The 66,840-nt window shown below is 35.8% G+C and overlaps 1 protein-coding gene, 2 long non-coding RNA genes and 1 other non-coding gene across 4 annotated transcripts; 3 read left to right on the top strand and 1 right to left on the bottom strand.

Moving 5' to 3' along the window:
* The first annotated feature begins 30,678 nt into the window (after window positions 1–30,678).
* Trnag-gcc lies at window positions 30,679–30,749 on the top strand. Its single transcript has one exon. It is a non-coding gene; the product is annotated as a tRNA-Gly (tRNA).
* Window positions 30,750–32,607: 1,858 nt separating this feature from the next.
* LOC123666733 lies at window positions 32,608–35,204 on the top strand. The gene is made up of 3 exons (XR_006745310.1): window positions 32,608–32,787; window positions 34,405–34,532; window positions 35,054–35,204. It is a non-coding gene; the product is annotated as an uncharacterized LOC123666733 (long non-coding RNA).
* Window positions 35,205–36,893: 1,689 nt separating this feature from the next.
* On the top strand, window positions 36,894–39,482 carry LOC123666728. Its single transcript, XM_045600793.1, has 2 exons — window positions 36,894–37,373; window positions 38,921–39,482. The coding sequence occupies exons 1-2, from the start codon at window positions 37,006–37,008 to the stop codon at window positions 39,381–39,383; spliced, it is 831 nt and encodes a 276-aa protein (XP_045456749.1). The 5' UTR covers window positions 36,894–37,005; the 3' UTR covers window positions 39,384–39,482.
* A 13,155-nt stretch (window positions 39,483–52,637) lies between these two features.
* On the bottom strand, window positions 52,638–52,910 carry LOC123666741. Its single transcript, XR_006745318.1, has 2 exons — window positions 52,868–52,910; window positions 52,638–52,684 (listed from the first exon to the last, which is right to left on the bottom strand). It is a non-coding gene; the product is annotated as an uncharacterized LOC123666741 (long non-coding RNA).
* Between the last annotated feature and the right edge of the window lie 13,930 nt (window positions 52,911–66,840).

Here is a 66,840-nt window from a genome sequence, read left to right as displayed (position 1 = left end):
TTCCCATCCCGGTCCGACACGGGCACAGGGTCCCCCTGCGACACCAAAAAAAAAAAAGATTCAAATTACCGATTGTCAAATTGTCAAGAGTCAACTGTATCTGATAGATAAAATGGAGATTAATGGTCGAAAATATCAGAAAGCTATCAGTAGATACAGTTATGTGTGAGATAGCTATCGATAACTATCGGCATTTAGTGAAAATTGTCTTTAAGGTTGTTTGTATGAAATTGAATCACCAAATTAATCAATTAAAAATTAAATTAAGTGATCTGATTATAACTCTGTTTAGTTAACTTAGTACTTTTAACCGACTTCAAAAAAAGGATGATCTCAATTATGTATTTTACCCGCTAACTTTGTACGAGGTGTACCGATTTTGATCTATATTTTTTTATTTTAAAAATGTTACCTGTCCGTATTCGAAGTCGACATTTCCCATGGTACAAGTAATATTTGCCTAGTATACGCTATAAAGCATGGGCGTACTATTTTGTAAAAGTGGGGGCAAAATAAAATAAAACGTAAAACTCGATAAGTAGTTATAATTTAATTTATTTTTATTTACTTCAACCTTTACTTTCGATATACACAAGCATATCTTTCGGAGGTTTATTCGAAATTCCCTTATTAAAATCTCATCATCACAGTCCACTGCTGGACATAGGCCTCCACAAGCCCACGCAAAAAATAACGTGAACTCATGTGTTTTGCCCATAGTCACCACGCTGGGCAGGCGGGTTGGTGACCGCAGTACTGGCTTTGTCGCACCGAAGACGCTGCTGCCCGTCTTCGGCCTGTGTATTTCAAAGCCAGCAGATGGTTATCCCGCCATCGGTCGGCTTCTTAAGTTCCAAGGTGGTAGCGGAACCTTGTTATCCCTTAGTCGCCCTCTTACGACACCCACGGGAAGAGAGGGGGTGGCTATATTCTTTAGTACCGTAGCCACACAGTATTAAAATCTAAAATGTCAAATATTAGCTTTGATTCCATTTCTTCATGACTAGCCCGTTGGCGCAGTTTGTACCCTGCTTTCTGCTCCGAGGGTTGTGGGTTCGATTCCCACCCCGAGTCTGGGTGTAATATAAATATTTATTTATATATTTATATATGTATTATTTATAAGTATGTTTATCGAAAAAAAAAATGTAGCTATATACCAGTCGGCTGTTACCTATAGCACAAGCATTAAGTTGCTTACTTTAGTAACAGACGACCCTGTGTGTATTGTGTAAATATTTATTTATTATTTATTTCGTCCCAACGTGGATACGCCCATGCTAGTGTTTCTGTACCACGAAACCAATTAAAGTGAAAAAGTGATCGATTATATTATGAGAAATTTATTCACGTCCCTGTTGTCTGTTATGTTCATATTTCTGTGATTGCTTCACAATGTGTCCATTGTTGAAGTAAAACTTCTTTACTGGTGAATGCGTGACGAGAGCGTTACGAAAAGTGTGATCGGGTTAGGCGAACGGGAGTTGAGAGCGAGATATAAGCTAGTTAAGATAGAAAGAGAGTTACAAAAAGTGTGTACGAGATCGTTACGAAAGGTGTGACCGGGTTAGGCGAACGGAAGTTGAGAGCGAGATATAAGTTAGTTAAGATAGAAAGAGAGAGGGAGTTACAAAGTGTGTACGAGAGCGTTACGAAAAGTGTGATCGGGTTAGGCGAACGGGAGTTGAGAGGGAGATGTAAGTTAGTTAAGATAGAAAGAGTATTACAATGTGTGTACGAGAGCGTTACGAAAAGTGTGATCGGGTTAGGCGAACGGGAGTTGAGAGGGATATATAACTTGGTGAAGATAGAAAGAGAGAGAGTTACATTTCGTATATTACTGTAGGAGCTGAAGAAGTTTTACTTCAGTCGTGTGGTCTAAAGCACAATTGTTTTTTTCTCTTTATCCATATAACATTAAGGGTAAGTAATGAGTGACGATTACACGAATGGAATATATTTTTAGAATTCTTGTTTGTAAATAAGTCATTATTGTAACACATACTCGGATCTTGTATATTGTATCTACATCTTTATAAATAATAAATAATAATAAATATATATAAAATATGTTTTTAATTATTTCGTATTATTTTTTCTGGCGACAGAGCATGTGTCCGAATATATTTCAGATTGGCATGTGTCTGACGACGTGTCGTGCTCTGATCACCGGTGGATCAAATACAACCTAGAAGTCACGCTGACGTCACCTGCACCCCGCCGTAACCCTCGGAGGATGGACCGCGGCAGGTATGAGCTCCTGACAGCGGAGAAACTCAAAGGCGTCGAACTACCCGATAACCATGAAGGCACGGAGGACATTGATAATCATATCAACCAGATAACTGACTGCCTAATCACCAGCTTTGAACAAACATGCCCACTTTCATCACCTAGAGCGCGACAGTTCTGCAAAGGGCACTGGTGGGGACCGGAGCTCGAAAAGCTACGACGCAGGGTGAGGAAGTTGTTCAACAGAGCAAAGAATACTCGTCTAGAACACCACTGGGATGCCTACAAGCAGGCCCAATATCACTACAAAAGGCGCATCAGAATAAGGAAGAAGGAGTGCTGGAGGCGCTTTTGTACCAACATAGAAACGAACAATCAGGCGAACAGAGTTAAGAATATATTGTGCAGCGAACCGGTGCACAACCTGGGTAACCTGAAAAAACCGGATGGAACATACACCAAAACGGATCTGGAAACTTCAGAACTGTTAATAACTACACACTTCCCAGGATGCCAAATCGAAAGAATTGCGGCATGGGAGGAAGAGCCAAAGAAGACACCTGTAATGGTGGACTGGATCACCGCCAAGAAAATTGTCACACATGACAAAGTAAAATGGGCCATCAACAGTTTCTTACCATACAAGTCGGCAGGACTGGATAAGGTGTTTCCAGGTCTGCTAAGATGGAGTGATAGGAAACTTATCGACCACCTTGTCTCCATATATAGGAGTTGCTTAGCTTATTGCTACACTCCAAAGTTATGGAGGGAAGTTAAGGTAGTCTTCATACCTAAACCCGGCAAAGGAGACTACTCACAACCAAAATCATTCAGACCTATTAGCCTTACCTCCTTTCTATTGAAAGTTTTGGAAAGGCTAATAGATCGGGAGCTGAGGAGCACAACTCTGGTTGAGCAACCCCTGAATCCCAACCAACATGCCTACTCAATGGGCAAATCAACGGACTCTGCCCTACACAAGGTTATATCCTATATAGAGGGCAATCTCCATCACAAAATATCAACCTTAGGCGCCTTTATTGATATTGAAGGGGCCTTTGATAAAACTAAGTTCACCAGCATAAGCCGTGCCCTGACCAAGCATGGAGTCAATAACACGATTGCCGGGTGGATTGACAGCATGCTGAAGTACAGGGCTATCCAATTCACTGTGAATGAAATAACTAGAGGCGTTGTAGCGAGGGGATGTCCGCAGGGGGGGGTCCTTTCCCCACTTCTGTGGAACATAGTGATCGACGAACTGATCACCTTGCTCAACGACCGCAGATTTCTAACAGTGGGCTATGCAGACGACTTAACTGTACTCATCAGTGGACCATCTGAGAGGACAGTCTGCGACCAAATGAGGGCCGCACTAAAAGTCGTTGAACAGTGGTGTACGGACCACGAACTAACAGTGAACCCCGCAAAGACGGAACTTGTGATGTTCACAAATAAACGGAATTTAGGAAACCTTAAACTCCCTAAATTATTTGGCACCAGTCTTGCCCTAACCAAGGAGGTCAAATATCTTGGAGTAATCCTAGATAGTAAGCTTCTTTGGAACAGGCATTTAGACTCAAAAATCAACAAAGCCAGCATAATCCTCTGCCAATGCAAAAGGCTCCTCGGCAAAAGCTGGGGCATATCACCTAAAATTACTCTATGGCTTTACAAAACAATTGTCAGGCCTATAATCACCTACGGTGCGGTAATCTGGTGGCAGAGAACAGAACTTACAACCGTTAGAAACAAACTCCAGCGGTTTCAGAGAATAGCATGCTCTGCAATCACTGGCTGTATGCGTACCGCCCCCACAGCAGCTCTTGAGGTTATGCTTGACCTGGCACCGCTTGACTTGTTCATACAACAGGAGGCGGCTATGTCAGCTATCAGGCTGAAACACTTGGGCTTGTGGTGCAACCAGGAGGGTCCACACAATAGACTTTGGAGCAACCTTGTGAGCTATGAGCCACTACTTGCTGCTCCTTGTGATAGGATTCCCAAACAACATATTTTCGAAAGAAAGTACCATATACAACCGTTTGAGGCTGAAAGAGACCAATCCGGCATACGCGAGGTCCGCATCTACACGGATGGCTCCAAAATGGGGTCTGGCACCGGTGCCGGAGTGTACTCACAAGACCTCAATATCAACTTATCACTAACGCTGGGCCAACACAGCTCCATCTTTCAATGTGAGTGTGTTGCGATAACCCATGCAGCCACCGCCGTCCTGTCAAAAGGCATTAGGGATTGCAATATCCGTATTCTGTCGGACAGCATGGCCGTACTTAAAGCGCTAGAGAGCAGTTCGACTAACTCTAGTCTTATATACGAATGTCATCAAACCCTGGAAGTATTAGCCTCACACAATGAGGTAATCCTCCAGTGGATAAAAGGACATAGTGGATCGCACGGAAACGATGCTGCCGACGAGCTTGCAAGACAGGGGTCCAGTACAAAGGTTGCCGGCCCAACCATCTTATTGCCGCTACCTTTCGGACAACTGCGCTCGTGGGTAAGGCAACGTACACGTGCAAATCACAATGCCCTTTGGGCAAACCAAACCGGCTGTAGACAGTCCAAATTGATACTCACGGAAGTATCACCGCACCTAGCGTGCCGACTGCTCAGTCTCAACCGCCTGGACATCAGAATAGTTGTTGGCACGATTACCGGCCACATGGCACTCAACCACCAACTATTCATCATGAATGCAACAGACAGCCCTCTTTGCAGGGGCTGTCTGGCTGCTGAAGAAACAGCCGCCCACGTAATCCTGGAATGCGAGGGAGTGGCCGCACACCGGGCTACCATCCTTAAGGATATAAGGACGCTCCGAGAAGCCTGTGAACGCCCCAGGAGGCTTCTGAGCTTCTGGAAGGAGCTGGGCTGGCTGAACTAGTCAGCCCACTTTTCACGCATAATGGACCACCTTTGCGTCTAAATGCGGAAAATCGAGCCCAACACAAATACAAATACAAAATACAATTCGTATTATTTTGTCATCCAATTTGTGCCTATAGACGTCTGTAACAACAGAAGCATCGCAAGCGCGTTGCCAATTCTAACCCCCAATCCCCTCCTCTTTACCTTACTTACACGGGAATACAGCACTGCTGTGTAGCTGTGATCTTCTGTAAGGTCGAGGTACTGCCCCAGTCGAGCTGCTCCAAAAGAATATGATATGATATGATAAAATTTATAATAAAACAATCCACAACGTAGAGGACTTACGTCAGCTAATATTTACAGCTGCTCAAGAAATCGCTCCATTAAATCTTAGAAAATTAGACAAGAATGTTTAAGGAAGCTGTGTGGCTACGGCAATAAAGAAAACAGCCACCCCCTCTCTTCCCATGGATGTCGTAAGAGGCGACTAAGGGATAACACAGTTCCATTACCACCTTGGAACTTAAAAAGCCGACCAATGGCGCGATAACCATCCAACTGCTGGCTTTGAAATACACAGGCCGAAGACGGGCAGCAGCGTCTTCGGTGCGACAAAGCCAGCCCTGCGGTCACCAACCCGCCTGCCCAGTATGGTGACTATGGGCAACACACACGAATTCACGCCATTTTTGGCTCGAACTTGTGGAGGCCTATGGGCAGTAGTGGACTGCGATAGGCTGATGTGATGTGATGATGTGACCCGTTATTCGTAAACTGTCCCTTACGGCAGTAAAAATGGTCTATTTTACTTTTTAACCGACTTCCAAAAAAGGAGGACGTTCTCAATTCGACTGTATTTTTTTTATGTATGTTACATCAGAACTTTTGCCCGTGTGGACCGATTTCGACAAATTTTGTTTTAATCGAAAGGTTTTGTTTGCCAATTGGTCCATTTAAATTTATGTGAGATCTAACAACTACTTTTCGAGTTATATCTAATAATACGTTTTTACTTGACGCTTTTTTCGTCGACCTACGTTGTATTATACCGCATAACTTTCTACTGGATGTACTGATTTTGATATTTCTTTCTGTTGGAAAGGAGATATCCCTAGTTTGGTACCATGATAACGAAACTAGGATCTGATGATGGGATCCCAGAGAAATCGAGGGAAACTCTCGAAAATCCGCAATAACTTTCTACTGGATGTATCAATTTTGATAATTCTTTTTTTGTTGGAAAGGGGATATCTGTAGTTTGATACCATGATAAGAAAACCAGGATCTGATGATGGGATCCTAGAGAAATCGAGGGAAACTCTTGAAAATCCGCTATAACTTTTTACTGGGTGTACCGATTTTAATAATTTTTAATTTAATCGAAAGCTGATGTTTGTCATGTGGTCACATATAAATTTTATTGAGATCTGATAACTACTTTTTTAGTAATCTTTGATAACGCGTAGTTACTTGACTATTTTGTCGTCGATCTACGTTGTATTACTCGTCGATGTAATTAAAGTCGGTTTTTTTTTCGTTTGCGAGCAAACACAATTATTCAAATAGGATTGTTGTACCTCTCTAAATTTCCAATGAAACAGGTTATTTATTGCTATATTAGGCGATAGCAGCCGAGTACATTTTTTTTCGATGCTTGAGACCATAGTAGGGTAAAACAATTTGCAAAAAATAAAATTACACATTTCACTTCAGCCTATCGCAGTCAACTTCACAAGTCTTCAAATAATTAAAATAATCACAATAAATTATAATATTATTAGCTGACCCTGCAAACGTTGTTTTTCCATATATTTTATTAACCTTCTTAATCCCCCCCCCCCTCCCCTTATAACTTAGCGGAATGAAAAATAGATGTTGGCCGATTCTCAGACCTACCCGATATGCACACAAAATTGCATAATATTTTATTAACCTTCTTAAAAAATTCCTTCTTTCCAAATTACATATATGCTAACAAATTTTGATGAAAATTGGTTCGGTAGTTTCGTAGGGCGCCGGCATCGCGCTTACGATGCTTCTGGTGTCGTAGACGTCTATAAGCTAAGGCAATCGCTTACCATCAGGTAAGCCGTAGGTACCCTTGTTTGCCGACCTAGTTATATAAAAAAATAATAATAAAAGGTACGATATGATATATCTTTTACAAATAGTAATCGTTTACGCATTCAACCTCTAACATCCCACTGCTGGGCATAGGCCTTTTTCTCCATTTAGGAGATGGATTGGATTTTAATCCACCACGCTGTTCCACTGCGCGTTGGCAGATATGTTCCCTACTATTAGTAACGATCGCTATCAGATATTTATGATGAAAACCGGAACAGAAGGCTTAACGTGCTCTCCGAGGCACGGTGTGGAGATCACAAGGACAGACATACAAAGCGGAAAGAAATATTTAAACAAATACAAATATCTATCTCGAGCAGGAATCGAAGCCGCAAACCATCAGGGTTTTGCCTACATGTACAGCCACACCAGAGCGGTTGTTATATACTCGTATTTAATGCCATTCAGTAAACACAGGAAATGTTGTTTGCCGGAAACGCTTATGTGTTGATCTGGTTTACTTTCTAATTGGCGCAACTTTATATAATTAAATACAGATAATAATCCGCAACGGATTATGTTTAGTTCATTACTATTAACATTTGATATCAAATGACTAAAATGGGTCTGGAAGAAATGGCTTATTAGCCATAAGTCCGCCCGTTGTACTTCAGTCTGTAACTATCTTTATGCTTTGTTTGTAATATATTTGTGATGTTCAATAAAGTATATAATTGTGTTTGCAGGCAAACGAAGAAAAACCGACTTCAATTATATCGACAAGTAATACAACGTAGGTAGACGAAAAAATAGTCAAACAAATACGCATTACCAAAGATTACTCCAAAAATTGTAATCAGATCTCGATGAAATTTAAATGTGACCACATGATAAACACCAGCTTTCGATTAAATTAAAAATCATAAAAATCGGTACACCCAGTAAAAAGTTATGCGGATTTTCGAGAGTTTCCCTCGATTTATCTAGGATCCCATCATCAGATCCTGGTTTCCTTATCATGGTACCAAATTAGGGATATCTCCTTTCCAACAAAAAAAAAGAATTATCAAAATCGGTTCATAAACAACGGAGTTATCACCGAACATACATAAAAAAAACATATATACGGTCGAATTGAGTAACCTCCTCCTTTTTTTGAAGTCGGTTAAACATAAATAAAAAATAAAAATAAATTGCCGCTATTCATATAATCAAAAATAACTTAATTAAAATAGACTTCAAAAGCACATTCGAATTGTTCTTATGTATATAAAGTATAAATAAATAAATATATTCTCAGACAATTGCAAGATAAGTCGGCAAAAATCTGATGGTAAGCTCTAGAGAGTGCTTCTTAACTAAATAAAAGGCGTTACAAATAGTTCTGTCATGTGAACCAAGTGTTATTACATCTTACGATAAGATACAACTGTACCAAATGAACAAAAAGTTTCCAGAACCGTGTCTGACCTTCAAGTGTTTTTGTCGATTGGGCACCAAAACTATTCAAATACGTTAGGTATTTTAGAAATAAAGTTTTTACGTTGTAAATATTCAATTATATTTTATTTTATTTTATGTATGTATACTAACTATGACAGTATTTTTTTTTGATATATCTTTTGGTTTATTTTGGATTATAAGCACCCTCGTTTGGGTATTTACGTGTTCAACGTGATTCTTTAAATTGATATAACTTTTTTATTTATGAACTAATTAATAATAAAGAAATACTATGTCGTAAATACTGTGGAATTCGATGGAGAAAGAGACCTTACAGAAGATCACAGATAAATAATACTGCTATCAAGCAGTATTGTGTTCCTGTGGTGAGTAAGGTGACCAGAGTTCCCTGGGGTGATTGGGGGTCGGCAACGCGCTTACGATGCTTCTTGTGTAGCAGACATAAGCTACGGTAATCGCTTCGGCTTACCATCAGGTAAGCCGTACGCTTGTTTGCCGACCTAGTTATATATAAAAAAAGATTATTAAGATTTATTTAAAATTAGCCTACCCAACAGATATTATCTCGTTGTGCCCTAGTTGTATAAAAAAAAGAATAATATAACAAAAAAAATATCTACCCACATCGTCATCTACGGGCCCATAGTTTTATTATTACCTTCACTAACTAAACCGCTTACTAAACAGACAACGATATTACATCATTCCAAAAATAGCCTTTGTTATTGAATCTGACTACAGCGCCATCTATTGTCTTCAATGTGAAGCTTAACTATTCAAGAGCCCACATTAAAAAAATATAGAATATCTTTTCATCGTCTTAGAAAAAATTCAGTGAGACACACACGAAGTTATTGTACTTATGTATAATATATTGTTAATAGTCTTCCTGGCTGTTGATAAAACTATCAGGTATATTGTATTCAACATATATATATTTTTTGATTTACATATGAATTTATCCTTTTTACCAATAGATTACACTTAGTCGCAATCTGTAAAACCTAAAGTTGAAGTAAAAACGCCCTAAATCTGTGATCTTCTGAATAGTTGAGAGTCTTTCTGAGTGTGGCTGCTTCAAATTTTAAAATATGTCCTACTGGGCCTCGCCTCAATAAATTCTCTATATTACTATTTATTTTCATCTATTTACGTACCTAAGTATATTCTAAAGTTATAACATGATGTATTTGTGACATAATTTCTATTAAATATAATATACTAGCGAACCGACCCGGCTTCGCACGGTTGCAAGAACTATCAGTGTTCCTCTACTATATTAAGCATGTATTATTCATATAAACCTACCTCCAGAATTACGGAAGAAAAGTGCATCAAAATCCGTTGCGTAGTTTTAAAGATCTAAGCATACAGACAGCGGGAAGCGAATTTGTTTCATACTATGTAATTATTTTCTATAATCGTTTCTAGGAGATAATTTTTAGAAAACGGTGAAATAGTGCCGCGTTCCTTATTACACGTAATTTACATATATGTATAAATTATACAGTATAATACGCGTTATACATACGTTGTACGCGGTCCATAACCTTACACAATAAATGATTCACTCGAGTATCAAACGCAACGCTACGTATTAAAATAATGAAATTAAAATGTTTTGATATAGTGAAAGCTAAAACATGATGTCGTAATCTATACAAATAAATAAAATTGGAGTGTCTGTTTGTTATATTAAAATAACCGCTTTTTACTAAATGCACATGGATGTATACACGGTACATATACCGAAATAACATCTTTTACAAATTTTGTCTGTCTGTCTGTTTGTTTCGACTAATCTCTGAAACGGCTGGACCGATTACGTCGAAGCTTTCACTGGCATATAGCTGATGTAATAAGGAGTAACTTGGCTACTTCTATTTTATAAATTTATTTATTTTATAACTATGCGAACTCAATAACTATTGTGTTAAATTCCATGCGGAAGAAGTTACGGGCACATCTAGTTTTTACAATAAAAATGAGCTATTTTTTTGTTTTTTTTTTTTAGATAGTAATGTAACAATATTAATGAATGTTAGTAACCAGAAAAAAAAATCTTACTGTTACAAGTACTTTGAGTAATTCGTGTTTCGTAAGTACCTATTTCTATTTTGGCTCAATTCTGAATTACTTGCATAAATCCTAGTCGAATATTTTAAAGCGTAAAATCTTCCTTAATTGGTAGATTTTGTTTACGGAAGTTATGATGTCTGAATAGCTGCATTATGCATGTTATCGTGTAAAAATATGACGGACAGAGGTCGACTGCCTATAATCACGCTACATTGTATAAAACAAGTCGCTTCCCGCTGTCTGTCCTTATGTATGCTTAAATCTTTAAAACTACGCAACGGATTTCGATGCGAGTTTTTTAATAGATAGAGTGATTCGAGAGGAGGAGGGGAGACGCTGCGTTGGCGCAATTTGTATTGGCCATACAGGTGTATTGGCCTCGGTTTGTGCAGTCCTTGTGGGTCTCCCACCGTGCCTCGGAGAGCACGTTAAGCCGTCGGTCCCGGTTGTTATCGTGTACACCTAATAGTGATCGTTACTCATAGTAAGGAATATATCCGCCAACCCGCATTGGAGCAGCGTGGTGGATTAAGCTCTGATCCTTCTCCTACACGGGGAAAGAGGCCTATGCCCAGTAATGGGATATTACAAGGCTGAAGCGAAAGAGGAGGGTTTACATGTATAATACTGTAGATAATATGGTAGAGAAACACTGATAATTTTTGAGGTTTCTAAGATATCTTTTTTTGTAGATAGTCAGCATTACTCCCGTGCGAAGGCGATGAGGATCGCTAGTGTTGTTCTATTTCAAAATTCTTTTTAGGGTCGGTTTCACCAGCTGAGGACAACGCGATTTGACGGATGACGATATCCTATTTGTGTTATAAAAGTTTTTTATGTATTATTCTTTTCACCGTCGCATTTCACTGTACTTGATATATATTTATAGGCAATAAATGAATCAAAATTTATAGTTTGTTACTTAATTGAGATGAAATAGGTCCTAATAGCCTACTCAACCTCCTGCTGTTAAATTTTAATCGTAATTTATTTGTAGGATAAACTTTATGTATTTATAACGATATTTTGCGCGTAACGATAAGATTTTCAAGGTTAATATATGCGATTAGAAATAAAATAGAATAATGATGGTAAAAAAGCATAGCGCATTAAAAACTTTTTACTTTCGGATACTGTCATCCGTCAAATAGCGTTATCCACATTCGGTACAATAGGACCTTTATATTCAATGTTGTCAATAATACAAGTACTGTGTGGCTACGGTACTAAAGAATAAAGCCACCCCCTCTCTTCCCGTGGGTGTCGTAAGAGGCGACTAAGGGATAACACAGTTCCGCTACCACCTCCAACTTAAAAAGCCGACCGGTGGCGGGATAACCATTCAACTGCTGACTTTGAAATACACAGGCCGAAGACGGGCAGCAGCGTCTTCGGTGCGACAAAGCCAGTACCGCGGTCACCAACCCGCCTGCCCAGCGCGGTGACTATGGGCAAAACACATGAGTTCATGCTATTTTTGGCGTAAACTTGTGGAGGCCTATGTCCAGCAGTGGACTGTATAGGCTGTAATGATGAAATAATACCAGAAACCTTAAAGAATAGCTTAGAATTAAATATATATACGTGAAGCAAAAACTTTGTACCTCCTTTTACGTCAATTGCGCGGACGCAGGAGTATGAAACGCACACTTATACTTTAGAATAGAGAAGGAGTGCAGAATGTATTTTTTTTTTAATTATGCATAAAAATAATACATTAAATCAATAAAGACATACCTAACTAACACTATCATGTATTTTACAAACGCGCACACGTATATACATAATTACCCTTATATAACAAATATAAATAATATAATAATAAGGGTATATAATAATATACCCTTTTGTTTATTGTTAGTCTGTAGTCAAATCGAAAATTTAAAAAAAAAATTCTGGCTAATATGTACAATAGGTAGGTTAGGTAGGTAATTTTTTTTTATCGGAAGTTAAATTTTTGTTATTTTTGACTCTACCTTAATTCCGGTGCTGAGGTAAGTGTACTCATGCTCCGTACTGCGACTATCACGCGTTATTTTCGAACAAATTTACGTAAAAACGATCTTTACTGCAAGATCAAAATACGATATGAACTGACCTTTAACGACTGACAAATAGACACTTTTAAACGAAATAACGTGTCAGACATAATATTCTAATAAAATTAGTAATATTGCGTGCTAGAAGGTTAGGTTAGGGGTTAATAGGTTTAGAAATTCGAAAAATACCCAAAACCGAATCGGAGCACCCCACTGTCCACGGGGTATTGGTCTGCCCTACCCCTAGTGTCTTTTTTTTAAGCCGGAGGCGCGGAGGGATGGCAGCCCTCGCCCGCCGTGACCAGCCTCCGCTGCGGAACGGAGGATGAGTGAGCGTGCTTTCGCACGCAAGGGCGGAAGGGCTGCACTTCCCGTAGCGCCGGAGCCAAGCGTTACTCTAACCTTGTGATAGATTAATTTCAACCTCAAAACTTCAACCACGATATCTCTGTAACAGCGGGGTTTACACAAAAATAGTTGTCCGGGGGAATGAAAAACCCACACTCCCGCCCAATCCCCACCCCCCCGTTTCCCCCCAACCCCATAAATTTCTCGCCGGGATTGACAAGGTTCTTTATTTTAATCATTTTTCGGTTTTTATTTTTTACTTAAAACTTAAAATTTTAATTATGGTCGAATTGCGACCACTAGACAACCACTAGTAGTTATAAAAACATAAGTACAGATATTTTAGTCTTTTGTGGTCAAAAATAGCAAAGTTGAAGTTTTTGAATCATAAATTCAGGCCTAAGTAAGTACATACGTGACTTCCTTTGGTAAGCATCGCACCATTCATAAGCGTCACAGATTTACTTCAAACAATTTTAACTCTTATACTTTCGACATTAAGTATTAAAATAGCGCGCTCGTTTTGATTGTTTACATTGTTATAACATTTTGAAAGGTCATAATCATTGTATAATACATGAATATGATTTTTATTTCGTTAACATAAAGTTGATTTTAGATAGTTGAAGTCGAAGTCAACAAGATGGTGGACAAATTGAATGTTTTCAACGTAAGAGCGGCAACGCCGCATCGGGAATATAGGTATTGATCAATTATATGCGGCAATATAATATAGCCTACCTGGATCGCGCTGTCTGGATAGACTGGATGTTTGATTATTTATTTATACGATTTTGACGAATGAAATTTTCACCTGCTGGTTTATTCACATACTGATTTGCTTATATACAATGATAGATGGCGTTAGTTGTTTGAAAATTAAAAAGAAATTGAGAAAAACAGTATTAAATATTCATTTGTTTTATAAATCATATTACGTATTTTACAAAGAAAATAATTATAGCTCTGTAATATGTTAAGTAAGTACGTATCGCCCACGCCTATTTCTATTTTGGACAGTCGCTTAATATATATTTATATGGACTGCTGAGTGCTGTGCGTATATTCTATATTAGCTTTCTAAGAACGATATAAACGGTACATTTACATAAGAAGCGCTTTAGCGCTGATATAGGTATTTTAATGGCGTGACGTCATAGTCGATATAAATCTATAGATCATAATAAAGCACTTAAAGCATTAATAGGAGAAGTGACCTGGTTTTAATATTTTTTCGACACTGTTTTTTTTTAAAGTAGTTTTACATGACTTTCCCAAGAGAAGTTACAAAAAAAATGTCGACCAAACGAACGGGAAATCGAGATATTAATATGTATTATTCATGAGACTATTTAGTTTACAGTTTATTGATAGGTATTATACCTATTTGTTTTTTTTTTTTTCTGACAATAAGAAACATGATTTGTTATCTTATGACAATAAGTTTGCTGTAATGGTGTTGTTCTATGGCAGTATGAATAGAAAGAAAAGTGTGTGTGTGTGTGTGTGTGTGTGTACTTATGTGTACGCGCGTAAGAAGTTATTCTTTATTGGCTAGCTAACTTCACGTTGCTAACTTCTTCGTTGACTAGCTAACTTCAGGTGTCCTTTTTTGTGACAGTGTGTGTGAGCATCTTAAAAATTTACTTATCATTTTTCCCTAACATGCCAAAAGAAGTATAACTTCGATAGTGTTAAAGATATTCAGTATTTCTACATTGCATAAATATGCATTTGTAATATCGTGTATGAATAACGCATTTTTTTTAAATTATTTTCTTAACTTTAATTCAATCAAAAATTTTATATTTTTACCATGATGACTTGAAATGTTAGACTATAATAACGTTAGCATTTACAACTAATTGTTAATGGAATACTAAGTTATGATTAAATTGTTTATAATTGGTTCAGTTTTATTATACAGATCTCAGATAAATAATACTGCTCTCAAAGTTGTGCTGTGTTCCTGTTGGTGAGTAACGTGACCGGAGCTCTTGGGAATATTTGTTTGCGATACTTCTAGTGTTGCAGGCGTCTAAAGGCTACGGTAACCGCTTTCCATCAAGTTTGCAGTCTATTTCCCGCAATCCTCATCCGGCCTACACCGGCAATCTTACGTAGATCGTCGGTCCAACGGGCCGGAGGGCTTCCCAAACTGCCTTTGCCAACACGCGGTCTACACTCCAGGACACGTCTGCTCCAGAGGCCATTGGTTCTGCGACACAGATGACCAGCCCACTGCCACTTCAACTTGCTAATTCTGTGGACTATGTCGCTTACTTTCGTTCTCTCGCGGAAATTTTCGCTTTGTAACAGATAAATTAAAAACAGTAGAATTGAGAACCTCCTTATATAAAGACGGTTAATAAATACAGAATAATTGTTATTTTCATCAAGGTATGTTTTTGAGTCTTGACCGATAATTATAATCTATAGATAAGATTAGGTATAATTTAGTTGTAACTGGTTTTTACGTAAATTTTAAAAATCCAAATTATTATTGATAAATAATCTGTACTAATATTATAAAGCTGAAAAGTTTTTTGGATTATTCAAACGCGATAATTTCAGGAATTACTGGTTCGAATTGGATAGTTATTTTTGTATTGGATTTACCAGCCAGTTGTGCCAGGATTTTTGAGGCAGAAGGAAGGAACTGCAATCCATTTTTCCTCACTGTTGACCATAGCCCTAATTAAAGCCGACAGCGATGCATAATGCTGCAGAAGGAAGCGGCAGAACGGGAGCGAGAACAAGACCCAAACTCGCTCCCGATTCGTCGCGGAAGGCGCGGTCGGCGACGCAGGGCCCACCTGGTCAATCTGCCGCCGTAACGCCGGACCAGCGGGCGATAGATCGGGGGATGTATCGTCCTCATTGCACGGTCCTGAGAAGGGAGGCGACCTTTGTGTTCGAGGGAGCCTCTCAGGAGTTACTAATCGCGTCGAGCTTTTAAGGTAACCGCTAGCGGTATCGCACAAGTGCAACCGCGTCCCCGTGATTTCGCCCAGGCTTGTCGAAGGAACACCAGAGGTTTAGGTCCGTGCAAATCGGACATACCCTCCAGCTCATTCGGGCTGGAGGCATCCGGTAGGGATTTCCCTTTGGGTAAAAAAAGAGGAGGCAACACTCGCGATTATATACTAAAATAAATATAAATAATTTTCATCCATTAAGCGGATGCCGGTAGAGAAAGCAGTTACTTAAATGATATATAATTTATGTGGAATAATTGCTAGGCTTTTTCTATAAAGTGAGGCAAACATCTTAAACCTTAGCGTATTAATATAATAATTATGATATACTGTATTGTAATGGTACCACCGTATTTTTACATAAAGAGACCGAATTATTAAAATTTTCGAGTTCAGAATGTGAATAACCGCTTAATAGGGCAAGGTGTGGGTATAAACTCGTTCATATGTATGTAGGTCTCTCCCCTTCAGACATTGAGGGTGGAGACACAGAACAAGAAGCTACTGAGAAATGTTATAGAGTTATCTCACTTAGGGCTTAGAGTATTTATCAACTTTTTAACCCCTACCCACCCTTGGTGGTGTTTGGTGGTGTTCTAGAGTTGGTTATCTAAAAAAAAGCAATTACCGCTTATTAGTTTTTTTTACGCGATTCTATTAAAAATAGCCTTGGCTATTCACAATACATATAAAAATATCAAATCATTTCCCACGTTTGTTGTTTTGATAACCGGTCTTAGATTTAATTTAAAATTAATTTAATTACGAACTGCTTGAGATTCTATTTTTTTTTTGTTCACAACTTTGATAATAATAATTGAGAATTTACCTTTTTAGATAAAATTTTGATATTAAATAGTAAACATTTAGTGTTTAATCCACAAAACATGCATTGGTTTACTTTTGTATACCGTTATATCTCAGATAAGACCGGGGAAACTGAACGTCATACCAATTTTACGATTTTTTAACTCATTTCCTATCCTTGTCACAAATGGTCACATTTATGGGATTCCCTCCTCCGACCTAGTGTGACGTTGTTTTGCGAATATAAATTATAAATTATTAAATTAAAACATCAGTTTAGATATTATTTTTATTTCCATTTAAATTATTTTTCAACAAAGTCAACGTAATTATGAATAATTGTATTTGCTCGCAAACGAAAAAAACCGAATTCAATTACATCGACAAGTAATACAACGTAGGGAGACGAAAATATAGTGAAGTAAATACGCGTTATCAAAGATTACTCAAAAACTTGTTATCAGATCTCGATGAAATTTAAATATGACCACACGATAAATATCAGCTTTCGATTAAATTAAAAATTATCAAAATCGGTACACTCAGTAAAAAGTTATGAGGTATAATACAACGTAGGTCGACGAAAAACGAAAAAATAGTCAAGTAAAAACGCATTATTAGATATAACTCGAAAAGTTGTTGCTAAATCTCAAATAAATTTAAATGGAACCAAATGACACACACCACCTTTAGAAATCGGTCCACCCAGTCAAAAGTACTGAAGTAACATACATAAAAAAATACAGTCGAATTGAGAACCTTCTCCTTTTTTGGAAGTCGGTTAAAAATAAAATTATTTCAATACTTAACAATTAGAATTATTATGAAATTCACTTCAGCCTATCGCAGTCAACTGCTGGACATAGGCCTCCCCAAGTTCGCGCCAAAAATGGCGCGAACTCATGTGTTGAAATGTAATGTTACAAAATTATGGACCCTTGTACCCCTTTACACACAATGTCACACTTCTTCGACTCCAACTCCCTCCCCCCTTAATGTGTGACGTAATTTAAGAGGCCATCCCTTATTGATTTATTACAGTATCACTTCCATAAGCCTCTGTTCAAAGGTAAGTCACCTTCACATTATGTCAAACAGCGCTGTCTGCAGTGTTTATTGTTGATAGCAAGAACTACAATTATTATTAATATTAACCCGTGTTCCCCCCGATTTTAATTACGTTTACTGTTAACTGTGGAACAAATCGCAGAAGTTACCTGTATCTGTATAACATTATGGATAAATAATTCTTTTTATAATTATTAGGTCAATAAAATTTACGAAAATCAAAATTTACATCGTAGGCTTATAACTCACTTGTGAATCGTCACTTAAAAACTTAACTAATATATTTTTTTTAATTTTACGAATAATTATTATTCGTTTTTAATTAATTAATTAATTTAATGTAATGTTACCATCGATTCGGAATCTAGATTCTACTGAGAAAACTCGACAAGAATCTCTCTTTAAAAAAATAAACTATGTTTTACTACAAAATTGGTAATATCTTGCATGAAATACAGCGTCACTAAGCCCACACATCTTTATAATTTAGGTAATCCTGCACACAATAATAAGCTTTATAAATTTAGCTATTAATTTCTTTTTAATACGAAACTTAATTTTATTCTCAGAAAATAGTAAAATCGTAATCGTATTCAACAAATCAACATAATAATTATGTTTACAAATATTTTTTACCTACATTTGACCGGAAATCGTAATCAAATTACTCATCGTTTTTACCGCGATCGTTATCTTAAAAAGAACATAGATGTTAACCGATTTCACCAAAAAGGAAATAAATAAATTGAATATTACTTAATATTTATGCATCTGTTACAAATGTTGGTAAAACTATTCTTTGATTTGTATATACACACACATATAATAAAAAAACTAAGTTATTTTTGTGAACAAATTTTAAAAGAACTGACCTTTAATTTATTTCAATAGCTACTTTAAAATTTTATAATATTATACATATTTAAAAGTAACAACTTAAGCTGTTAATTATTTATTATTAATATTAATTATTAATATTAAGTCCTTAAGGACTAAATATTTACAGATGGCTACGGTATAAATCATGTCCGCGTGGTTTCAAGAATGCTGGCCGCAGTTCCCCGTTGAATCGCAATGCCGATTCTCTGGGCAAAAATGCCAGCCCTCTTGTCACAGATAGAGACGAGGAAATGATTCTTTTAAATTTTTTATCATTGCTACTCCAAGCTATTTGTAGTATTATGTACCGCAATCTCACTCTCTCTGTAACATTTATCAATCTAGTTTAAATTTTCAAGGTTAAATAAAATACTTTTTACTCCATCCACTCAAGTTCCAATACATTTGTTTTAACTAGATGACACTTGATTTTCATGGATTTTTAATTTTTTAATTTTTTTTTTTTTTATAATGTTAGGCTTGCGTTTGACCACTATTTCACCTGATGATAAGTGAAAATGCGGTCTAAGATGGAGCACGCTTACCTAGAAGTAACCTATTCACCCGCGACTGAAAGATCCCCGTTATAGTTTTCCGGAAACACAGATTAATAATAATAATAAATAATTTAATTAGTTTTTTTTTTGTTGAGTTAAGTAAGAATTGACTTTAAAATATTCTTTATTACTCGTTTTTTGTTGTTTATCAGACTAGCGACGCCATTAAATGAAGGAAAACTTAACAGGCGTCACAGCTACACATTAGTTATGAAGATAATATTAATTAGAGCAGTTTCTAATTATAACTAATGCGCAGTTTTAGAGAGATAAGTCATGTTATTGTGTTATATTGTCATGTGTAACTGACCGCGTTGTATATCACTAAATTTATATAGTACTAGCCGTGCCCGAGACTTCGTCCGCGTGGAATTAAAAAAAAGCTTTTTTACAGTTCGCTGATTTAGAAAATAAATAAATGTTAAAAAAATAATCTAAAATAAAAGTAGCATAATATACTCCTTATTACATCAGACATATGCCAGTGAAAGTCCCGTCAAATTCGGTCCAGCCATTTCAGAGATTAGCCGGAACAAACAGACAGACAGACAGACAAAATCAGATGTCAAAGATACGGCCTGCGATGTGTGGCCCTCTGAAAAATTAAGTTTGACACCCCTGGTCTAGTAGAAACACTTCCTCTCTTCATGGTTGCCTCTGAAAATCAATAAGGCCGCCTCATGTACATTCCGTAGTCTCACAGTTTGTTTTTGTTAATTTTTAAAAATATATCAAGCAAAGATAAAGAGCCCTTGGCACTTGCCACCATGTTGGCACCATTCCACACCAACCTGATTTATACCGAAATCATCTCAAAAATCGTTAGTTTTTAAGTTTTCCATTGTAAACAACTATTTTATCTTTATAAATAAATATAATTGGAGTGTCTGTTTGTAATATTAAAAAAATCGCTTTTTATTAAATGCATAATATGGATGTATGTATACACGGTACATATACCAAAATAAATTTTTTTAGAATTTTTGTCTGTCTGTCTGTCTGTTTGTTCCGGCTAATCTCTGAAACGGCTGGACCGATTTTGAAGGGGATTTAATGGCAAATAGTTGATGTAATAAGGAGTTACTTAGGCTACTTTTATTTTAGATTTTTTATTTTATACCTCTGCAAACTAAACAATAATTATTTTGTTAAATTACACGCTGACGAAATTGCGGGCACAGCTAGTTGTAAAATCATTTTTATGGGACAGAGGCCTGCCCGGTAAATTTTATAAGACGTTGAAAAAATTAGATTTGTTTGAAAGTTAGCGTTTTCATTGCCGAGGTTCGTCCGTTAATCAAGTGACCCCCACTACCCCATTTTGGTGATATGTTTGAACTACCCGTCCTCCGTAACTACCCATAAATGACGTGTTTTTTTTTTTTGGTACAAAGTGCATTGAAATTATTCGGAATATATTCTGCTTACGAACGACGGCCGTTGGAGCAGACGTCTCCTTTTTTCAGTTCACCCTATGGCAGTTCACTTCTGGACATGGGCCTCCACAAGTTTGCGCCAGACATCCCGGTTTTCCGCAATCCTCATCGAGCCTATGTAGACAATATTACGTAGATCATCGGTCCAGCGCAGTGGGCCGGAGGACGTCCCACACTGCGTTTGCCTAGATGCGGTCTCCACCCCAGGACCCGTCTGTTCCAAGGGTCATCGGTCCTGCGACACAGATGACCAGCCCACTGCCACTTCAACTTGCTAATTCTGTGTAGTATGTCGGTAACTTTCGTTCTCTCGCGGATAGTCTCATTTAAAAACCTTTTATTTTAAGAGAATGAAACACAGAAATACTGAATCAGTTCATAGGATAGATAAAGATAAGAACCAACGAACTTCTAATCAAATGTATATAATTGCTATGTAACCATCCAACTGCTGGCTTTGAAATACACAGGCCGAAGACGGGCAGCAGCGTCTTCGGTGCGACAAAGCCAGTACTGCGGTCACCAACCCGCCTGCCCAGCGTGGTGACTATGGGCAAAACACATGATTTCACGCCATTTTTAGCGTGAACTTGTGGAGGCCTGTGTCCAGCAGTGGACTGTATAGGCTGTAATGATGATGATGATGTATATAATTGATTCGCTCGCGAAAAAGAAACCACCAAATATCAACGATAAGACCGTAATAATAATGTGTTTTTATTTTGTTATTTTCTTTAATTTTATTTCAAAATGTAAAATAAAATATAAAACAAATAAATACTTGTTAATAATCCCTATGGAAAGTAAACACCGTTAAGAATTTACTGACATTCTAGAGCTAGGCTCCTGGTTTGAATGGAGAGTGAGGTCGGCATAGATGATGTTTCTGGTTTTGTAGGCGTCTGTAAGCTACGGTAATCGCTTACCATCAGGTGAGCCGTACGCTTGTTTACCGACCTAGTTGTGTATTAAAAAAAAAAAAAAAAAAAAAACTAGGAGAGGCTAAGGCTGATGATCGGTATGAGATATAAATAAATAATGCAGACCAATCGGTCTTCATTTGTCCATTGTTTTTATGAGGTCTGAGATTTTTATCATAGGCATTACGTACATGTGCGCTTTGCACTTGGCTTATTATTATTTAAAGAGTCTAAAAAGGAAATATTATATAGGTATATAGCCTTTGAAATTGTCTAGTAAATAACTAAATACTGAAATGAATTCTGAAATGTTGTAGTTCTAGCATTGAATGTGTTACAAAGTTACAAATAATGTTTTAAATGTAGTTTAAATTACAGATAGTTATATAAGAAATAAATCATTATTAATCCGTTTTTTGACCTTATAGCTTGCTATCCCCGTGTCTGTATTCTTCAGGTAACTTATAAGCACTTTATTTGTTATTACTTTAATTAGAATTCTGTTTGCTCGCAAACGAAAATAATCCGACCTCAATTAAATCAAGTAATACAAAATAAGTTGATGAAAAAATAGTCAAGTAAATACGCGTTATCAAAGATTACTCATCATCATTATCATCATCATCATGATGAGTAATCTTTGATCAAAGATTGCTCCGATAAAATTTAAACGTGACCACATGATAAACATCAGCTTTCGATTAAATTAAAAGTCATCAAAATCGGTACATCCAGTAAAAAGTTATGCGGTATAATAGGTATAATGTAAAAATAGTCAAGTAAAAACACATTATTAGATATAGCTCGAAAAGTAGTTGTTAGCTCTCAAATAAATTTAAAATTGACTAAATGACACGCACCACTTTTCGATGAAATATTTTTTATCAAAATCGGACCACCTAGTCAAAGGTTATTAAGTAACATACGTAAAAAAATACAATCGAATTGAGAATCTGCTCCTTTTTTGGAAGTCGGTTAAAAGCGGTATGAAACAAATAATAATATTAAAAATCTTTCACTCTTCGAGCTCACAGAACTTCTGACAAACAGTCCAGGATAGCGTAAAATACTTAGAATTATATTATAAGTCAATGAAAGCTATTGATAAACAGAAATAAATATGTCATACATAAACTATTTTAGTGGTTTTAAGTCTAAAAGTATTACAAATCAGCAATATTGGAAAGTAATTCAGTAAAACCAGTTATAAAGTTTCTTCATAGATCATTCGGGTCCACGGTTAATTCTAGAAATTTCAAGAACATTCATTGTAATGTATAAAAAACAGAATCTGTTAACGAAATCAATTTGTTGTCGAGAGCTAAGAAACCCGTTCGGAGAGAAAGGCGACGTTGCCGCTCCGTGCATGAACACAAAACAACTCGGGCTAGATACAACGCTTTTACACACTGTGCTACTTCATAACTTCATACCTATTCGGTTACTGGTTTAGTTATTAGTAGCTTGTATTAATATTTTGTTATTTTAGTTTATAGAAGATTTTATATGGATAAATATAATTTTTTTTAATAGTTGTGCGCTGTTTCTACCCATGTTGTTATATAGACTATAGGCTTCCTCGGGTTGACTATCCAACACAAACATAATGTTTCAAATAAACAAACCCTTCAGGTTTTTTTTCAAGATCTAGTAAATGACTAGTTTTAAAATAGCACAACAGACCCGGACAGACTTCGTGGTAAAAATTAACCGAATTGGTCGAACCATTTTCGAGATGCGCTTAGCAACATTCATTTTTATTTATAAGTACAAGCTGTGCCCGAGGCTTCGCCTGCGTTAAAGTCAGTTTGTCACAAAGTTTTCCCGGCAAACTTCCAGTGAAACTCTCATCAAAATCGGCTTAGCCGTTCCGTAAACCTTCCTCTTGAAGCCCTCTCTCCATTGGTGAAACCTCATGAAAATCCGTTCAGTAGATTTTGAGGGAATCGATTACATACACTTTTGGGGACTTTGTTTTATAATAAGTACACTAACTGTTGCCCGCGACTACGTCCGCGTGGTTATGAAGATATGCATTACTATTAAGAAGTTTAACGTAAATTATTTTTTTATTTCATTCACTTGAAATGCTTATCAGTCTGAGTAACTTTTAAATTTAAAGGCTTTTTTTAAATTTTCAGGCTGCAGTATAAATAACCTATCAGGCGAACTTATAGCTGCTGTATATGTTTCATACAAACTATCAACCCCAATTAACCCCCCTTAGCGGTGGAATATCGCAAAATCCGTTCTTAGCGGACGTCTACTAACTATAATCTACATCCCTGCCAAATTCCATCTTTGTCCATCGTGGATGGATGGACCATCCAGCGGTTTTTGAGTTCTCGTGATGAGTGAGTCAGTGACCTTTCTCTTTTATATGTATAGATTACGATGCATTATTTGGACACTTCCTCACCATCTATAGAGCATACATTTTAAGTCACTTACTTCAACTTCCAAACCCCGTTTTAGCTCTTTAGGGGTCGAGTTTCGTAAAATCCGTTCTTAGCGGATGTCTACGCCCTATAAAGAACCTACCTGCCAAATTTCAAGTTTGTAGCTGTTATAGTTTCGGAGATTTCGTGATGAATGAATCAACCTACCATCCCCCGTTTTAACCCCAAAAGGGGGTTGATTTCTAAAGATACATTATTTGAACAACTTTTCATCATCTATAGAGCATACATTTTAAATTTCAAGTCTCTTACTTCAAAAACATAGGACTTTCATACAAACTTCCAAACCCCGTTTCACCCCCCCCCCCCCAGGATATACGCTTGAGCTATACATATATATAGAATACGCAGCCATTTATCTCAAACTCTGGTTACTCAGTCGGGTCAACAATGTGTGCACGGGTCCTTACCAGAAACGAGTTTAGTTACGTGACTGGTTTGGACAAAATGCGCATTTCAAACTAGCTCTATACCTTGGTTCTATTCGACATTAATGCGTAGGCAATGTGTAATGTTATGACAATAATCAAAAAGATTCTTCTCCTACAGGGAGTAAGAGTCCTATGCCCAGCTGTGGGATGTCACAGGCTGAACCTTAAAATCAACTATGAGCTAAGTTACACTTTCAGTGATCCTCCTAATCAATATAATCTTTAAAAAAAACTATCCAATAAATGACATTTCATCGCCGTGAAAATTGAAAAAATTATTTATAAAAGAAATTAAAAAAAATATGACGAGCGAAAGTCAGAATTAACACCTTATTTGCAAACGTATTTTATGGATGACCTAAAAACTATAACAAGCTACAACGCAGATGATAATTTTCAAACATCATTGTTTGAAGTTCTTTCAAACCAAGTCGGATATTATGTAAATTCCTCAAACATAACTAAAATTTTATTCCTATTTTAAATAGTAATCTATTTCAAACGAAGTAATTTATAATGTTTTAATTCATATACCTAAAACTTAAAAGACTGGGTCCTACGACAATAGGCAAACGCCACACACTAAGATGTAAAAAAAACTTGCATCCGAGGTCTGGAAACAGCACAAACAAAAACGATCATACAACGTTGAAAGGTCGTACAGATGTTTGTCTGTATTATCTTTGTCATGACGGGTCTCGAAACTCAAAACAGCCACCATACGTGTTGGAACGAAGTTCCTTACGGCAGAATTGACATTTGGCTGGGCGACCGAACTGAAAAAAAATGTGATACTAAAACCGTAGAAAAATATATAACGGAAGTGACGCAATATCAGTCACACGACTGTATAATATGACGTTTGTTAAACTAAAATATTACTTTTAAACTTTTTTTAAATTATTTATGTAATTTTATACTGTCGACAACAATAAATAAAGACACGTTTTTTATTTCACTTAATAGTTTGAATTATTATTTTGTTTGATTTATTTTATTTTACGGTATTTGTTATTTTCTAAAATACTAAATTTCCTAAATCCTTTTATGTACTTAATAAAAACCAATCAATAGAAATTAAAAAAAAATCAAGAACTAGAAAATATATATAAAACTCAACATTTTTTTTCCAATTGTGTTGCTTCTATACTATCCGAAGGAATTTCGTTCCTACCTGGTGTCCCATGACACAACATAATTTTTTTTCTTAATTTTTTTTCAATTTTCTATTAGTTTTGGTACGTACTTTAAATATAAAAATGTTACTAGTATAATTTTTTGTACAAAATTTATTTTTAATTTACATTTTGGAAATTTTCTTTCAAGGTCATTTTATAATCAATACTGAAGTCGACACTAATATGTCTGCCAGTTGTACCTCGGCGGCGGAGGACGCCGAAACCTCTTTTAATGGGAAGAAGAATTTGAAAGAAATTTGCCATAATTTCAGGTCATACTCCCAAGTTATGAAACTCAATACTTTGTATAGATTTTATTCCAAAGACCAGTACAGATTTCTCAGGACAAAGGATGAAAATCAAAATGTACATGCACAAAAGAATCGAAAATCACTGCGTAACAATAATACTAAAAACACAGTCAAATCATGAAATTATCCTTCTAATATAAAATCGCATAAAATTATTCAAATCAAAGATTTAATTATACACAAACAATATTGCGTGTTTGTTGCAAAACATCCGCTAGGGCAAATGTTTGTTATTTACATAATTTCAAAGCGTTTTCTGAAGTCGTCACAACTGAGACCTCACTTCACGAATTATGAGAGGCTCTAAAACTTAGGATCTATGAGAATTTGATCTGCATTATTCCACGTTTAACTGAGGTAGGGCACAGCAGGAATTTCCTGCTCAAAATATGGAGCAGCCCGACTGGGGTAGTACCTCGACCTTACAGAAGACCACAGCTAAATAATACTGTTTTCAAGCAGTATTGTGTTCCTGTTGTTGAGTAAGGTGACCAGAGCTCCTGGGGGGATTGGGGATTGGGTCGGCAACGCGCTTGCGATGCTTCTGGTGTTGCAGGCGTATATAAGCTACGGTAATCGCTTACCATCAGGTGAGCCGTACGCTTGTTTGCCGACCTAGTGACAAAAAAAAAATGTTTTTTGAAGTTTATGAGATTTTTTTCCATAAACTATGAGTAAAGTGTAAAGTAATCTTAGGTACTTGTAAATTGTAATACTAATTTGTCCAACTCGTGTTGCCGTATTTCATAGTTTGAATGACTGTTTGATGTTACCAGTTGTAGTATACTATATGTAACAATAACAAATTATATACATAAAGAAAGAATTGGAGTGATTTTATTTATTTATTCAACATTTTATTGTACGTACGATTTTATTTTTGTGTTACCCTCACATTAGGAATTCTAAACATTTTTGAATATCATATCAAAAATTGACCGCTCCAGCGGGGTTCGAACCCGCGTCTCCGACTGACCGTGTCGGCGCTCTAGCTAATTAAGCTATGGAACGATTTTATACCCGCTAGAGCGAAATTTTTGATATGATGATTTTTATTTTCGGTTTAAGCGAACCGCGGCGCCGCCTATAGTGAGTTCTTTACAGAGACCCGTAACTATTCAAAGTTTCATATTACAAGGAAAATCTTTGACAGGAGACGACACCGTGCTATTTTTAATATGTACGATTTTTATTGTACTTTCAGAAATATATCCTTATTAATATATATACGCTCTGGCGTAGTGATGCGAACAGTCGCCGAAAACACCGACGGTTTCTGGTTTGATTCCCGCTCAGGATATGTGTATTTGTACAAATATTTATTTTCGGTTTAGATATCTGTCCTTGTGGCTCACCTCGGAGAGCACGTTAAGCCGTCGGTCCCGGTTGTTATCATAAAATAGCGATCGTTACTCATGGTACATATTCGACAACCCTTAGTGGAACAGCGTGGTAGATTAAGCTCTATTTGTTCTCCTACATGGAGATATGGGGTTATGCCCAGCTGTGGAATGTTACAAGCTGAATGCATCATTGGCATTAGTCCGTCTATTGCAGACGATTTAAACAGTGTCAGACAGACACTGCGTCGCCTAGGACACTCTTCAGGAAAACGCAGAGTTGCCTAAGCTCTGCACCACTATCTCGACCTCACTGGCTAGGCCCACAGGAACGACGAGTCGATACGAGTGGCGCCAGTTCGGCTGCAGGAGTCTTTCGCATTTTAGAGTTATGCCACGAATGCTTGACGGACGTTCCGGGTTTCAAATGAAGTTTTCCTTCTCCAGAACCCTGATGATTTTGAGCCAGGTCTATCCCTCGATCATCTTTTACGACCCCCTCGGTAAGAAAGGGGGTGGTGCTATTCTACTCGGCCACCATACGGCATAGCAAGCTGCATGCATGCATGCGTTAAAACATAATTGCAAAAGGCAGGCTTGTAGCAAAAAGAGATTTATTTCATATACGTATTACGTAAATAAAAATGTTAACCACGAAATTAATAGCACATTTGACAACTTTTTAAAGACATGTTTGTATAGCGTGAGCTTAGCTACACGTTTAATTCTAAATAGTTAAAAAGTGTGTGTGTGTGTATGTACGCACGTAAGAAGTTACACTTCATTGGCTAACTTCTCCTTCGTTGACTAGCTAACTTCAGGGTGTCGGTTTTCTTCCATTTTTTTTTTTTTTTTTTCTTTTTTTTTGTGACGGTGTGCGCGCGCATTGTAACAATTTACTCTCATAATTTTTCCCTAAGCCGCGAAAAGAAGTAAAACTTCAAAAAAAACCTTAAACGTTTACTAAAACAGACAAACAACAAATTCGACGCCATTTTTATATACTTATAGACTTGTATGACGGTATAGTTAAAGAAGAATGTACTTCCTATTTCCCGATAAGAGGCGGGCTTTGTCTTGCTGTTGTAAATTATTTTTGTCCATTATCTCCGCTTCCGTACTGACCAACTATATTACATACATATATTTATATATGTTATATCATTACATCTCTATAATATAAAAATGAGTCGCTGAATGTGTTGCTAAGCGCAAAACTCGAGAACGGTTGGACCGATTTCGCTAATTATTTTTTTAAAATATTTCTTGAAGTACAAGGATGGTTCTTACGGAGAGGAAAATTCTAAAAAAAAAATTAATAAAATTAAAGAATCGACTGTTAGGCAATACGAAGTTCGCCGGGTCAGTTAGTAGTATAATATAAACTCACTTCCCACTGTCTGTATGCTTACATCTTTAAAACTACAAATAAATATATAAATAGACTATGTAAATAGAATATGTAAATAGACTGATTCAAAAGGAAGTTTTTATATGTATAATACATGCATAATATAGTAGAGGAACACTGATAATTTTTGCAGTCATACGAAGCTGGGGCGGGTCGCTAGTTAATAATATAAAGGTAGGATACAACAGGATATTATATCGCGCGCAAAATGTGAAGCAGCCAGACTGGGAAAGTACCTCGACCTTACAGAAGATCACAGCTAAATAATACTGCTTTCAAGCAGTGCTAGGTTGATGTGGTGACTAAGGTGACGAGAGCTCCTGGGGAGTATCAGGGATGGGGTCGGCAATGCGCTTGCGATGGACCTGGTGATAGACGTCTATAAGCTACGGTAATCGCTTACCATCAGGTGAGCCGTACCTACGCTTGTTCGCTTAGACAATAGAACAGCGTCTAAGTAGTAGCTAATCTAATATATAAAATTCTCGTGTCGCGGTGTTTGTAAACTCCTCCGAAACGGCTTGACCGATTCTCCTGAAATTTTGTGTGCATATCGGATAGGTCTGAGAATCGAACAACATCTATTTTTCATACCCCTAAGTTATAAAGGGAGGGGGGGGGGTTGAGAACGTTAATAAAATATATGGCAAAACAACGTTTGCGGGGTCAGCTAGTGTATTTATATTAATATTGTAGAGCTGACGAGTTTGTAAATAATATTGTAAAAATTATTGTAATAAATAGGTAGCCCGTTTATTGAAGAAGGCTATACGCTGTATGACAACAACATCGCGCTACAACCGGTAAAAGCGGGACATCGACGAAAAATGTTGCAAAACTGATTCCAGTCGATAGTTGTACAAACAATAATTCTCCTGTAGTACAGGCGAAGACGGGAATGTAAGCTAGTATTTAATACACGAAAAAATATCAACGACAATAAAAATTTTAATTATGTTTGAACACGTGTGGCGTTCGTCCAAAATACGTAAATTCTTTAATAACGACGTTTTAAATGTGTATCATGATGTAAACATACTATTTTTGATAGCTATTTTTAACTTCGATCAAAACAAGTTTTTTAAACACACTTCAAAAAAGGATGACGTTCTCAGTTAGATTGTTTTTTTTTTTAATTATCTATATTACTACCTCATAGCTTTACTTGGTGTACTGATTTTGATTATTCTTATTATTAATCGAATGCTGGTGCTTTTCTTGTAGTCCCGTTTAAAGATCAAGATCTGACCGGATTGCCTAGTGCGAGTTTTGTAATAACGGGCGTAAATTTTAACTTCATTTTGTATGGGAAATTCGGGATTTCAACCTAGTTCTCGCGTTTGCCGCTAGATGACTCTGTATCGATTGTATCGTATACTATTCTTTATCGTCTAGGCTGCACTGTTTAAATTCCCGTACAAAATAATCTACACGTATAAACGCGTTTCTGTTGTTTCTGTGAATAAAACTCGCACTAGGCACTCAGTAGTTTTTGCACACAAGCGCCCACCTTTCGATTACAAAAAGAATTATTGAATCTAGTTCTTTTTTAATTCTTTAAAAAACACAATAACATTGTTAAATTAAGGTCGGATTTAAATTAAGAACCAACCACACGTAGTCAGTCAGAAAATTAGTGACGTCACGACTTACATACGTCTGACGTTAGAATTCTTTCAACATAAATTTATAAACATGATTTTGTATGAAATAATAAACACCTTTCTATTTTGTAAATTATCATATCTAAGTTATGTATTATTCGTTAGAAGTTAGTAAGCATCGGTGGTTCAGTGGTAGAATGCTCGCCTGCCACGCGGGCGGCCCGGGTTCGATTCCCGGCCGATGCAACTTTCTTTTTCTAGTTTTATTTTTCGTCTATGTTTAAAAAATCTTTTTTTTTATTAATTCATAAATATTGTTTAGGAATCTGCTTATTTTAAGTGAATCTTTATGGAGTAATTATTTAAAAATTATTTTTATTCAAATTGACTTTAAAAGCAACTTGAAATCCTTTTTTTTATTATTTTATCGACTTTAGGTACTTTTGTCCTACAAGGACACGTGTCAGTCCCATTGTATCTTTTGTTAACCGACTTCCAAAAAAGGAGGAGGTTCTCAATTCGACTGTATTTTTTTTTATGTACGTTACATCAGAACTTTTGACCGGGTGGACTGATTTCGACAATTTTTTTTTAATCGAATTGTGGTGTGTGTAAATTGATCCCATTTAAATTTATTTGAGATCTAACCTTGATCTATGGATCTAACAAGTACTTTTCGAGTTATATCTAATAATGCGTTTTTACTTGACGCTTTTTTCGTCGACCTACGTTGTATTATACTGCATAACTTTCTACTGGATGTACCGATTTTGATAATTATTTTTTTGTTGGAAAGTAGATATCCCTAGTTTGGTACCATGATAAGGAAACCAAGATCTGATTATAGGATCCCAGAGAAATCGAGAAAAACTCTTAAAAATCCGCAATAACTTTTTACTGGGTGTACCGATTTTAATAATTTTTAATTTAATCGAAAGCTGATATTTGTCATGTGGTCACAGTTCCATCTTTACCATAAAACACGGGGCTAAAGTCCACCCCGTCTTAAAGGTATCCATCGAAAGTCAATTCTAACACTTATATTTTTAGTTAAGATGAAAACTACCGCAATTAAATACAATTGTAATCTTTCAGAAAATAGCACTGTTCATCCTCTACACACGATAATGATAATGGTCAGAAAACCCTTTTTTTTTTACTGAAAAAGTTACAGGCCTTGGAAAAACTTACACCTATTTACATTAATTTTACTTCCATGCAAATACCGATAATATACACGCTCAGAGTGATCTAATATCATAACTTATTAAAGTTATTGCATTTATGGCCATTTTTTACGTTAATAATACGTTTTTTCTAAATAAACAAACCCGCGTTTGAAATCTAGCCCTCAATAAAAATGCTCAACTACGACACCTGGCGGCTATCCCCTCCATAACTTTTTAATGGAATCGACAACTCGCAGACATTTATTATTTTAAAAAGCGAAAATAAATCAAAAATCATCCGTAAAGTGTCGTGTAGAATACTAACTAGGTACACATAGCAAAAAAAATTAAAAAGTTATTTAATATATATATTTTTTTTATTAAATATGCATGACCCTTTTGCTTAATTATTGTTAGTGGATTTTTAATAGTAATATTATTAAAAGAACAATAATACATACATATACAACCGGCATTCACTCGCATTCTATCCGTTTACAAGCAAACTGTGGAGTGACCTTCCTCCTGAGGTTGTCGTGAGGTTAAATAAGTGGCTCATCTTTCCGTACACACGTAGAACAATAACTACTAGAATGTTTGACGTTGACCATTCAAAAATGAAGGATAATATAAATTGATCTCGTCATTATCTATGTATGTTTTTAACCAGAACCATAAAAAAGTATGCATTAAAAATACAAGTTTCTAAACTTTCATATTTCAACACTAATTTTAGCCCAACTATGGGCGATAATAAATAGTATACGGAGAAAGAAAACTCTAAAATAAAGTACGTACGTATATAGTTTCATTACTTAAAATTGGAAAGAAATTTATTTTAAAAAGATACATTTAATAGTTTTTTTATAATAACTGTTTTGCTTAAAGTCTATTCACATTTTTTTACGCGGTCGTTTTAGGAATGAATCATTGTGCCTCTCATCCTACGCGCGGGGAGTAAGAGGGAAGGCAAGCGCCGCGCGCCATTCGCGTCGGTGAAATAATTTGTTCTACTGCCTGTCTCATTCTTTTGGATTACGATTTTGAGTGAAACCTACGTTAAACGTGAAGTGGACAGTGAAGTGACTTGTATATTGTTATTAAACATTCAATGGGTATGTAAAGTACCTATCCTAGTCGTTTACTAAGCTTTTAAAAACCTGCCTGCAACATTTTACACAATGAGACGCGCAAATTTTTATGATTTCTGTGAACATAGCCTCGTTCGTGTTAGCGCAAAATTTAATTTAATTAATTTTAATTTAATTTTTTATTGCGTTTTACAAAGAAATAAAGTAGAAAGTAATCTGCAGTAAATTGTTCTAAAAACTGTATTACTTATACTATTTACCTAAATTATGTTTTGGGGCACTTGGGAAAAAGAGATTTTGGGCTATAAATCATCACTTTCCCTAATACTCCAAAAAAAAAAAAAATTTAATCGAAATTTTGTTTTTATCATGATTTATAGAAAATAGTTTACGATTGCGGTAAATTCCCTTTCTCTTTAGTTGTACATTGTAATCCTTGTAGGGTCCTGTAGACAATACGTACCTTTTTTTACAAAAAATGAAAAAAAGGGAAAATTGATCATGGATACCCTCCCGCGCGGGGCGCCAGAGGGTTATGCCATACTCCTACTGACTAAAAACCCACCACGCCACGCACGTTGCGCTAGTATTCGCCACCTCGCCCCGGACGAAACCTCCAGGGCCCGGCACAAGGAGGGGTGGCCTCGCTCACAACAAGGCCACCCCTCAGACATGTGTGGTCCTGTCGTCCGGTCCAGTGACCCCACTATTACGAGGGGGGGAGGAGGAGGGCAAAACGTATCCTCCTTGTCCCCGTACGTCTGCACCGGAGTGGGTCAGCGGAGACGTCATTCTCCCTGGCCAGCAAGGCAATGCGTACTTACCGCAGCGTGTGTAGCTTTAATTTATTTAATCGGTACATACATCTGACAACCTCCGTAGCGCGGTGGCTAAGACGCCAGCTGAGCGACTCGTGAAGTCGCAGGTTCGATCCCCGCACGGAGCAACAAAAATAATGTATATTCCGGGTCTGGATGTGTATGTATTTATGTATGAATTCGAAGCCAAACATTTACAAAAAGGGGGGGAAAAGAAAATTTAAATTAGGTACATATTAGCTGCAGGTACATTATTGGTCGTACCTACATTATCGGGACCCAGCAAGAAATACAAATTACAGGAAATCTACCTACCACTTAGTTATCTTATATGTTTAAAATAATTGTGATGAATATTGTCGAGGTAGGTCCATGCCTAGGGCATGCAGTACTTTCTCACTGCCATCAATTTTAGGATCGCTATGGACACTGAACCAGGAGTTCCTGAGACTTGCGGTACTGCCAGGATTTTACGAGTAGACAATAGTACCAATGTGCTGAAAGTGTAAAACGTGTGTTTATAAAAAATTTAAAAATTCAGTTTCAAATTGAAGGTCACTTTTTAGACTACGCTGGCGCAGTTTGTAGTGGCCCTGCTTTCTGTTCCGCGGGTTGCGGGTTCGATTCCCACCTGAGTCTGGGTGTGATATGTATATTTATATATGTATTATTTCTATGTATATTAATCAACAAAAAAAAAAATAGTTCTAACAGTCGGCTGTTACCTGTAACACAAGCACTAAGTTGCTTAACATGGGAACAGACGACCGTGTGTGTGGTTATAGGATATTTATTATTACTTTGCTTTTTTCTCGTGTAACAGAACCGGCAGTATATGATCGGCGACGGGGGAAGAAGTCCCACCTACGTCTAAGCGCACCTCGCAAAAAGAGATTCAAAAAAAATCGAAAAAAAAAATGTTCCTCCTGCAGCTACGAGTACATCCAAATTGTGAGTCACTAAATACTTAACTACCTCTAAAAATGTAAGTACCACAAAGGTTTTGAACAAGTGTTTTCTATCCCCTCTACCATTCATAATGTAATCTATGTTTATAAAATGTTATGTAAATGTTAAAAACACTGAAGAAAATCAATCATGAGGTAGGGCGCAGTAGGAATTTCCCGCTCAAAATATGGAGCAGCCCGATTAAGGAAGTACCTCGACCTTACAGAAGATCACAGCTGAATAACACTGTTTTTAAGCAGTGTTGTGTTCCTGTTGGTGAGTAAGGTGACCAGAGCTCCTGGGGTTTGGGGACTAGGGATTGGGTCTGCAACGCGCTTGCGATGCTGCTGGTGGGTCGTACGACCGAGTGATATGTAAAAAAATACCGGTTCAATTGGGATTCGAATACACAACTTTTCGCTTACCGGGCGATTGCTCTAACCACTTGAGCAATCGAGGCAGTTAAAGGTCAGTCAGAGGTCGATTGATTTTTTTTTTTTTTATTTTTTTTATTTTTTTTTTAGGTCAACAAACACAAATATTGAGACGCCTGATCCGAGCACTGAGCCTGACGTTAATTCCTCTCAAATCCTACCGAACATGTAAGTATAACGATTGTATCGTCGAACCAGATAAAAATTGTAAGAAAATTTTGGAATCCCTGTTTCAAACACACAATAGCAGGGTTCGCCAAACCGATTCATAAAGGTAACCGTTTGAAACGGTTACCGTATGAATCGGTTACCGATTGAAAAGGTTACCGTTTTATTTCGGTTCCAAAACCGTAATAAAACGGTTACCGATTAAACTGTAATACCGAAATATAACGTTATGTATTTCGGTTTTAAATGATTCGGAGAAGTAACAGAGGGTGACAAAATCTGTGAGCCATCGTTTGAAATGAAGAATCTGTAATGTTCCTTTGCTTTTATTGATAATGCTTGGTTTTTCATAAGACTGGCTTCTTTAACTATGAAAGTAATTAAGTTTTTTGTTTTGAATTATTCGTTATATGCAATGTAAACATTAACGAAAAAGAGATGAAAACTTGCTCGCGCCACGCCCGGGGCCTGTCGTCTATCACAAATAAATAAGTTTTAAGTAAAATCACGCAACACACGGGAGCGAATGAGATAGAGATATGGTGTACATTCGGACCGCAATCCGAGCTAGCGCAGCGCACTGCGCAGCTACAAGAACGGGAATTGCCCGCTTAAACTTACGACGCGAACGTTATGCCTGCTACCGGTTTATTTCGATACTGTATTACCGATATGATTCGGTTACCGAATGATTCTCTTACCGTTATTTTGATTCGATAAATACCGTTTTATAAAGGTAAATAACCCATACCGGAATATCCCTGCACAATAGTTTACAATAGCTTCCTGTACTAATCGTCGTTATTTATTGGAAACTAGCCGCTGCCCGCGACGTCGCACAGTGGGACAGAACCGTGCGTACCGTCTCAAAAATAGCTTTTCGTAATGTTCTATATTGAATATTTTGTTAATGCATATGTCTAACTGAATGTTCAATGCATATTATATAGCAGTTGAAATACACTATTTCTCATTTTTTGTATTAGAATAAGGCTTGCAAGTTGACGCTCAAAATTATGTCAATTATGTAGAACACAATTCCACCAGTTTACACGGTCATATTTGCATTACTTTACCAGAAAATTTGTAAGTGTGATATATGGTTAGAATGGTGATGAAGTACTCTATTTGAAAATAATTTAAGTGAACCATTATGTGAAACCTGGGGAGGTAAAGAATTTTTATTTAAGGACCTAATATTCTGTCCTTATTAGAAACTTTGCATAGACTTTTGACAGTTAGCGGTGTCTGCCCATGTCGTAATTTTGATAGCATCGTATAGAGCAGCTAATCTAAAAGTCAGGGCAAAAAAAATTGAGTGCCCGAATCTGCCCCCCTTTGAAATGAAACGAAAAATGGCTAATGGGGAGAAAATACAAAATACTCCAAAAATTATTTTAGTTCTGATTAATAAGATTTTTGGATATTTAGATCACTTTTGACTTTTTTTTCTTAAACAATATTATCTATTTACTCAATCTTTAGGTAAAGTGGGAGTTTTGGGTAATGTATTAGTATGTAGTATATTTTTTTTATCGTGCGGTCAGATGTGGTTAATGTTTTGTTATCACTGTGTGAATTACATGTTTCTCATATAGTTTATGTATTTCTCTATCGCGGTGAAGGAAAAGGGATCAAGTGGTATCTAGTTATAGTTGTTAGTGTACATTATCAGTACCTACCTACTAATAACCACCTTCATAGATAGTGGTTAGGAACTTGATAATGACACTAGATAGTAATATTTTTTCACACGAAATTTCAGTATAAAATTTATTGATTTACGTTGTCATTTACCAGTACTTTAGTGTGCTTTAACATAATATAGTCTTCACCAACCTCGGTAAAAAAAAGTAGTTAAAAATAAAAACAAAATGAGTGAATTTGTTGTGCCTCGACGAGTATTATGCGAATTTTTTATTGGCCATGGAACAAAATCAGAAGATATTCGAAAATGTTTAGAACAACACCACCATTTGTCGTCTGAAAAAAGTGAATTAATTGTGAAACGTATTCAAAAAACGCTTATAACAGCGTTCAACGATCGGTGGACCAAATCTAACCGAACTAAAGAACGTTTCTTTAGTAATAATATATCGTGGTTAGACGGTGAATTTAAGGTACAATTCGAAGAAGCACCGATGGATATTACACCTACAACATCTGAAGAACGTGGACGTCCACCAAAGTCTTATGAAGATCTATCAGAGAAATCGAAGAAAAGAAAGAATATGGAACAACTGTACGTAACAAAATATATGTGGTATAATATGCCTTCTTCAGTACATAAAATCTTAATACATGGGGAAACTATAATAAGACATTTTGCTGTTCTGCCCATTGGTCATTTATCTGAGGATGCCCAAGAATCGCGTAATAAAGATTACAAAAAATTCAGATTGCATCATGCTAGAAAATGCTCTAGGTCCGCAACAAACGAAGACGTATTTCATGGTCTTCTATTTACGTCAGATCCTTATATATCAAGTATCAGAAAACCATCAGTCACTATATCCAAGAAATCGTTAGAGGAAGCTAAGAACCTCTTAGCTATTTAAATCGAAATAATTTCGTACATTATTTGTAAAATATATTTTTGGAGTGGGTTATTATATATTTGTCATTTATTTAAATGTAAGATTCATATGTAATATAAAATAACATAAAATAGGTTTATTAATATCATAAAACTGTAAAATTATAATTCAATAAGTTAACCAAACCATGGTTTAATATTAAAATAATACATTTTTATTTTATATTATTTATTAAACATTTGACAATGATACATTCATTATTGGATTGTATGTACTCTGGAGACACTACACACCAAATTTCAGCGATTTACTTCAATCAACAAAAAAGTTACAGATTTTTGAGACGGTACGCACGGTTCTGTCCCACTGTGCGTCGTCTGCGTAAACGCTATACAGCACCAAAAACACCTACGATTATACCTTTTAAAATAACATTCATTTACCCGTTTCTTCTTTACATTTCATATCTACAGAAAAATCTCATAGATGGCGCTGCTTTAAAATTGTCTTGTCTACTTATATTCATTTAATTATGTTTATCGGCTTAGTTACTTATATTGCGTGATTTTTATAGTGTGAAGCTAGCTTATATAGCATGGTTATTAACATAATAACAACAACATTCATATCTGCGTCGTTAGATTACACGTTGTTACAGAATGCGTTGATGAAATAAAGGTTCACTACTCGTTCCCCGTAGGTGATAGCGTGATAATATGTAGCCTATATGTTGACTCGACTTCTTAATAATATTCGTGCCAAATTTGAAGTAAATCCATGCGGTACTTTTTGAGTTTATCCCGGACATACATACAGACAAACAGAAAAACAGACAAAAATTCAAAAAACTATATTTTTGGCTTCGGTATCGATTGTAGATCACACCCCAAGTATTCTTTTAAAAAAATATTCAATGTACAGTTTTGACTTTCCTACCATTTTATTATATGTATAGATTTTCAGAAATAAGGATACGCTTGCAATCAACATCATAATATATGACTTGACTAAATTTTTACGAGTGGGGCTATGTCGTACATCAGTCAGAAATAAGTCATCGGTATAGGCAATGACTGCCGCAACCGCATCAAAATCCGTTGCGTAGTTTTAAAGATCTAAGCATACAGACAGCGGGTAGCGACTTTGTTTTATACTATGTATTGATATGTACGCCAAGTCACCAATTGTATAATTAAATGTTTCAAAGTCACAACTATAACCTGTTGTAGTGACAGCTGACCGCTTGTTCCAGAATATCAAGCCCGTATTCCTCTTACGCACCGATGCATTTAGAGATAGAGCATAACGAGTCTCCCAATTCGGAGACGGTGGACGTAAAGCCCTTCATCCACAACTCGTGGCTCGCAATGAACACCTCGTCTTCGCACGTGGTCGAGCCCAATCCGCTGTCTCTTCAGAATGAAGACAATTCCAGTTACAATGGTTTCACGGCTGACGAGAGTTCTGCTTACTTCCATTTTTTCCGCGGTATTCACAGCGAGTTTCTAGAACTATCGCCGAAGAAACAGCGACAGTTCAAGAGAAAGTGCCTAGACTGTCTCCACGAGCTGTTAGACGAAGATGACGACAACCACCAGCACGGCTACTCCTACCAGGACAACGTGCTGAACCTCTCCAACTCTGTTCACATGAGCGAAGAAGAGAAGGACGTTAAACCAGTGGTAAGAGACGGCTGCATCCTGTCCAGTAACTGATGGTGTTTTTTTCCGAGCGCGTGTGAAGATGCAGTGTGATTGCGGGATTGCGGGGTCAAGAGGGATTATCAAGTTGTCAATAGAAGTAATTTTATTATACAGTGTGTTTCATTCTATTATGAAGGGTGTTTCATTCTATTGTGAAGATCGACTTAGGTTCGGATCTTAGAGCACTAGTTTAAAATAATTGTTTGCAGGCAAACGAAGAAAAACCGACTTCAATTATATCGACAAGTAATACAACGTAGGTAGACGAAAAAATAGTCAAGTAAATACGCATTATCAAAGATTACTCCAAAAATTGTTATCAGATCTCGATGAAATTTAAATGTGACCTAATGATAAACATCGGCTTTCGATTTAATTAAAAATCATTAAAATCGGTACACCCAGTAAAAAGTTATGCGGATTTTCGAGAATTTCCCTCGATTTCTCTGAGATCCCATCATCAGATCCTGGTTTCCTTATCATGGTACTAAACTAGGGATATCTCCTTTCAAACAAAAAAAGAATTATCAAAATCGGTTCACAAACGGTGGAGTTATCCCCGAAAATACATTAAAAAAAATATTTATTTATATAATACGGTCGAATTGAGTAACCTCCTCCTTTTTTTGAAGTCGGTTAATAAGCAGCGCTACATGACAAACGTTACATTTGTACACAGCTCAAAATGAATAATTTTTTTTTTTTTTATTTAAAGTAATTACAATTACAAAATTTAAAGGTAAGTCTGTCTGTCTGTTACATTCTTACGTCTATGTCAATGAAGCAATTTTTAAATTCATCAACATCTGAGAACTAATTTAATTACAGGATAAATTTAATACAAACGCAAGCGTGCGTAACGAAGCTTTACTTCATATTGTTTGCATGTACAATCGAATAATACTGTAACATAATTGTGTTTGCTCGCAAACGAAAAAAAACCGACTTCAATTACATCGACAAGTAATACAATGTAGATCGACGAAAAAATAGTCAAGCAACTACGCGTTATCAAAGATTACTCAAAAAGTAGTCATCAGATCTCAATTTTATATGTGACCACATGACAAACACCAGCTTTCGATTAAATTAAAAATTGTTAAAATCGGAACACCCAGTAAAAAGTTATTGCGGATTTTCAAGAAGTTCCCTCGATTTCTCTGGGATCCCATCATCAGATCCTGGTTTCCTTATCATCGTACTAAACTAGGAATATCTTCTTTCTAACAAAAAAAGAATTATCAAAATCGGTGGACCCAGTAAAAAGTTATTGCGGATTTTCGAGAGTTTCCCTCGATTTCTCTGGGATCCCATCATCAGATCCTAGTTTTCTTATCATGGTACTAAACTTGGGATATCTCCTTTCCAACAAAAAAAGAATTATCAAAATCGGTACACCCAGTAGAAAGTTATGCGGTATAATACAACGTAGGTCGACGAAAAAAGCGTCAAGTAAAAACGCATTATTAGATATAACTCGAAAAGTAGTTGTTAGATCTCAAATAAATTTAAATGAGACCAATCGGCACACACCATCTTTCGAATAAAACAAAATTTGTCGAAATCGGTCTACCCGGTCAAAAGTTCTGATGTAACATACATAAAAAAAAAATACATTCGAATTGAGAACCTCCTCCTTTTTTGGAAGTCGGTTAAAAACTAAGCGTAATTATACCTTAAATGCTTAGTAATGTCTCTAGTTTTGAAACATCATTATCTTTTATACAATAGGAGCAATAATCATTAAGGTCAATGCAAGCAAAACCGCGTACATATATATTAGTGAGACATTACCAAATTAATTAATTGGTATAACCGAAACTCCACTGTATTAATATGGTTTTACAGCTTACATTGGACTGTCAGTGATTTCAAAGTGGTGTTGTGTCGTAATTACACTAGAATGACCGCAGCATAACAATCGGAATTGACAACAGCATCGGTGTTACCACATACGATTTTCGAGAAACTAATAATAACGCAAATTCACTCCTAGAAATAATTTTATAGCTAGAGTTGATTTAAAATAAATAAGTAATGTAGTAAATAGTGTGTAAAAGGAAAATTATAGGTAATAGTGATTTATATTGACAAAAAAGCTCAAATTTAATTTATCTGTAAGTCAAATTGATAAGGCAATTTTATTATGACGTCAAAAAAAAAAGTTGTGGTCACAAGATTTGTTAGTGTTTTCTTTATGTGGAAGTGTATTGTAAATTAGTTTAAAATACGTATAATAAAATACTTAAAGTGTAATATAATATATAGAGGTTCGTGAAGTTAATTTAAATTTATTTAATAAGTTTAAATGGTTCATGTAAGTAATAACAGTTATTGTGTAAGTTAATTCGTTATTTTTAAAAAATGTAAATTACAGGCTAAATATTTATTCGGTAAAACTTTAGTTAAATGGCCTCGAATTTATGGGGTCCTGGGGGGAGAGGGGGTGAAGGGAGGGGGGAGGGCGGGTTTTTTACCCCCCTCGTAGTGTGCTTTTCGCGAAAACCCCGTGGTTTCGAAGATATCGTGTTTGAAGTTTTGAGGTTAACTTTACGTGATTCAGAGATATTACGATACCTTAGAGCTCCGCGTCTGACTCCACCTTAACTCCAGTGCTGCGGGAAGTGCACTCATATGCTCCGTTCACCAACTTTCACACTTTATTTTCGAACAAATTTACGTAAAAACGATCTCGATTGCAAGATCAACAAACGATACGAACTGACGTTTAACGACTAACAAATAGACACTAACGACTATTTTAAAAGACTAACTGCAGAGGTTCTTGCCAATTATTCTCTGAAGAATCTACATTCAGAATCAGTGGTAGCTCAATTTAACTATAATTCATTATTAAAAACTAATATAATTATTGTATGCATGTATTTGTGTATTTATGTGTATATCACCATCATCACAAGCAGCCTTTCGCAGTCCACTACTGGACATAGGCATCCACAAGTTCACGCCAAAAATGGCGTGAACTCATGTGTTTTGCCCATAGTCACCACGCTGGGCAAGCGGGTTGGTGACCGCAACGCTGGCTTTGTCGCACCGAAGACGGTGCTGCCCGTCTTCGGCCTGTGTATTTCAAAGCCAACAGTTGGATAGTTATCCCGCCATCGGTCGGCTTTTTAAGTTCCAAGGTAGTAGTGGAACTGTATTATCCCTTAGTCGCCTCTTACGACACCCACGGGACGAGAGGGGGTGGCTATATTCTTTGATGACGTAACCACACAGCATGTATATGTGTATATGTGTTTAAGTAAATATATTTACACGTTTTCTGTCACAGTTTGTACACCTACACCGACACAATATCACCTCCTCTGCCCCTAGGTTCCCTGGAAGAGATCGCTTCTCAGCGATAAGGCCCTTTGTACCTTATATATATACTCTGTTAAAATCAATTTGATATGTATTATTTCTGTTCTTGTGTACAATAATGTTTATTGTTATGTTAAGTTATAATTTTATTTTGTAAAATGACTATATAAAAGTGTTTTTGAAGCCAATTTAAATAAAGTAATTATGTATTTTGATATAAAACATATATATTAATAATTAAAAATTTTGTAGGTGGGTCTGCGAATTTAAAAAGACTGACTCCCCTTCAAGAGCGTCTGTTTGATATTCTGGGACGGGATATTGGAAAGACTTTCGGAGATAGACGTAGCTCACTATATGTAAGTATTAGATTTTTATAACGACTAGATTGGCAAACGAGCGTACAGCGTACCTGATGGTAAGCGATCACCGTAGCTTCAAGACGCCTGCAACACTAGAAGCATCGCAAGCACGTTGCCGACCCTACCCCCAATCCCCCCCCCCCCCAAGAGCTCACTACCTTACACGGGAACACAAGACTAATAGAGAACAGTGTTATTTTTTCAAACATGTAATTTTAGTTTGCGAAAATTTGGAAATGATTTTGAAGCAGGCCCAGTTGATTTTTGATTTTGGAGGATTTTGATTCTTTAAAGGTTATCAATATTAGCTTATTTTTTAATTAAGTGACTCTAAATTTCTTAACATCAATAGCCTATAAAGTAACTATGGTACTATATCATTAATAATTCATTATGGTTATGATGTCATTATGACGTCGCTATGCCACCATACATTCACCATTAAAACACGATTGTGGCAATGTAATTGAGTTCCAAATTTATGTAATTACAAAATGGGGTCAAAGATTGCATCAGTGAGTGCTAAACGCTACAGTCAGAATGATAATACCCTGGTTCGTGAGTTGAGACGCGGTGGCCCTGAAGCGGCAACAAGGAAAAGTGATACATGCTTAGTACTGTGCAGCTGGGGGTTTTTTTTTGTAGTTTCTTTTTTTCTATATAACTAGGTCTCACGGTAAGCGATTACCGTAGCTTATAGACGCCTCCAACACCAGAAGCATCGCAAGCGCATTGCTAAACGTTTTACCGACCCTATTTTCAACTCTCCCTAGGAGCTCTGGTCACCTTATTCACCAACAGGAACACAACACTGCTTGAAAGCAGTATTATTTAGCTGTGCAGCATTATCTTCTGTAAGGTCGAGGTACCCCTCCCCCCTACCTCAGTTAAAAAGGTAATAGACTAAAAAAATAGACTCAAAAAAATTATTTTTTAATTTTATTGACTAACAAAAAAAGCAATACGCACGTGTCGCTCGAACAACGTCTGACGCATCACTGACCTATTAGATGTGTTATTAGATACACGCACACACACGCCGAGGCGAATGAACCCCGCCATGGCTAACAGCTGACGTCATAGAATAGTAGCTCTCATAGAAGTGATGTATAGAAGCCGTTGTTACTTCGATTTGGGTGTGACTTAGCTAGAATTGTCATTGCTGTTTTATTTAGGCTTTATGACGATTTAGGAAGCCGTAAATATATTTAATTTTTTTTTTTGAAATTAATTAAATACGATGTTTTAGCTCTAAATACCTGGCAAAATTTGTTTTGCCATACAATTAATTTCTAATACATACTAGCTGACCCCGCAAACGTTTCTTTGACATATATGTTATTAACCCGCTCAATCCCCCCCCCCTTATAACTTAGGGGTATGAAAAATAGATGTTGGCCGATTCTCAGACCTACATGCCCACAAAATTTTATTAAAATCGGTCGAGCCGTTTCGGAGGAGTTCAATGTTTAACACCATGACACGAGAATTTTATATATTAGATTTATGTTAAAATATAATTTATGATCTATTCTCGTACCTAACAAAAATTACACGTAAATTGAATAAACGCAACGGTCGAGCTGTTTCCGGTTGAGTGCGTCCACAAACACCTCGAAACGAGATTTTTTTTTTATAAATACTAGTTGACCTGGAGAACTTTGTGACGCGATATTTTTTGTAATTTTGCAATTAAAATATCAATATGTATATAATATATAATTACACCAAAGCGACTTAAAAGACGATAAGCGATTTATATATTCTAGATTTAATTAATATACAGAAATTTAGATCATATATATGTACATACACACACACGGTCGACTGTTCCTAAGGTAAGCAACTTAATGCTTGTGTAATAGGTAACAGCCGATTGGTATAGCTACATTTTTTTTTTCGGTAAACATACTGATAAATAATACATATATAAATATATTTTTATATTACACCCAGACTCGGGGTGGGAATCGAACCCACAACCCTCGGAGCAGAAAGCAGGGTCACTACAAACTGTGCCAACGGGATTGTCAATTTCGTTGCCTGTCAAAACTGTTTGCCATGACTGTTACTACACTGTTTACTTAAATAATTTAACAAAACTCGTCGGCTGCCTCACTGGTATGTGGTATCTATCTCGCAACACTCAACTGGCGGCAAGGGGGCAGTCCCGCCGCCCGCCCTCTTGCCGCCAGTCGACAAGCAACATCGCGCAATCGCTACGTATTACAAGCCGCTAGCGGCAACTAGTGGTGGTATTTAACCGTAACGAGCGTAAAATACGGATAATTAACCGTTAATAACTAAAACTGCATTTTACCTGCTTGGTTTAATAATAATAAATAATAATTATTTAATTCAGACATATGTCCATATTTTTGTTAGTTAAGTACATTTTTTTCCTAAACTATGTTAGTTTAAACAATTGTGACAAATCAAATTATACCAAATCAAAATCACACTAAAATCAAAATGAATATACTAAAATTCAATATTACAATAATTAAAATTTAAAATTAAAATAAATACTAAAATTCAATTAAAACTGGAATTTAAATCAATAAAGAAACAAAAATCAATATTAAAATTAAAACAAAATTTAAATCGTTAATAACGGACTTCGCATCTATACACGATTCAGTCAGTAACATCCCTGATCCCACTGCTGGGCCTCATAGGCCTCTTTCCCCGTGTAGGAGAAGGAACAGATCCGCTGCTCCCACTTCGATTTGATATACCCTAATTAAGTATGATAAAAACATTTTCATAACTTTTTGGAATATTGGTTTTTTTTTTGTAGTCTGTGTTCTTGTATTTTTTTTTCTATATGTATTTACTTATCAATTATTATTATTATATAATAGAGTTTTTTTTTTCGTGTAAAACCTGCGATATGTGTGATGTCCCGTATAAACGCCTTTCTTCCTTTCTAATATAATAATACTCCGTGCATATTATCATAACATCATCAGACGACGCGGTCAACTCGCTTTAAACTCGATAGCCTTTATCTCGAGGCTGCGGAGTTGCATCCGTCGCGTTCACGTGCAGTCTCTCATGTTGACATGTTTATGATAACACTAAACAGTACCTTTGACTTCGTCCGTGTTTTATTTTATTTTGAAATTTCGAAAATTTACAGCTAGTTCATAATTATAAAAAAAAAACAATGATTAAATTACGGCCAACCGTTTGGTGTGAAGCGTTTTAAAGTACATAGGGTATAAGTAAAGGGTATAAAGGTAAAGTATATAAAGCTTAGCAATCTTGTTTTACACAATCTATACATATAATAAAATGGTAGGAAAGTCAAAACTGTACATTGAATATTTTTTTTAAAGAATACTTGGGGTGTGATCTACAATCGATGCCGAAGCCAAAAATATAGTTTTTAGAATTTTTGTCTGTTTGTCTGTATGTATGTCCGGGATAAACTCAAAAAGTACGCATGGATTTACTTCAAATTTGGCACGAATATTATTAAGAAGTCGGGTCAACATACAGGCCACATATTATTACGCTATCACCTACGTGAACGAGCAGTGAACCTTTATTTCATCAACGCATTCTGTAACAACGTGTAATCTAACGACGCATATTTGAATGTTGTTATTATGTTAATAACCATGCTATAAGCTAGCTTCACACTATAAATAAAAACATTCTGTAGTATATTTAGTATCGGCATTCTACCCGTGCGAAGCCGGGGCGGGTCGCTAGTGTTCAATAAAACAACATATTGAAAAAAGTGTGTGTTCTTATGTACGCACGTAAGAAGTTACACTTCATTGGCTAGCTAACTTCAGGTTGCCGGTTTCACGGTTCGCGCGGGAATCGTAATAATTTTTTTTTTATGTCACTATGTCGGCAAACAAGCGTACGGCTCACCTGATGGTAAGCGATTACCGTAGCTTATAGACACCTGCAACACCAGAAGCATCGCAAGCGCGTTGCCGACCCAATCCCCCCAGGAGCTCTGGTCACCTTACTCACCAACAGGAACACAATACTGCTTGGTAACAGTATTATTTAGCTGTGATCTAATTTACTCTCATACGCGCCAAAAGAAATATAACTTCAAAAATATTATAAAAAAAGTTTATATATCCGAAAAACATCAGATTGGCAGTCGGTATTTATATATAGTGTGTTTATATATTGCTTGACTAGCCCGTTGGCGCAGTTTGCAGTGGCCTTGCTTTCTGCTCCGCGGGTTGCGGATTCGATTCCCTAGTCTAGGAGTATTATATGTATTTATATATGTATATTTATATATAAAAAAAGTATTTAGCATTGAGTTGCCTCCCAGGAATACCCAGAGGACCGTGTGTGTATGTTATAAGATATTTATATTTATAGTTTTAATATAATCCAGCGGATGTTAAAGATACGGCCCGCTTTTAAAATGTGTCACAGAAAGAAGAATCATCACCATCGGACACTACATTTTTTTTTAATTTGTAAGGTTATGTCATCGGAGATATGAAAACGACTGGATCTATTCTAATCTGATTTATTACTGCTCTCCTCTCAAACGTTACACATTATTATATAAGTACTTATAAAGGCACTCTTACGCTACTACTACATATAATATCTATATAACATTTACTTACACACTACACGCCCACCGGCAAAAAAAATAAAAATAATGGATTACATTTATTTTTATTTGAGTAAAAAGGTATATTAATTTATATAAGTATATGAATTAAAACAAAATAATTAATAATTAAAAGATATTAAACATATTAATAGGATTACATTAGTATTACAATATTGATTACATTTTTTTTTTCATTCTAAACATAGTTAATTTGAAATAAATTTACTTAACACATTTACTTAGGTATTAAATTACATAGGTACATTTTCAATGGCAAAAGAATAAAATAAAAAAATAAAATAAAACAAATCATTTGGTATAATATGGTCTAGTTCTATTTTTATGTACTATTAATTCTTTACCTTTATATTGTATTTTTACATTAGGATTACAATCTTCTATTACTCTATATGGTCCAATGTACAAAGGATCCAATTTGTTTACATTTTGTTCATTCTTAAGTAGTATCATATCACCTGTATTATATGTTATAGGATTAGTATAGGAATCATATTTACATTTTCTAATTTGTTTACTGCTAATTAAATTTTTTCTTGCATCATAATTAAATAAATTTTTATTTTGTCCGTTTAAGAACTTTAAACTTTTCCATTGTTTTTCATTTAAAAATCTTATCTCAGTACACTCCTCTGGTTTTTTAAGCAACTCCATAACTCTTGGGTGATCAGTCCAATCGTTAGCAGTTCGCTCGGAAACCTCGGGGTTGTAACTGGCATTCTCTAAACTCTTTTCATTCATTTTCTTCCTTTGAGCTCTCGTCAACACTGACACAACATGTTGATTTATTTCCTTCAATTCCTCACTAGTTATTCGGATACGTGACAACGCATCTGCAGCTACATTGTCAGTACCTTTAACATATTCTATTATATAGTCATACTCCTCTAAGAGTAAACGAAATTTTGTCAAACGACTAGATGGATTTGTTTGATTGAATAAATAAATCAACGGTTTGTGATCAGTTCTTATAATAAATTTTCTTCCGAACAGATACGGCCTAAAATACTTTACGGACCACACGATAGCGAGCAACTCTTTTTCTATCGTGGGATACCTAATTTCCGCTTTATTGAGACTACGGCTAGCAAACGCTACGGGTCTGTTGTCATTATTGCATAATACGGATCCGATTGCATATCCAGACGCATCTGTTTGTAAAATAAACGTGTTGTCGTCATCAAAATTCGGATATTGTAATATAGGTGGAGACATTAATGACTTTTTTAAAAATTCAAAAGATTTTTTACATTCATCTGACCATTCAAAATGAACATACTTTCGACACAACCTATTAAGAGGTAAACATATTTCCGCAAAATTTGGTATAAATTTTCTATAAAAATTAACGAACGCTACAAATCTTTTTGTTTCTTCAGCATTTTTCGGAACGGGATAATTTTTTATTATATTTATTTTTTCTAAATCTGGTTTTATTCCTTCAGAAGAAACAACGTGACCTAATAATTGTATTTCTTTTCTTAAGAAATCGCATTTACTCGGATTAAGTTTTAAATTAACTTTTCGCAGTCTAATTAAAATATCTATCAAATTTTTGTTATGCATTTCTAAATTACGTCCGAAACAAATTAAATTATCTAAATAAACAAACAATTTGTCGTAAGTAAGACCTGACATAGCAATTGTCATTAACCGGGAAAAAGCACTAGGGCTAATTTTTAAACCCATAGGTAAGCGCGTCATCTGATATTGTCCAGAAGGTGTAGTAAATGCTGTGTATTTTCTACTTTCTGGTTTTAATTTTACCTGATAATAAGCTTGTGACAAATCTAACTGTGAAAAATACATTGAACCTGACAAAGAATCTAAAATATCGTTAATATTAGGCAGAGGAAATTTATCGTCTAAAGTTCTAGAATTTAATTTTCGAAAATCTATAACAAATCTCCACTTCTTTGAATTATCATCGGATTTTTTCGGAACCAGTAAGACAGGACTCGACCACTCGCTTTTTGCTGGTTCAATTATATTTTCAGAAAGCATTTTCTTAACTTGTGTTTCAAGTTCCTCACGTTGAGAAAATGGTAACCTGTACTGTTTAGTATAAACTGGGTCTGCACCTGGCTTTAGCTGTATGCTTTGATCGTAAAGGTTAGTGGTGGATAATTTATCTTTAGGCAAGTGAAAAACATCTGAAAACTTTGCACATATGTTTTGAATTGATGACGTTTCCTCGCTATTTAAATGGTCAAAATTTATAAGGTTCAATAAAATGCGCACCCTGTCTCCGTCAATATTACAATTTCGTTCAAAGTTACAAATATTATAATCCGATAATAAATGTACCTCTGGTCTAAAATAATTAATATCTACTTGTGTTTCGCGTGTATTTAATATCTGTATATAAACTTGTCCATTATTCGGCCTACAAATGCTTCCGGCTATAAAAACTCCATCGCATAATTGATACGGTAAAATTACACAATCCTCGTTAAAACTAGTCTCCAAAGTAAATATCTTTTCGCATCTCGGTGGAATGCTCAAAAAAAAACTTTTATTTCCTATACAATTATTTATCATAGGTAAGGTTATAATATTGTTATTTTTACTAATAGTAATCGTATTATTTTCGAAATTTAAAATAGCGTTATACTTGTTCATAAAATCTATACCTATAATACCATCTCTAATACCAGGCAAAGTTTTCATAACATAAAACTTGTGTACGAATTCCTGATCATTTATGGTCAACGTAATGAAAACATAGCCTAACGTTTGCACTTTGCCTCCTATGCCATTTATGTAAATGCATTCCTTATGAATTGGAATGTTCCACTGTGCTACCGTGTTGTATTTCAATACGGATAATGATGCTCCGGAATCTATAAGCAAACTATATTTGGCACCTTGTATTAAAAATTCTACCGAGCTATTATTGTTACACGCATAAATGAAATGATTATCGAAAAAACTGCAACGAATTATCTCTACATTCTTCCGAATTAGCCTTGTTACGATTTTCGTCGTTAAAGTTCATATTATTAATGCCTGTTTCGATTACGTGTACATTATTAGTACGCGTATATGTACGTCCAGGCCTGCCGCGATTTGAACGAGTCGATCCGCGCTGCATATTAGTCTTACGATAATTTCCAGACTGATTCTGAAAATAATTGTGTGGTGGCCTATTAAAAGATACTCTATTATTACCCCTACGTATATATCTATCGTTCGTACGATTAGGGCGTCCATTATCAAATTTACGGTAATTACCGCGATTTTTAAAAGAATAACCTTGGTAACCAATAAAAGCTATATCGTGCGATTGAGGACGATTGTATGACAACTCCTCGTCCTGCGCAGCTCTGATAGTATCTTTCAAGGTGTCATAATTACGCGCCGATAGAATAGTACGGATTTCACGGTTTCGTAACCCGTCAATAAAACTTTTTATGGCGATTTTCTCATTTTGAGGACGTAGTATTTTATACGCATTTTGATCACCATCCGCTTGTGCGACCGTCAAATCCACAAAAAGTTGTTCAACTTTAGACCCATACTTGTCTAAAGTCAAACCATTTTGACTAATAAACGACAATTCCTTATGTATAGCTGTACTCGACTTTTTGGTGAGCAGATGCTGACGCATGTCTCTAATAAGCGAGTCACAACTATCATACGAAGTAGACATTCGTAGTTTCGCATTTTCGTGTAATCTCGTCTTTAAAATAAATTTAATGAGCATTTGCTTACTTTCTATAGTGAGTGACGAGCTATACAATTCTATGGCATCTATCAAGGATTTGGTGACGTTTTCATCCCCGTTCATAATCGGTAATAAAGCGACAGCAGTTCGATAATCAAAAGACTCCATAGTTGCTTCGTTTTGAATTTCGACCGTACACTCAGCACTATAAGACTGAGAACTATATGACTTTGTACAAAATGTTTCTATCTCTATAAAAATATTCTGAATCAAATCACAGTATGATTGAATTTAAATTATCTTTAATATTTTTTTTTTACTTGTCATATATCTCTTTAAGTTCATTTGCCATATCATATAAAAAAATATATATATAAAATTAAAATATTACTTAATTATAAACATAAAATTAAAATAAAAGCAGGCTAAAATTAGGTCCCCTCTTAATTAATTAATTTAACGATAGAACTTTCATCACTGCACTTTTCACTAAATGCTTTTTGGTTTTTACGATAACAAATCACTTACTGCGGTGTATCGGGTATCGGGTGTCTCATACCGGCTTCCTGGTGGTGGTGCTCGGGCTCCTGGCGTTGCTGGCGGCACTCGTAGCAGACACGAGCCTCCGGCGTGAATCGTCGGAATGACCTTCTGAGGTTTTGGGCTAAAACCTCATTATGAATCCAGAAATAATGGCATCTTTGGTATAGCCGAAGCCGAATTTGAAGCGCCACTATTTTGTGTAATAAAAACGTCTTCTCTCTGAATATCTGACCGGCACATCGCGAAAATTTAATAAAACTATTAATTTTTTAAGAATTTAAAATTTCGCGACCGGACTAGGCAGCCCGTCTCGGATGGCAGGGTCGCCATGTAAGGTTATGTCATCGGAGATATGAAAACGACTGGATCTATTCTAATCTGATTTATTACTGCTCTCCTCTCAAACGTTACACATTATTATATAAGTACTTATAAAGGCACTCTTACGCTACTACTACATATAATATCTATATAACATTTACTTACACACTACAAATTTGAATCTGGCCCGCCTTTACATTTTGAATCAATACAAGTAAATAAAATTGAAGTGTCCGTTTGTAATATTAAAATAACCGCTTTTTACTAAATGCATATGGATGTACACACGGTATATATACCAAAACAACATTTTTTACAATTTTTGTTTGTTTGTCAGTTTGTCTAACTAATCTCTGAAACTGGACCGATTATAACGGCAATGGCATATAGCTGATGTAATAAGTAGTAACTTGGGCTACTTCTATTTTAGAAATTTATTTATTTTATAACTATGCGAACTGAACAATAACTATTGTGTTAAATCCCACGCGGAAGAAGTCACCGGAACGTCTATTTGTTCCGGCTAATCTCTGAAACGGGTGGGCCGATTTTTACGGGAACTGGCCAATAGCTGATTTAATAAGGAGTAATTAAGGCTACATTTTATTTTAGAAATGTATTTATTTTATAACTCTGCGAACTGAACGATAACTTTTTTGTTAAATTCCACGCGGACGAAGTCGCGGGTACAGCTAGTTTGATATATGGCCCTCAGCAAAATCGAGTTTGACACCCCTGATTTTAGACGAATCTCGAAATAAATGAGTAAACAAGGTAATTAAGTGTACGTGTGTCTATTCTCGGGCAAGAGAGTTCGCGTTGTTCGTGACATCGGGACTAATGTATTTTTAAATCTCGTGACTAATTCTACGGTTATGTAGTGTGATGTCGACGCCTCTAGATTGTTTAGACCTATACGGGTATATCAAGATAAATTTTAAAAAAGTTATTTTTTTAATGTAAATAAGTATTATATACAGGTTACAGGAAAAGTCGACCTAGATCCGTTAAGGGCGTGTAGTACACACTATTTTTGAATGATTTCACTATGGAACCCCCCATCCTAAACTTGACCGTTTTCGAGATATTCGAGTTTTAAATTTTTTTATGAAAATGCCCAATTTTTCGGCTATTGAATTGAATATTTTGAATTTTTTTGACTCTTATGATTATTTTTTTGGTTTTTTACATGAAAAATGAGATGCTTAATGATCTCAAAGACTAAAATTGCACGTAAGTTAACTAAATAGGTCGTTGTAGACGATCGAAACTTAAGAAAATAAGTACAAATTATAAAAAAATATTTTTCTTTTCTGGATATCTCAAAAAATTATTATGGCACTTGCTCTGCAGATGTGCTTAAAAATATCTTCATTTTATCACCTATCCAACGAGGTATAACAACCTAGGGTTGTATTTAAACTCATAGAAAAAAACATAGTTGAAAAGGTTCAGGTAGTAGGTCTAACGGGTCCCTCGGCTTTGTCCTTAAGTTAATCCGGTGCGTGTGAGCGAAACAACTTAAGATTTATGCAGGTGAGAGTGAGAAAAATAATGTGCAAAAACAAGATCTGAATGGTGAAACTTATGAAAATTTCTTAAGAGGTGACTTAGGTGACCTACTAGATGATCTGCCATTACAATTACTGCGGGACATGTGGTTTCAACATGATGGCTGCCCTGCTCATTTCAGAAGAAGCGTTAGGGGATGGTTGGACACTAACTATCCTAACAAATGGATTGGACGAGGTGGGCCTTTACCCTGGTCAGCCAGATGTCCCGACCTGACCCCCATGGATTTTTATGTATGGGGGCACATGAAGAGCCTCGTTTACAGTGAGCCCAACCCCATATCGTCAGTGAAAGTTCTCAAAGAAAGGATAATTAATGCTGCTAACGACATAAGAAGAACATTAACCACTGGTGTAGTGAAAAGTGGACTACGTGAAAGAATGAGAAAATGTGTGCGAAATAGAGGTGGACACGTAGAACATGAACTTCAAAAACATTAGGTGAACAAATGTTATTTTGAACTGATTTATTGTTTCATTTAGCTTACTACAATCACCGACGATCTGTAAAGATGATGATGCTGAACTTAAGTCAAATTAATTAGATTAAATAAGCGCTATTTATTCTGACTGCCATGTAGCCTTAGAAACTAAGTTTCACCTTTGAGGTTAATAAACACCCTAGAGTGTTATACCTCGTTGGATAGCTGATAAAATTTAGATGTTTTTAAGCACATCTGCAGAGCAAGTGCCATAATAATTTTTTGAGATATCCAGAAAAGAAAAATATTTTTTTATAATTTGTACTTATTTTCTTAAGTTTCGATCGTCTACAACGACCTATTTAGTTAACTTACGTGCAATTTTAGTCATTGAGATCATTAAGCATCTCATTTTTCATGTAAAAAACCAAAAAAATAATCATAAGAGTCAAAAAAATTCAAAATATTCAATTCAATACCCGAAAAATTGGGCATTTTCATAAAAAAATTTAAAACTCGAATATCTCGAAAACGGTTAAGTTTAGGATGGGGGGTTCCATAGTAAAATCATTCAGAAATGGTGTGTACTACACGCCCTTAACGGATCTAGGTCGACTTTTCCTGTAACCCTGTATATATAAATTAAAGTTTGTCTGTAGGTCCTTTATAGAATCGTAAATTATGATCATGTCATGGTCCTCATCAGTGTTGTGCATAAGCCCACAAAGGTTTCTGACTTAAAAAAATCGTAGGAACGCGCTCAGGGTACAACTAGTAAAGTAATAAAATAGAATTTTTTCCTGTGATGCTGTTCTAAAACATTATTTTTACAGTATTTTAGATAATTTTTATTTGAAATCCGGGATGCCTGGCGCGAACTTGGAGAGGCCTATGTACAACAGTAAAGAATATAGCCACCCCCTCTCTTCCCGTGTGTGTCGTAAGAGGCGAAAAAATCATTACCATTCTCCTCTTCTTCTCTATATAAACTATAAGTGTGCGAAATTTCATACTCCTCCGTCCGCGCAATTTTCGTAAAAAGGGGTACAAAGTTTTCGCTTCACGTATAATATATATATATATTAGATATGTAATAATAATATATATGTATGTAATATATAAACGCCGTGCAACGCCCCCACTAGGATTTTCTTCTGTGACTAGAGTCTGGAAATACACACAGCACACACACGAGCATAAACGCCCAGACCACGACAAAAATCTGCATGGTCAATACAATTTCATACCATGTGCGGAAATCGAACCCGTAACCGCCAGCGCAACAGCTATAATCCAGCGCTGTGACAATTGCGCTAGCGTGTCGTCAAATCATTAAATAAACCCAATAAATTAGGATATTATATATTGAAAATTTATAAGATAATAAACTAGGAGTAAAAAATAATAATTGTGTTTGCTCAATCAGTCAGTCAGTTCAACCTATTGCAGTCCACTGCTGGACATCATCATTTCATCACTTCAGCCTATCGCAGTCCCCTGCTGGATACAGGCCTCCATAAGTTCGCGCCAAAAATGGCGTGAACTCGTGTGTGTTGCCCATAGTCACCACGCTGGGCAGGCGGGTTTTTATTTTATTTTTATTTTTTATTTTATTTTAGATATATATCCACAGGCTTATCATGCCCGTGCTTTTGTTATTCCATATATATAGGTATATCTTTTTTTTTTAACATGCATCGGTATAATCACCGCAACTTTAGAACCCTAGAAGCCTTAATAACTAGTCTTAAAATTTCTAAAAATCAACCAACATTTTGAGCACATTCTCAATGACGGCAGCATCTCTATGGTGAATGGCCATCTTGAGACTATGCTCAAGGATTTTCTTGTCCGTCATCTCCGCTGCCCTCGCCACAAAGCGACCAATTGCGTCGTCACGGTCGTCGGTGTAATAGACACAGGTGTTGGTGTGTCTAGTCACTGCGACTACAGCGTGTGAAACGCTGTCGTGGATCTTGAGCCTCCTTGTATTTTTCTGGATCTGGGCAGGCGGGTTGGTGGCGGCTTTGTCGCACCGAAGACGCTGTGCCCGTCTTCAGCCTGTGTATTTCAAAGCCAGCAGTTGGATGGTTATCCCGCCATCAGTCGGCTTTTTAAGTTCCAAGGTGGTAGTGGAACTGAGTTATAATAAAATAAAATAAAGAAAAAAATGTCAATAACTTCTAAAACAAGCATTATTAAAATTTTGATAATATTTACAGGTACAGTAGCTCATATTAGTAATAGGAAAATCGATGTGTTTATACGTATGTGTCAATATCAATATAAATATTCCGTAGTCAAAAAAAGACACAAAATTTCGTCAGTCACGCGTCACACATAATGTCCGCTACGTCACACTGACTCACTTCGTATTGCGTCACACAAAACACGTTCGTTCGTAACGGTTGAACTAATAATATTACTTGTATTTATTTATCTATAAGTGGAATCTTCTGGACTTTTATTATTTCACCGTTTTATCTTATAGATAAATTATACAATTAAATATTTTTATCTTGTTGATTTGGTTTTTAATTTTAATTTTATTATGCTTATTAAATAAATTAACACAAAGGCATAGTATATATGACAATTATATAGTATTATTAACTAGCTTTTACCCGCGGCTTTCGGGTTTCGAAAAAGTTTCCTCGGTTACTTCTAATTAACAATTATTTACCTCCAATAATATGTGGATAGAGTTTCACGATGATCGGTTAAGTAGTTTTCGCACATTTATAATATTAGTAGACATGTTCTTACCTAATTAGAAAAAAAAAATAGTTATTTGTTTTAATTTTTCTTTATTTTTCGGACAACAAACCAATAAGTTGACAATATAATATAAAATTAAATATTTTAATCTTTTTGGTTACTATTAAGAAAGTCCCGTACCGTTTAATTAAAAATAAAGTAAAAGATATGATTAAATTAAAAAGGTGATCTTCAAAACTATTCAAGTCGACCAGAACCTTCGATGACATTTGAAATTAAATTCGTTTGTGACTCGACTTATTAAATCAGGGACAAACATAAAGTGTTTAAAAAATATTATATTAGACTTAGTTTAAGAGGAATTAAATGGATTCCAGTCTGCAGTGGAAGTGTTCCTTTATATATACAACAAGGTCGGCAAACAAGCGTACGGCTCGCCTGATGGTAAGCGATTACCGTAGCTTATAGACGCCTACAACACCAGAAGCATTGCAAGCGTTTTGCTGACCCTACCCCCGTGGCTCCGATCCTCACCAGGAGCTCTGGTCACCTTACACACCAACGGGAACACAATACTGCTTGAAAACAGTATTATTTAGCTGTGATCTTCTGTAAGGTCGAGGTACTTCCCCAGTCGGGCTGCGTCAGATTGTTATAAAAATTAAATTTAGAGGAGAAGAGTTTGACTCGCCCGTTTGGCGCAGTTTGTAGTGACCCTGCTTTCTGCTCCGAGGGTTGTGGGTTCGATTCCCGTCCCGAGTCTGGGTGTAATATAAAAAATTATTTATATATTTATATATGTATTATTTATAAGTAAGTTTATCGAAAAAAAAATATATGTAGCTATATACCAGTCGGCTGTTACCTATAACACAAGCATTAAGTTGCTTACTTTAGGAACAGACGACCGTGTGTGTATTGTGTATATATCTATATTTATTTATTAAAAAAAAAGAGTGTTCACTTACTAAACACACATACACACATAGAAACTAATATTTATATGACATTTTAGTAACTGTACATTTTGTATGTAGAAGAGGAACCAGAACCAGTTGAAGGTGATGTATGGACGTATTTCGAGAAGGAATCCAGCAGTATAGCGCGCTGCGTGCTCTGTCTTCATACGGTGGCGATATCCACTACCCTCATGAGGAAACACTTGAAGGAAAAACACAATAAACTTCACGGGGTAAGGGGTATTTATTTTATTAGCACGCTGCATTCATAGCTGTAAAGAAAATTAAAAACTCGAAAGTGAAAACCAACTTTAAAAAATGACTATTCAAATAATAATGTCGGCTATGTTCATCCTGTTCAGTATAGGACACGGCCTTAAAGGTAATAGCCTAATAGGGGGTCGTCTATAAAATATATTTGCATATAAAGGGGGTCTTTGTTTAGCATAATGACGACAAAGGTAAGGGAGTCTAAGAAATGCGGTATTAACACTTCATCATTTTGGTTTTCGTATTTTGCACTTTAAGATTTTTTCAGGACCGGAATGTAATATACTCATATTTAATTTATTGTTATATTTTATTATTTTTAATTACTAAATATTGTACAGAGCGGGGTAGCTTTTGTTAGGTTTATTTGTGTATATGTGGGGGGGGGGGGGGGGTTGATGAAAGTGTGACTTGGTGTATTCAAAACGGTAAAGTTCCCCGTGACGTATTCTATGGACGGACCATATCTATATCAATTATTGTCTGCACTTCAATTTTTCTTCATTTTAATATCTCTTCTGGAACGCCGTTTTTTTGGGTTTATGGATAATGGCGCGTCGATAACTTTAAAGCCATCATGCGCAAGAGGTGCGCGTCATTACATAAGCGTTTCCGCGGCAGCCACAATAGTATTCTGAAAGTGTTTGTAGATCGATGGGAGAGTCCTATGCTGCGACATTGGATAAAGCTCCATGTAATATGAATAATGTAATAGAATGTAAATATAAAAATGTTATAAATTTTCAATCTTAAATTTTCTGTACTATCACTAGGTTATAAGAAACATTGTTACTAACACTATATGGGCTAGTCCTGAAATAAATGTTATTATTATATTATTACTAGCTGACCTGGCGAACTTCGTATCACCTTATTCTTTTCTGAATAATAACATAATATATCAAAATAAAATATAGCCTATCTTTTAAGTTGGATCAAACTGCACACGGTGTTCAAATTTGATTAAAATCGGTTAAGTAGTTTAGGAGTCCATTGAGGACAAACATTGTGACACGAGATTTATATATATTAAGATATGTGTCTGTACGGCGTAATGTTTCCCAGCTCTGGTTGTTCTCACGACACGATTTACCTAATCGTTACACTTTTTTGGAGTTAACTCTTGAAACATCGACTTTCATATAAGGCCCCCATTATGAAAAAAATATGAGATGTAAAATCGACTGAACGAATGAACTCGTTACGTTTTTGTTAACGCCATCTATCATCGATGGCGTTAACAAAATCAATAGGGATGTGAAAACTAATGGGGATAAGTGCAATAGGGTTGACGTTATTTGATTCGTTTATTTACCATTCGATATGGTAATAATCTATTTACTTAGACTAGTAAGCTTTTTTTGTGCCTAATTAAACAGTCGATCTGTAGAAGTAAACTCCAGTCGTGCGTCAGAGCTGACACACACACTTTTTTATGTCTTGTACCACCATCATCATCATCGGCCCTTAGTCCGTCTATTGCAGACGATTTAGACAGTGTCAGATAGACACTGTGTCGCCTAGGACACTCTTCAGGAAAACGTAGAGTTGCCTAAGCTCTGCGCCACCCTCTCGACCTCACTGGCTAGGCCCACAGGAACGACGAGTGGATACGTGTGGAGCCAGTTCGGCTGCAGGAGTCTTTCGCATTTTAGAGCTATGCCACGAATGCTTGACGGAGACCAGTAAAGACGGGTTTCCAATGAAGTTTTCCTTCTCCAGAACCCTGATGATTTTGAGCCAGGTTTATCCCTCCTGTTATACCTCCATGGGGTCAAATAATCGTAAGGTTTGCCTGATGGTAAGCGAATACTGTACGCTACCGTACGTATGGATGTCTGAAATACCAGGTGCATTGTACACGCCTCGCCGACCCGATCCCAGGAGCTCTGACCAGCTTACTCGCAACAGGAACACAACACTACACGAGAACAGAATCGTTTAGCGGTCTTCTGTAAAATTGAGGTATTTTCGTCCTCAAAACTTATATTTAATAAATATTTTTAATATCACATCAAAAATCGACCTGCATCTCCGACTGACCGTGTCGGTGCTCCAGCCAATTAGGCTATAAAACGAAGTATCTATCATGTCGAAATTTTTGATATGATGATTTTATATTCGGTTCTAAGCGACCAGTTACGCGGTTGATCACCGCTGGAACGTTCGATTATGATATGATATTTAAAATGTTTATAATTTCCTCGTGTGCGGGTAGCACGAAAATAAACTATATTTAATAATCGAACAGGAAAAAGAAAATGATACAGAAGACAGCGCCAACGACGAACAGTACACACCAGAAGTAGCGTACATAGAGGAAGAAGATCCACATCTCAGATACAGCTCAAAAAACGAAGAACAGAACACGATGATGATGATGATGATGATGATGAAATCGAGAACTTCGGGAGATACATCACGAGTTTGCTCAAGTCGATTCCAAGAGATGTTTGGATGAAGCTACAGGTGGATATAATCAACCAAATAATGGCGATTAAGCTCAACAGGGGCGTCGAAGTTGCGGTTGTAAAAAACCCATTAGCTACCGGTAATTAATCAAATTTATGGTTAGCATTTGCCCTACGCTGCAGTAAATACTAAGAGACTGCAGTTCCAATGAGAAATATAAAATTTATTTCATTTACTAAATCCAACATGGATATGACCGACGAAGTGGTGGAAATGGAGCGGTGACGGGCAATTAAACACTTCAGCCTCTCGCAGTCCACTGCTGGACATAGGCAGTAGCCGTGGCCGCTTTACATCCCTCTAATAATTTATCAATAACTTATCTGCGAGATAAACTCTATCAGATATCGGTGGAACTGGCTCTAAGCAACAACTTGCCATGTTATCAGTTAAAAAACAATTTATGATACAATTTAAAATTTTCTATGTGATATTAATTGTTTTATTAAATATAATATGAGAAGTGATTCCTGTGTTTCATTATAATAATTCTTACTAACTTTTCCCCGCAGTTTTTCCTGGCTTAGTTTAGCAACACATATTAGTGATTATAATCTATACAAAAAAATAAAATTGGAATGTCTGTTTGTAATATTAAAATAACCGCTTTTAACTAAATGTATATACGGTACATATACCTAAACGACACTTTTTACAATTTTTCTCTGCCTGTCTGTCTGTTTGTTCTGGCTAATCTCTGAAACGGCTGGACCGATTTTCACAGGACTTTCGCTGGCAGATAGCTGGTTTAATAAGGAGTACCTTAGGTTACTTCTATTTTAGAAATTTATGTATTTTATAACTCTAAAAATAACTTTTTTGTTAAATTCCACGCGGGCGCAGTCGCGGGCACAGCTAGTTATGTGATAATAGCTATTCGCTTCACTTCAAGCCCAAGTTTTGTAATCAAGTTCCATATAAGAAAGAGAGAGAAAATATTTAATTGGGCAATAATGTTAAAGGATGGAATCTAAAATCTAAAAATACTAGTCACCAAAATAGCTCCGCAGACCTCATTATAACTCAAATACAAAACTATTATTTCATATTTTAAAAGTGGCAATATAATTATTCATTCGGCCTGATGGTAAGCGCATACCGGAGTCTACAGACGCAAAAGAAGCATCACAAGCATGTTCCCGATCCCAGGAGCTCTGGTCAGCTTACTCACCACAGGAACACAACACTATCGAGAGCTCAGAAAAAAAGATCCAGATTGCGTCCACTATGTTAAAATTAAAAATACAGTAGAATTGACAAGTTAACGTTTAATTAACATAAGTTTGCACATAACACTGGGTATATTACCTAAGTTTGTAATGTACCCAATGTTAAGATATAAATTTTTATTTTGTTTTTTTTTTTTTGCTACCTTAACTTTCTTTTATTAGTCAATTTCTTTTTTAATTATTAGTATTATTATTTTTGTAAATGACATTATTTTGACTTTCGTTAAGTGTGTACAGGGATATCAACCTTATGGCGAAATAAATGTTTTCATTCCATTTCATTTCAATGAAAAATTTGATAAAAATGGCGGCAAATTTGACGGTATTTTTTTCGGAAAAAAACTACGCTATGCCACTGCTTCTTTTCGGTCATACTGCGAAAACTACTGAACCGATCGCAACAATACTTAGTTACTTAAACCATAAGATGCAGCGCGTTTTGGAGAATTTTTTTAGTATATGATATGTTGGTGATTACTTATCGCGTAAAAAATTTGGACGGACAGAAGTCGCCTAGTAATTTAATAAATATAATATAATTGAAATTCTGTTCACGTTTCGAGGAAATTAAATAAGGAAATAAGAACAGGAAACAACGCATTAATGACTTGCCTTTATTCTATATATGAGTAACTCGTACGTCACAGATTAATAAATTTATATTGTGTAAATGTCAGTTAAATGTCCACGTTCTTGAATCACGTAAAAAATGTAAGATATACATAAAATTAGCGTGTCTTTCATGTATGGAAATTTAAATATTATGGTGTTAATATATTATAATAAGGAAACGATTTTTGAGGCATGTTTTAGTTTTAGTATTAAATTATTTCACAATTTTGATGTATTCTGTTGTAATAATCACAGATTACATATTGTTTTATTTATAATCGTATTCATTATAATAATTTAATCATTCATTATAATTTTGTTTATCGAATTTCATAAAAGGAGGAGGTTCTCAATTTAACTATTTTTAGAACTTTTGACTGGATGGACTGATTTTTATGTTTTTTTTTATTTTATTTTATCGAAAGGTGGTGCGCGTCATGTGGTCCCATTTAAACTTTATCGATATGTGTTGATTACTTTTTAACCGACTTCCAAAAAAGGAGGAGGTTCTCAATTCGACTGTATTTTTTTTTTTTTATGTATGTTACATCAGAACTTTTGACCGGGTAGACCGATTTCGACAAATTTTGTTTTAATCGAAAGGTTGTGTGTGCCAATTGGTCCCATTTAAATTTATTTGAGATCTAAAAACTACTTTTCGAGTTATATCTAATAATGCGTTTTTACTTGACGCTTTTTTCGTCGACCTACGTTGTATTATACCGCATTACTTTCTACTGGATGTACCGATTTTGATAATTCTTTTTTTGTTGGAAAGGGGATATCCCTAGTTTGGTACCGTGATAAGGAAACCAGGATCTGATGATGGGATCCCAGAGAAATCGAGGGAAACTCTCGAAAATCCGTAATAACTTTTTACTGGGTGTACCGATTTTGATAATTTTTAATTTAATCGAAAGCTGGTGTTTATCATGTGGTCACATATAAATTTTATCGAGATCTGATGACTACTTTTTGAGTAATCTTTGATAACGCGTAGTTGCTTGACTATTTTTTCGTCGATCTACGTTGTATTACTTGTCGATGTAATTGAAGTCGGTTTTTTTTTCGTTTGCGAGCAAACACAATTATTGAGTCATCTTTGATAACGCGTATTTACTTGACTGTTTTTTCGTCTACTTACGTTGTATTACTTGTCGATGTAATTGAAGTCGGTTTTTTTTTCGTTTGCGAGTAAACACAATTACATTTATTGACAAATTTGAATATATATAATTTTTTGACAAAAAAAGGTATTATTAAATATGACACTCAAGATAATTAATTTTATACTTAGTAAAACGATTTGATCAGTTCAGTATTAAGATTAGGTCTTTACGAACCAACAATCTTTACCAATTTGAAATATTAGTATGACATACGTATGTACTCATGAGTAATATAATTAAATTGTTGAGAACTAATCACGATTATATTATGAAAGATAACACAATATTTTATTATTTCATAATAATTCCAATGACGTACCTACTTATTAGTTATTCCCAAAAACTTTTGAAAATAAGTAATTAAATAAGATCAAGAATGAATGAATTTTGAATTGCACCATAATTAGGCTTTTACTAGTGCCGGGATAGCACAGATAATCTCGACAATGTCACGTAAGATGGAGAAGACACGACGGAGATTGTTCGGTGAATTAGAGGTACATATAACAACCTCAATAGAATTTTGATGAGTGCTAAAATAGTAGGTAGTTTAGATCAATCTATGAACAACACAAGGGTTATTATGTACAATATAGGTAGATTTTTTTATCGGAGGTTAAATTTTTGTTAAACCCCGCTGTTACAGAGATATCGTAGTTGAAGTTTTGAGGTTAAAATAACCTACCACCTTTAAGGTTAGAGTAACGCTTGGCTCCGGCGCTGCGGGAAGTACAGCCCTTCCGCCCCCCGCCGTGCGAAAGCACGCTCACTCATGCTCCCTCCGCGCCTCCGCGGCTTAAAAAAAAACACTAGGGGTAGGGCAGACCAAGACCACGTGGACAGTGGGGTGCTCCGATTCGGTTTTGGGTATTTTTCGAATTTCTAAACCTATATTCTAGCACGCAATGTTACTAATTTTATTAGAATATTATGTCTGACGCATTATTTTGTTTAAAAGTGTCGATTTGTCAGTCGTTAAAGGTCAGTTCGTATCGTATTTTGATCTTGCAGTAAAGATCGTTTTTACGTAAATTTGTTCGAAAATAACGCGTGATAGTCGCAGTACGGAGCATGAGTACACTTACCGCAGCACCGGAATTAAGGTAAAGTCAGAAATAATAAAAATTTAACCTCCGATAAAAAATCTACCTATATTGTACATTAGGCCAATTACCAAATATATTTACAATTTAACTCTATTACGTTTTAATATAGCCACTACGGCACTAAAGAATTTAGCCACCCCCTCTCTTCCCGTGGGTGTCGTAAGAGGCCACTGAGGGATAACAAGGTTCCACAACCACCTTGGAACTTAAGAAGCCGACCGATGGCGGGATAACCATCTAACTGCTGGCTTTAAAATACACAGGCCGAAGACGGGCAGCAGCGTCTTCGGTGCGACAAAGCCAGTACTGCGGTCACCAACCCGCCTGCCCAGCGTGGTGACTATGGGCAAAACACATGAGTTCACGTTATTTTTGGCGTAAACTTGTGGAGGCCTATGTCCAGCAGTGGACTGTATAGGCTGTAATGATACCTACATAAGAATATACAATGAGGACTAAAGACAATATTTGCAGGACGGGGATAAGATCAAGACATATTTTACTGGTTACCGATAAAGCTATCTGACGTAAATATAACGCTATCCAACAGATATATATAACAATAATATTTTTTTTTCTCGGTCAATACCCATCTCATCCCATCAGTCAGACATTTTGTATACATTCAAACCCATGGAAAAGTCATAATTTACTGAAAAAAATATAAACTTCTTTTTATTTAAAAATATTATTAAAATATACTTAATTATGTTATCGGTTGATTATTAGGTTACAGCTGGTTCCACTTCTAACAAAATACCTACGATGTCTTATCAATATAAACATATAGTAATAAAAAAATATTAATTTTAAAACATTATTCTTTTGATAACCAACGTTTGAACTCTTTATGATTAATTAAACATACTTATTTCGTGATGACCTGATGACACGCATAAAATTTTACATTTGCCAATTGCCAAGAAACGTTAGTTGATTGTTGTTGTTTTAAAATTTATCGCCAATAGGGAAAGGCAAAGGACTATAATCCATACAGCCTAGTCTGAATTTTTAAACTGTGAACGGTCAATAAACAAGTTCACTACCTTTCTTTTTTCGAAATAATAAAATGACTTTTACTAAAATTCCCTTGTTTCTTGTAACACTTACTAACTCGTAAAATACATGTTTTGATTATTATTGTTAATTAATTCATTCATCAATTCATCCATATTTCATTCAGTTTAAATGAAAAATGCCCAATGCTAATGAATTTTATCACATTTTTTTATTATTTATTATTCTTCTCGCTGAACTGTTCCTTTGCGTCAAACTGTGTTTATCTATATAAATACCAGCGACCTCTGTCCGTCCATGTTTTTTACATGATAAGTAATCACCAACTTATCATATACTAAAACCTCCGAAACACGTATCTTTTGGTATAAGTATTACACATTTATACCGATCGAAAAAAACCGGGTCTCCATTTATTAGTATAGATATATAAATCAAATGATTGACCGGAATGTATGTACTATGTACGTTGTCAACTTTCGAACGATTGCCCTAAAATGATATATTTTTTTAACTTGTGCTCGTTTTTTGTTAGGACAAGATTTGTATAAAAGCAAGTATAAAAATATCGATATTTTTTTAACCGACTTCCAAAAAAGGAGGAGATTCTCAATTCAACTGTATTTTTTTTATCTAAGATTTTTATTTTTGTGTTACCCACATTAGGAATTCTAAACATTTTTGAATATCATATCAAAAATTGACCGCTCCAGCGGGATTCGAACCCGCGTCTCCGACTTTAATTGGCTAGAGCGCCGACACGGCAAGTCGGAGACGCGGGTTCGAACCCCGCTGGAGCGGTCAATTTTTGATATGATATTCAAAAATGTATTTTTTTTTATGTATGTTACATCAGAACTTTTGACCAGGTGGACCGATTTCGACAAATTTTTTTTAATCCCATTTAAAAAAAATTAAAATTTTAATTAATTTTAATTAAGTCCCATTTAAATTTATTTGAGATCTAACAACTACTTTTCGAGTTATATCTAATAATGCGTTTTTACTTGACGCTTTTTTCGTCGACCTACGTTGTATTATACCGCATAACTTTCTACTGGATGTACCGATTTTGATAAT

The sequence above is a fragment of the Melitaea cinxia genome, chromosome 27 (genome assembly GCF_905220565.1).
Source record: "Melitaea cinxia chromosome 27, ilMelCinx1.1, whole genome shotgun sequence".
Classification (NCBI taxonomy): Eukaryota; Metazoa; Arthropoda; class Insecta; order Lepidoptera; family Nymphalidae; genus Melitaea; species Melitaea cinxia.
This window is presented reverse-complemented; position numbering and strand designations above follow the sequence as displayed.

Excerpts from the sequence above, each read along its gene's own strand:
- LOC123666728 (XM_045600793.1), top strand. The coding sequence starts at position 37,006 with ATGAGTGAATTTGTTGTGCCTCGACGAGTATTATGCGAATTTTTTATT. Across the intron at positions 37,374-38,920 it reads AGAAAGAATATGGAACAACT|AATATCAAGCCCGTATTCCT; the intron begins GTACGTAACAAA and ends CGCTTGTTCCAG.